General features: G+C 44.2%; 1 long non-coding RNA gene across 1 annotated transcript; it reads left to right on the top strand.

Moving 5' to 3' along the window:
• Positions 1–60,914: 60,914 nt before the first annotated feature.
• On the top strand, positions 60,915–61,210 carry LOC143793889 (uncharacterized). The gene is made up of 3 exons (XR_013220319.1): positions 60,915–60,934; positions 61,006–61,073; positions 61,156–61,210. It is a non-coding gene; the product is annotated as an uncharacterized LOC143793889 (long non-coding RNA).
• The last annotated feature ends 10,879 nt before the right edge of the window (positions 61,211–72,089 follow it).

Below are 72,089 nucleotides of genomic sequence, written 5' to 3'. Positions count from 1 at the left end.
AATGGGGTGGAGTCAATCCCTTTCAGAGGTATCGGAGCCTCCAGTGGCTCCAAATCATACCCACAGCGTTTTGCAAAGGACCAATCCATAAGACTCAAAGCAGCGCCAGAGTCGACATAGGCGTCCGCGGTAATAGATGACAAAGAACAAATCAGGGTCACAGATAGAATAAACTTAGACTGTAAAGTGCTAATTGAAACAGACTTGTCAGGCTTCTTAGTACGCTTAAAGCATGCTGATATAACATGAGTTGAATCACCACAATAGAAGCACAACCCATTTTTTCGTCTAAAATTCTGCCGCTCGCTTCTGGACAGAATTCTATCACATTGCATATTTTCTGGCGTTTTCTCAGTAGACACCGCCAAATGGTGCACAGGTTTGCGCTCCCGCAGACGCCTATCGATCTGAATAGCCATCGTCATGGACTCATTCAGACTCGCAGGCACAGGGAACCCCACCATAACATCCTTAATGGCATCAGAGAGACCTTCTCTGAAAATCGCCGCCAGTGCGCACTCATTCCACTGAGTAAGCACAGACCATTTGCGGAATTTTTGGCAGTATATTTCAGCTTCATCTTGCCCCTGAGACAAGGACATCAAGGCCTTTTCCGCCTGAAGCTCTAAATGAGGTTCCTCATAAAGCAACCCCAAGGCCAGAAAAAACGCATCCACATTGAGCAACGCAGGATCCCCTGGTGCCAATGCAAAAGCCCAGTCTTGAGGGTCGCCCCGGAGCAAGGAAATTACAATCCTGACCTGCTGTGCAGGGTCTCCGGCAGAGCGAGACTTCAGGGACAAAAACAATTTGCAATTATTTTTAAAATTTTGAAAGTGAGATCTATTCCCCGAGAAGAATTCAGGCAAAGGAATTCTAGGCTCAGACATAGGTGCATGAACAACGAAATCTTGCAAATTTTGTACCTTTGTGGCGAGATTATTCAAACCTGTAGCTACACTCTGAAGATCCATTTGAAACAGGTGAACACAGAGCCATTCAAGGATTAGAAGGAGAGAAAGAGAGGAAGGCTGCAGTATAGGCAGACTAGCAAGTGATTCAATTAAGAGCACACTCAGAACTAGAGGAAGAAAAAAAAAAAAAAAAAAAAATGTAGCAGACTTCTTTTTTCTCTCCTTTCTCAGCCAGTAATTTAACCCCTTTTTGGGCCGGTCAAACTGTCATGATTCTCAATGGCGAGAGAACATAGCCCAGCATATATGAGAACTAGCTCTTGGAAGATGGAAACTATACTGACCATGAACTAAACCTGCCGCACAACTAGAAGTGGCCGGGTAGCATGCCTACGTTTTTTAACCCTAGATGCCCAGCGCCAGCCGGAGAACTACCTAATCCTAGCAGAGGAAAAGACAGTCCTGGCTCACCTCTAGAGAAATTTTCCCAAAAGGCAGACAGAGGCCCCCACATATATTGGCGGTGATTTAAGATGAAATGACAAACGTAGTATGAAAATAGGTTTAGCAAAATCGAGGTCCGCTTTCTAGATAGCAGGAAGACAGAAAGGACACTTTCATGGTCAGCAGAAAACCCTATCAAAACACCATCCAGAAATTCCTTTAAGACTCTAGCATTAACTCATAACACCAGAGTGGCAATTTCCGATCACAAGAGCTTTCCAGACACAGTAACGAAACAGCAGCTGTGAACAGGAACAAAATGCAAAAACACACAAGGACAAAAGTCCAACTTAGCTGGGAGTAGTCTAGTAGCAGGAACAAGCACAGAAGGCTTCTGATTACATTGTTGACCGGCAAGAAACTGACAGAGGAGCAAGGTTATATAGCGACTCCCACATACTGATAGGAGCAGGTGAACAGAGGGGATGATGCACACAAGATCAATTCCACAAGTGGCCACCGGGGGAGCCCAGAATCCAATTTCACAACTGCCCACTGAGTGAGAGATGGCACACACAGGAGTCAGGAGTGGCACACAAGCCCTGAGGCCAATATTTTTCTCCCACTGATTGATGTAGTGATTTTTTTTCAGGTAGATTTTAGAACCCAAATCAAGCAAAAAAATAAATAGGCTTTCTATGGCCCACTGAGTGAGAGATGGCGCGCACAGGAGTCAGGATCAGGAGTGGCACACAAGCCCCGAGGACAATATTAATCTCCCACTGATGGATGTAGTGTTTTTTTTTTCAGGTAGATTTTAGAACCCAAATCAAGCAAAAAAATAAATAGGCTTTCTATGGCCCACTGAGTGAGAGATGGCGCACACAGGAGTCAGGATCAGGAGTGGCACACAAGCCCCGAGGACAATATTAATCTCCCACTGATGGATGTAGTGTTTTTTTTTCAGGTAGATTTTAGAACCCAAATCAAGCAAAAAAATAAATAGGCTTTCTATGGCCCACTGAGTGAGAGATGGCGCGCACAGGAGTCAGGATCAGGAGTGGCACACAAGCCCCGAGGACAATATTAATCTCCCACTGATGGATGTAGTGTTTTTTTTTTTTTCAGGTAGATTTTAGAACCCAAATCAAGCAAAAAAATAAATAGGCTTTCTATGGCCCACTGAGTGAGAGATGGCACAAACAGGAGTCAGGAGTGGCACACAAGCCCTGAGGCCAATATTTTTCTCCCACTGATTGATGTAGTGATTTTTTTTCAGGTAGATTTTAGAACCCAAATCAAGCAAAAAAATAAATAGGCTTTCTATGGCCCACAATTAGAGAGAGAGAGGTGGCACACCCAGGAGTCAAGACTGGCACACAAGCTGAAAGGGCAATATTACTCTCCCACTGTTTTTTTATGTACTTTTTTTTTTTCAGGGAGACTTTAGAAACCAAATATTATTAAAAAAAGCAAAAAAATAAATAGGCTTTCTATGGCCCACAATTAGAGAGAGAGAGGTGGCACACCCAGGAGTCAAGACTGGCACACAAGCTGAAAGGGCAATATTACTCTCCCACTGTTTTTTTATGTACTTTTTTTTTTTCAGGGAGACTTTAGAAACCAAATATTATTAAAAAAAGCAAAAAAATAAATAGGCTTTCTATGGCCCACAATTAGAGAGAGAGAGGTGGCACACCCAGGAGTCAAGACTGGCACACAAGCTGAAAGGGCAATATTACTCTCCCACTGTTTTTTTTATGTATTTTTTTTTTCAGGGAGACTTTAGAAACCAAATAATATTAAAAAAAGCAAAAAAATAAATAGGCTTTCTATGGCCCACAATTAGAGAGAGAGAGGTGGCACACCCAGGAGTCAAGACTGGCACACAAGCTGAAAGGGCAATATTACTCTCCCACTGTTTTTTTATGTATTTTTTTTTTCAGGGAGACTTTAGAAACCAAATAATATTAAAAAAAGCAAAAAAATAAATAGGCTTTCTATGGCCCACAATTAGAGAGAGAGAGGTGGCACACCCAGGAGTCAAGACTGGCACACAAGCTGAAAGGGCAATATTACTCTCCCACTGTTTTTTTATGTATTTTTTTTTTCAGGGAGACTTTAGAAACCAAATAATATTAAAAAAAGCAAAAAAATAAATAGGCTTTCTATGGCCCACAATTAGAGAGAGAGAGGTGGCACACCCAGGAGTCAAGACTGGCACACAAGCTGAAAGGGCAATATTACTCTCCCACTGTTTTTTTATGTTTTTTTTTTTCAGGGAGACTTTAGAAACCAAATAATATTAAAAAAAGCAAAAAAATAAATAGGCTTTCTATGGCCCACAATTAGAGAGAGAGAGGTGGCACACCCAGGAATCAAGACTGGCACACAAGCTGAAAGGGCAATATTACTCTCCCTCTGTTTTTTTATGTATTTTTTTTTTCAGGGAGACTTTAGAAACCAAATAATATTAAAAAAAGCAAAAAAATAAATAGGCTTTCTATGGCCCACAATTAGAGAGAGAGAGGTGGCACACCCAGGAGTCAAGACTGGCACACAAGCTGAAAGGGCAATATTACTCTCCCACTGTTTTTTTATGTATTTTTTTTTTTCAGGGAGACTTTAGAAACCAAATAATATTAAAAAAAGCAAAAAAATAAATAGGCTTTCTATGGCCCACAATTAGAGAGAGAGAGGTGGCACACCCAGGAGTCAAGACTGGCACACAAGCTGAAAGGGCAATATTACTCTCCCACTGTTTTTTTATGTATTTTTTTTTTTCAGGGAGACTTTAGAAACCAAATAATATTAAAAAAAGCAAAAAAATAAATAGGCTTTCTATGGCCCACAATTAGAGAGAGAGAGGTGGCACACCCAGGAGTCAAGACTGGCACACAAGCTGAAAGGGCAATATTACTCTCCCACTGTTTTTTTATGTTTTTGTTTTTTTTTTCAGGGAGACTTTAGAAACCAAATAATATCAAAAAAAGCAAAAAAATAAATAGGCTTTCTATGGCCCACAATTAGAGAGAGAGAGGTGGCACACCCAAGAGTCAAGACTGGCACACAAGCTGAAAGGGCAATATTACTCTCCCACTGTTTTTTTATGTATTTTTTTTTTTTTCAGGGAGACTTTAGAAACCAAATAATATTAAAAAAAGCAAAAAAAACAAATAGGCTTTCTATGGCCCACAATTAGAGAGAGAGAGGTGGCACACCCAGGAGTCAAGACTGGCACACAAGCTGAAAGGGCAATATTACTCTCCCACTGTTTTTTTATGTATTTTTTTTTTCAGGGAGACTTTAGAAACCAAATAATATTAAAAAAAGCAAAAAAATAAATAGGCTTTCTATGGCCCACAATTAGAGAGAGAGAGGTGGCACACCCAGGAGTCAAGACTGGCACACAAGCTGAAAGGGCAATATTACTCTCCCACTGTTTTTTTATGTATTTTTTTTTTCAGGGAGACTTTAGAAACCAAATAATATTAAAAAAAGCAAAAAAATAAATAGGCTTTCTATGGCCCACAATTAGAGAGAGAGAGGTGGCACACCCAGGAGTCAAGACTGGCACACAAGCTGAAAGGGCAATATTACTCTCCCACTGTTTTTTTATGTATTTTTTTTTTTTCAGGGAGACTTTAGAAACCAAATAATATTAAAAAAAGCAAAAAAATAAATAGGCTTTCTATGGCCCACAATTAGAGAGAGAGAGGTGGCACACCCAGGAGTCAAGACTGGCACACAAGCTGAAAGGGCAATATTACTCTCCCACTGTTTTTTTATGTTTTTTTTTTTTTTCAGGGAGACTTTAGAAACCAAATAATATTAAAAAAAGCAAAAAAATGAATAGGCTTTCTATGGCCCACAATTAGAGAGAGAGAGGTGGCACACCCAGGAGTCAAGACTGGCACACAAGCTGAAAGGGCAATATTACTCTCCCACTGTTTTTTTATGTATTTTTTTTTTTTCACGGAGACTTTAGAAACCCAATAATATTAAAAAAATAAATAAAATAAATAGGCTTTGTATGGCCCACTGAATGAGAGATGGCACACACAGGAGTGGCACACAAGCCCTGACTGAGGCCAATATTTTTCTCCCACTGATTGATGTAGTGTTTTTGTGTTGAGGTAGATTTTAGAACACAAATCAAGGGAAAAAAAAATAGGCTTTCTATGGCCCACTCAGTGAGAGATGGCACACACAGGGATGGCACTGTAGCAGAAATGCCAATCTTAATCTTCCACAAAAAAAAAAAAAAAAACAGGGACTGTCCTACAATTACTATCTCCCTGCAGTAATGTAAGCCAGGTATGGCAGGCAGCAATAGGAGTGGACTGATGCACAAATTAAATAAAAAGTGTGGACAAACAAAAAAGATAGCTGTGCAGAAAGGAAGGAACAAGAGGATATGTGCTTTGAAAAAAGCAGTTGGTTTCCACAGTGGCGTACACACAGCAATACAGCTATCACGGAGCCTTCTAGGGCAGCCCAATGAGCTACAGCGCTGAGGAAAAAAAAAAAAATAGCTTCCACTGTCCCTGCACACCGAAGGTGGTGTTGGACAGTGGAAATCGCTACAGCACAAGTGGTTTGGTGGTTAGTGGACCCTGCCTAACGCTATCCCTGCTTCTGACGAAGCGGCAGCAACCTCTCCCTAAGCTCAGATCAGCAGCAGTAAGATGGCGGTCGGCGGGAACGCCCCTTTATAGCCCCTGTGACGCCGCAGACAGCAAGCCAATCACTGCAATGCCCTTCTCTAAGATGATGGGGACCAGGACCTATGTCATCACGCTGCCCACACTCTGCGTTCACCTTCATTGGCTGAGAAATGGCGCTTTTCGCGTCATTGAAACGCGACTTTGGCGCGAAAGTCGCGTACCGCATGGCCGACAAGCACAGGGGTCGGATCGGGTTTCATGAGACGCCGACTTAGCCAAAAGTCGGCGACTTTTGAAAATGAACGACCCGTTTCGCTCAACCCTAGTTAACAGGACTTGGAAAGGTCCGTCAAATCTCGGTTCCAGAGTCTTTCTGGTGTGTCTTTTCACGTAGATTTGATCACCAGGTTCCAACTTGTGGCCTCCTTCGAGATTTTCTGGATCTGGAAGGGAAGCAAAAACTTGCGAATGCACTTTAGCTAAACGTTTTTGTAATTCTTGTACATAAGCAGTTAAAGTCTCAGTATTCAACATCAGTTGTTGTGGAAAATAACAACCCAAATTTGCTGCTCTACCAAAAAGAATCTCATGTGGTGACAGCTTAGCCTTCCCCCTTGGGGCGTTTCGGATGGAATACAGGGCAAGTGGTAGACACTCGGTCCAAGGCTTTCCTGTTTCTGCCATGGCCTTCTGGATTTTTAATTTTATTGTTCCATTTAATCTTTCCACTTTACCTGAACTCTGTGGGTGATACGGAGTGTGAAACTGGTTTTCTACTCCCAACATTTTCATAACATTCTGGAATATTTCTCCAGTAAAATGGGTACCCCTATCTGACTCGATCACCTCAGGCATGCCGTAACGGGGTATCAGTTCATGTGCTATTTTAATGGCAGTAGTTTTTGCTGAGGCTTTACGAACTGGATAAGCCTCTGGCCACCCTGAGAACATGTCCACACACACAAGCACATATTCGTATCCATTGTACCTAGGAAGCTGGATGTAGTCGATCTGGAGTCTTTGAAAGGGATACAGTGGTCTTACATGATGCTTGGTTGGGGTTTTAATGGTCTGACCTGGATTGTGTGCCAGGCATATAGCGCATGCAGCACACATGTTCCCAGCGAAATTACCAAAGCCTGGAGCCAACCACCTTTCTTTTACCTTGAGCGTCATACCGTTTGCCGATACATGCGTAGGTAGGTGGAGGTCACTCGCCACTGCGGGGTACCAGGCTCTGGGTAAACACAACAAAGTTCCTTTTTTCCATAATCCTTGCTGATCTTCTGCCCCTTTTTTCTGCCACTGCCCTCTTTCTTCGTCGTCTACCTGTTTCTGAGCTTCCTTCAATCTCTCCTCATCATCTTCAGAGCTATCTAGTGTGTGGGCATGATGTAAGGGTTTACGTGCTGCCTGTTTTGCTGCTTTGTCGGCTTTATCGTTACCCCTGGCTTCCTCGGTGTCGAGTCTCACATGTGCAGCTACCTTTATCACCGCTATTTCTTTAGTTTCTTGTGCTGCCTCCAGAATCTGTCTAATGAGGGAGGCATGTTTAACAGGTTGGCCTGAAGCAGTCATATAACCTCTGGCTCTCCATATTACGCCAAAATCGAAAATAATGCCATGTGCATATCTAGAATCAGTGTATATGTTTGCTGTCTGATCTTTGGCTATTTTTAGAGCTTCAACTAATGCCGTAAGTTCTGCTTCTTGTGCAGACTGATTAGCAGGGAGAGGTTCTGCTTTCAGCACTTCATGCTGAGTTACTACCGCATAACCTGTATGAAATTGTCCATTCATATCTGCATATCTACTGCCATCTATGAAAAGTTCAAATGTAGCATTACAGAGTGGCTTGTCACGTACATTACGTAAGCCCTGAGTCTCTTGTTCCATTAATTGTACACAATCATGCATTGACTCTGATGGGTCAAAGGAGTTGGAGAGTGCAGTTTCCTCAGGTATGGTACCCCCCTCAGACTCTAAAGGGAGCAAAGATGCGAGATTAAGAGTCTGAACCCTGGCAAAGGAAATGTTGGGCGGCAGTAGTAGGGAACATTGGAGACGGAGGTGTCTGGCCATTGAAATATGTTTAGGTTGGACCTGGTTAAGAATGCCATGTACATCATGAGTGGTCTGAACTAGAAGTGGGTGATCAAGAACAATCTCAGAAGCTTTATCTAATAACAGTGAAATTGCGGCTACTACTCTTACACAAGAAGGTGCGGCTCTAGCTACAGGGTCCAGATGAGCTGATATGTATGCCACAGGTCTCTGTTTGTTTCCATGTTTTTGTGTGAACACCCCTGTAGCATGTGAGGATATCTCAGCTGCCATCAATTGAAAAGGTTTAGTGTAGTCTGGGAGTCCCAGAGCCGGAGCTGATACCAGTGCTGTTTTCAAAGAGGAAAATGACTGTTTAGCCTCTTCACTGAGTGAATATGGCGTGTTGGCAATACAGTCATATAAAGACTGCATGAGTTGACTTGCATGTATGATCCACTGTCTACAGTGTGAAACAATACCCAGGAAAGCACGCAGCTGTTTGTGATTCCTGGGTTCAAGCATGTTACGTATGGCTTCCGTACGTTGAGGTGTGAGGTGTCTGATGCCCTGTGATATGCAGTGACCTAAGAACATGACTGTTTGTTGACAAGCCTGGAGTTTCTGTCTATTTACTTTACAGCCTTCTTGCGCTAGGAAAATTAAGAAATTAACAGTTGAGGTAACTGCCGTCTGCTCATCAGGGCAACAAATAAGTAAGTCATCTACATACTGTAGAATGACTACTCCTGGTTCTGGGGTGAAATTTTTCAGCACGGTCTGCATTGCTTCAGAGTACAAAGTTGGTGAATGTACCATACCTTGTGGCAATCTTGTCCATGCTAATTGTTTACCCTTGAATGTAAAGGCAAACAAATGCCAACAGTTCTTATGTAGTGGCACAGAATAAAAGGCGTTTGATAAGTCAATTACCGTAAAATATGCAGCAGTGCTGGGAATTTGAGACAGTAAGGTATGAGGATTCGGTACCACAGGGGTGACCGGTGCCAAAACCTTATTGATTTCCCGTAGGTCGTGCACCATGCGATATTTCACCATAGTTTCTTTGGAGGAAACTTTCTTTTTAACAGGATATAAGGGTGTATTGGCGGGTGACCTGATTTCTACCAAAACACCTTGTAATACATAATCCTGAATTTGTTGAGAAATCGCCAGTTCTTGCTGGGCGCTGATGGGGTATTGCCTAAGCTGAGGTAAAATGGTTCCCGGGGCAGTTTCTAACAGTATAGGAGCTACTGATAAGTATCCTACATCAGTGTCTCCTTTTGCCCATAGGCTGTCAGGAACCCGAGACAAGTCAATTTTTGCTTGTTGAGTGCAAATTTCGGGAAAATCCTCCATTACCTGTATTCTAACATATTGTTCCAGAGTTTCTGCATCTTCAGGGATGGTCAGCATAACTGTGCCATTTTCTCTAAAATGGATGTTTGCGTGCATTTTACTTAAGACATCAGTACCCAGCAAGCAGGTAGGTGCACCTTTAGCAAATAAAAATTTGGATACAAAGGTTTTAGGGCCAAAGCTCACATTTAAAGGTTTTGTAAAAGGCAATGCCTGAATTTTACCATCATACCCTTCTGCATATGTTACCTTTGAGGATATATTGTCAGGATATGGTAAAAAGTCTTGATTTAAAATGGAGGATGTTGCTCCCGTATCTATCAGAAAAGGTACATTTTTACCCTCAACCTCAACTTGTATTATTGGTCTTCTAGAAGGAAGAGAGACCTGCATAACCTTCAGTCATTCTGAGCTGTCTGTTTCATCAGGCGCTGGGTTATTTATCCTATTTTTGGGTACAAAGGTTCCTGAATCTATATCTGCTTTTCTCTTCCTACATTCCCTTTGGAAATGTCCTGGCTTCTTACAGTAATGACAAGTAAACTTTTGATTAGCAGAGCCAGTATTAGCCTGTGCAATTCTTACTGGCTTAGAATTTTCTCTTAAGTCCATTTCTATCCCTACAGCTTTCTGTCTAGCCAGGTGTGGGTCTTCCAAGGTTCTCCAATCAGGGGTTGCGGCCTTAAGCTTTTCCTTCACTTTTGGAGACAATCCATCTATAAAGGTTTTTGTAACTAACCTCATCATTCCTGAAGCGGTTAGATCCATGCCTTCATCTCTGAAATTATTTTCTACACTTAGATAATATTCGTCTACTGATTGTCCAGATTTCTGAGCCACCACTCCCGTTGTTCCTCTCTGCCTCTGTTTTTCCCTCATGAAGACCATTAAGTGATCTATAAATTGCGTACCTGATTCTATCGTTTGTAAGGCACCATCTCCTGCCTGGGGCCTATGTACCTGTAGATTTGCTAATAGCTCCTGGAAGAGTCCAGGAGTCATTTTCATTCTACATAATTCTTCTCCATCTGCCCAAACTCCAGCGTGAGTCTGCATAATTTGCTGTATATATTGTGCAAATCTAACTGGACACTGGGTGGGATCTGGTGCGTTATGCAAGAGAGACATGCCTTCAGCGGGGGACCAAGGGAAATATTGTCGAGTTTGGTGAAATCTAGTTCCCATTACTCCATCAGCACCAGGTTCCCTAAAGGGTCTTGGTACTACCCTAACAGGGGCAAGTACAGCGCCATGTCTAGGTGTACCACAGGCTAGGCAATCATTTCTCCAGTCTGGATTTTGTTGTCCACAGTGCGGACATACCCATCCTCCTGGTCCGGCTAAACTTTGAGGTGGTGTTTGGAGAAAAGATGGGGCATGTGGGTTAAGGTATGGGGGTGGGGTGTTCTTATATTCCACATTTTGTTTTTCTCCATAGCCTGCGGGTCTAATACACCACTTTTTATTCTGTTGATTATATGTCCATCCCTCTTTTTCTGCTACCCTAGAGACATCAATCAACGCTTGGATCTGATCTATCCATTTCTTGTCTCTGATTATGCCTTTTTTTTTTCCTGAATTCCTTCCCATTTTTTCCTACTAAAGGCTTCTGCCTTAGTAACTCCAAACTTACTAAAAATCTTTCTCAGCCCCTTAGTGGCATCTTCACCACTTCTCTCCTTTATGATAGTATAGATATCTAATTCTTCTGGTTCCGACTTTGTTTGCTTATTCCCCATTTTCTTATCCTGAGCTTTTTTCTTTTCTTGCCCTAGGTGGCGTTTGGGTATGAGAATACCTCGTTACCTTCTTCCTAAGGAGCTAGGATGTTTAACGGCTTCTGCGTACCGTGCTGATGTAAGAAAATCCTGATTCCTACACCTATAGCAAACAACACAAATGCAACCAGACAGAGGATCAAAATACAACGTATCTTGTCCCAGGCTAATTTATCTGTCCTGGGCTCATACTATCATACACTTATCCGTCACCAGGTTTTCGTCAAAGACAGGATCAGAGATTGAACATAGGCGCGGATGTCTCCCCGAAAGGACGCAACCACGTTGCCCAGTGGGACAGTCACTTCTTCTGTTTCAACACCCTGGGCGGCTTATAGGGCTATTCCCAACTTCCACACACCTTCTATTCACATTCACTCTCATTCAATGCCGTACTCCGTGAGGTGGTCAATTCCTAAGTAGTTCAAGAACCCGAGCTATAGGTATCCTCCTCTACTAGAACTACCCGCTAAAGGACACGACACAGAAAATCTTACGGACAGTGCAGGGCAGATATAAGAGATCTAAAGGTACCGTCACACTAGGCGATATCGCCAGCAATCCGTGACGTTGCAGCGACCTGGATGGCGATATCGCTGTATTTGACACGCAGCAGCGATCTGGATCCCGCTGTGAAATTGCTGGTCGCTGCTAGAAGGTCTGCACATTATTTGGTCGCTAGGTCGCCGTGTATCGCCGTGTTTGACAGCAAAAGCGACGATACCAGCGATATTTTACACTGGTAACCAGGGTAAACATCGGGTTACTAAGCACAGGGCCGCGCTTAGTAACCCGATGTTTACCCTGGTTACCAGCGTAAAAGTTAAAAAAACAAACAGTACATACTCACCTGCGCGTCCCCCAGCCTCTGCTTCCTGACACTAAAGCGCCGGCCCTAAACTGAAAGTGAAAGCAACAGCGGTGACGTCACCGCTCTGCTGTTAGGGCCGGAGCTCAGTCAGCGTCAGGATGCAGAGGCTGGGGGACGCGCAGGTGAGCATGTACTGTTTGTTTTTTTAACTTTTACGCTGGTAACCAGGGTAAACATCGGGTTACTAAGCGCGGCCCTGCGCTTAGCAACCCGATGTTTACCCTGGTTACCCGGGGACCTCGGCATCGCTGGTCGCTGGAGAGCGGTCTGTGTGACAGCTCTCCAGCGACCACACAGCGACGCTGCAGCGATCGGCATTGCTGTCGCTATCGCTGCAGCGTCGCTTAGTGTGACGGTACCTTAACAGTGTCTCTTACCTGGCCAGGTTTTTATTCATCTGCCGTCCATTATCCCAGATTCTCTTTTCGTTCGTATTCTGCCGGTGTTCTTGAAGGAGTACACAGACCTCGGGTCCCTGTTCAGGCGCCAGGAAATGTCGGGACCACACTCAGTCGGAGCAGCCTTTGGAAGTGGGGAATCACCAGAAATAATACACAAGACACGTCTCGTATAGTATATCACTGGGAAGCCTCTGAAGCACGTCTGCCTTCAAGGTGCTATCCCCTCTTTATATAGTTGTACAGGTAGTTTCAGTGGTTATACAAGTTTTGCTTGTTTAAACAAAGAGAGAAAAGAGAAGACAAAAGAAAACAGTTTCGGCTATGTGATAGTTTCACAACAAACAAAACAGTACAGTTTCGCCTAAGTGGCAGTTTCACAAACAAAAAATAGGATTTCACACTATGGCTAAAATGTCCTTGAATGGACAGGTCAATATTGATCACAAATTCTTTTTGGTTCATTGAGGTAACCATTTTTGTTCCGCTCTTCACATCCCCGACTGTTCCTCTGTCACCATCCACCTCGTGTCCGACCCTAATATAGAAGTTTAGTGCTGTGGAAAGCGTCTCCCGACGCGTTTCTTCCTCATGGATTCATCAGGGGAGAATGCTAGTCCCGTCCGCTGCCATTGCGGGTCTCCCCTTTCTGTGACAGTTATAAATTCCGATCGGTGCCGCGCTGAGTAAACTCTGCCCTTTGGCGTGTGACGCGCACCCTGAGCTTATCCCTGTATTTCCGGACAACCTGAGACGCTCTCCTGCTTCATTAAACTCTGGGAATCTCCATCCAGACCGAGCGTAACACAGAATGTGTAAGCAGACTCCTGCCGGACATTAATAAAGAAGAGTAATGGGATATAAATGCATGTGTTCATGCTATTTCATCCCCTAAAGTGCTTATTCATGTTGCAGCACACATTCTGTTCTTTATTCATTGTGCTGCCTGCATGATTGACACTCTAAAGACAGGAAAATTAATATAATTTTTAATCCTGTTCACCGATTGGCATGATTCATAAACTTCTCAGCATATTTCAATGACCACCATTGCGGGGAATGAAGGTAAGGTGCCTCCCTATCAAGATAAAATACCCCACATATTAATGAGATAAGGAGAGCGAGCAAGGACGAGAGAAACCCCAGACAGTTGCTATACCTTAATATAAGGCTAGGTTCACATTGCGTTAGGGCAATCCGTTTAGCGCTAGCGCTAGCGGATTGCGCTAACGCAATGTTTTTTTAGGGGCCGCGTTAGGGGTCGCGTTAACGTCCCCGCTCTCGCAGATCCCTGATCTGCGAGAGCGGGGAACGGACCTCGGGCGCGCCGCGGACGCTGCAAGCAGCGTCCGAGGCGCGTCACAGAAGAACGGCACATCACTAGCACGAGCCGAAAAAGGCACGCGCTAGTGACGCGCTGCAGGCTAAATTTACATTGCTGTCAATGGGTGCGCTAACGGACCCGTTGCACGGCGTTAATTGCGACATTTTCGCCGTGCAACGCAGTCCGTTAGCGTTAACCCATTAACGCAATGTGAACCCAGCCTAACTGATAGAGTATATAGGGAAGGAATTCACATATATGTGAATTATATAAATAATCACACCTACACATATTTGGTATCGCCGCATTCAGAATCGCCCGATCTATCAATAAAAAAAGCATTAACATGATCGCTAAACGGCATAACGAGAAAAAAATTTGAAACGCCAGAATTACGTTTTTTTGGTCACCGCGACATTGCATTAAAATGCAATAACGGGCGATCAAAAGAACATATCTGCACCAAAATGGTATCATTAAAAATGCCAGCTCGGCATGCAGAAAATAAGCCCACAACCGACCCCAGATCATGAAAAATGGAGACGCTACGAGTATTGGAAAATGGCACAATTTTTGTTTTTTTAGCAAAGTTTTGAATTTTTTTTCACCACTTAGATAAAAAATAACCTAGTCATATTAGGTGTCTATGAACTCGTAATGACCTGGAGAATCATAATGGCAGGTCAGTTTTAGAATTTAGTGAACCTAGCAAAAAAGCCAAATAAAAAACAAGTGTGGGACTGCACTTTTTTTGCAATTTCACCGCACTTGGAATTTTTTTCCCGTTTTCTAGTACACGACATGGTAAAAGCAATGATGTTTTTCAAAAGTACAACTCGTCCCGCAAAAAAAAAGCCCTCACATGGCCAAATTGACGGAAAAATAACAAAGTTATGGCTCTGGGAAAGAGGGGAGCAAAAAACGAACACAGAAAAATGGAAAATCCCAAGGTCATGAAGGGGTTAATAGGCTTCTCTGTACACTCATTACCGGTAGTAATGGCACCTGCTTGAACTTGTTATCAGTATAAAAGACACCTGTCATTATCCAGTCCAGGGTTTGTTTCTGATTATTCTCTCCCCGGGATGGTCAAGCGGGGGTTAATCCTCCTTGCCTCATTTTGGGATCCCTCTGGCTATTTCAGTCCGCTGTTAACTGCAAGCAATGTCAGTTATAGTTCCTGTCTCTGGCTTCAGCAGCTGACCCGTTATACCCTGATTTGTCCTCTGCCCATTTACCTAGGTCCCGTTCCTGTATTCCCTTGTGACTTTGCTTGTAGTAATACCCGCTTTCTGTGTTGTGACCCCTTGATATTTGACTCGGCTTGCCCTCTGACCTGTTTGACTGTCTTGCGTCTCTGGCTTTCCTGCTCCCGATCGGCTCTGACTTCTTTAGCTTGTTTTTGTCCACGTGTATTGCTGTGACCTCTGGTACTTTGTTCCCTCTCTGTTGCTGACCCGGCTTTGCCTGACTACTCTTTCGCCACCTAGTGGCTTCTGCCTGCTGCTCTGTGTTTTCACTATGAGTGTACCTGTTTTCCTTCACCAGCACCCCCCTGGTGGAGGTTGTGTGCTTCTGCGCTGCAGCAGGCATTACATTTTAACTGATCAGTTTATTTAGAAGTGTTTATTCATTTTTTTCCCTGGCTATGGATCCACTGCACAATCTGGCTGATGAGGTGTCCAATTTGACACAGATCATGCAGGAATTGTCGGTGGAACATAGGACCCTGGCCACATCCCATACCCAATTACAGATAGCATTGACAGAGGCGGTTAAAACTGTGCAGGTCTGGCGATTCAGTAGATGTCGCCTTGCACTCTCCCGAATCCTCTGTCAAGCTTCCTGACACCTTTGCTGGTGAGAAGGATACGTTTTGTATATTTAGGGAGAGTTGCAAATTGTTTTTTTTTCACTTAGACCTTGATCCTCTGGGGAGGAGAGTCAGCGGGTGAGAATAATTATTTCCATACTCCAGGAAGGTCCCCAATTTTGGTCTTTCTCACTGTCCCCTACTGCCCCTGAACAGATGTCGCTGGATAGGACTTATTTCTGACAAAGCAGACCATGTTAGGTTGGCAGAGGATACCATCATGGGTCTTGCTCAGGGAAAGCTCTAAGCTGAGTGGTAATGTGAAGCGTTGGCCGGGGGACCACCACAGTGCAGGAAGACTACCATACACAAGATGAGGTGTAAACAATAAATGGTACATTTATTGGAAGGCAAGGAATGAAGCAGATGAGGAAGATGCAAACAGGGGTACGCAATGGCAAAAGATAATTTACATGAGTTTTATTCTTTAGCTTGCCAGTAAAATAGCACGGTGCTCCAACTGTTACAGACTCAATATATGACACACAAGCAAATGCAAGCAATAAACAAAGAATGATGCCACTCTACGTATAACCTCCCTGGCCATTACTAAGCAGGCCTCACGTCTGCCGTGTACTGACTATTGAAGCCTACACTAGGCCCTGACATGTGCACAAAACAGGAACAAACTCACGGTGATGTTGGGGACTCAGATCCATTCCCGGGGGGGCCCCAGCAGCCTAGTTGCGCATGGCTTTCTGCCAGTTCCATGAAACGTTGTCTTCTCCTTGCTTCTGGGTCCTGGAGGTGCTCCTGGAAACTGTAAATCCCTTTCTCTGTATCTTCATGGCTTCTCAAACTCACACAGGACAGCCACTCTTGCTGCACCCGGAAAAGTCTGTCAAATTGCACAAGTCAACTCTTTTACAGGCTGTGGGACCTCTCTTGCAGCAAACAACACAAAGTTCTCTCTCCAGCAGCTTCAGTTCCCACATGATGTCCAGGCTCCACCCCCACCCTCTGCTCAGTCCAGTTCATTCACACACTCTATTGCAGGGGAGAAGCAGAGCATTCCATCACGCCAGACAAGGGGGTGCAGTCTCTTAAAGCGATAGAATGTTCCTTACTGTCCATAACAGCACCACCCTCTTACATGCCTCCCTTCTTAATGATGGTCGTCCTCGGCCATCACAGCATCAAGGTCAAAGTGTAATGAAGGAACATGGAATGCGGAAACAGCACCTATAGAGGAGGCAACAACGTTGGAAAAAACAGACAGTGCACACTGTTCTATATATTGGACTGGTGGAACCCTTTCATTAGACCTCTGGGATTTCCAGAGTGCTTGACTGTCAGGCAAGCCTTGACTATCTTCCAGAAGAACACTTGCTGCAGGAGTCATCGTGGGCTCTTGTCTGGTCTTGTCCTCGCATAGTGCTACTGGTTCATCCATGGGATTACTGTCTCTGTGCAGCTGAGGACCCCCTACTGTGTCAGGGATGGTCCACCGCTCGTCATCTATTTCACCATCAGGCATGACAGATTCAGGAAGTGGAGTAGCGCCTTTCATGCGACAATGGCATAGAACAGATCTCAGACCGTCAGGGCCACAGCATATTTCTGCAAAGTACTCTAGGGGCGGACACCACACTCTCAATCTGCACCTTGTAGACAGGGCCATTAGCATACACTAGCTCAATTACTCTGTAAGGCTGTACTTCCCATCTCTCTTAGTTTTCCCTTGGGGCGTTTCTCTCTGACTAATACTCGGTCTCTGGGTTGGAGCGGTTACTCTTGAGTTGGTTTATGGCCCATATGTTCTTTTTCTTGCAGCTGCTGACCCGCCAACCGCCATATCGTTTGTAATCATTGCCGATGTTATTTCACCCATGAGGTGACAGTTCGTTCCAACAGCTCCTCTGGCTGTTCCAAATTCATCTCAATGATCTCTCATCTGGCTCTTCCAAACAACAGTAGATAGGGGGTATAACCCGTGGTGAAGTGGACCCGATTGTTGTACGTCCAGACCAACTCTGGCAGGTAGTCTGGCCAACACGCCTTCTAATCCTCCTCCAACGTTCTCAGCATTTGAAGTAAGGTCCGGTTGAAGCGTTCACATGCTCTGTTGCCTTGAGGATGATAAGGGGTGGTCCGGGACCGCTCGATGCTGTCACGGCCTCCGTTCCTGCTGCCGTGTCTTCCGCCTCCTTCCCCACTCGCCAGCATACTTACCAGATCCCGCGTGCTGTTCCTGCAGGTTCGCGTCTTCCTCTTCATGATTCACTGCTACTTCTGGGATCTCACCAGGTGCGCGGGCGCACCTCACTCTAGCTCCCTTTGCGCACGCGCACCTCCTCTCTCTGATCTACAGGTGCTCCATACAACCACTCGGTAATCCTGGAGGATCCTGACCTGGAAGTCCTCCTGCACGCCGTATATTTAAGGTGGCTCCTTCCTCTACTCCTTGCCTGTCTGTCATTTGTGCTCATTTGACCCAGGTCCTCCTTTTTCTCTGCTCGGTCAGCCCTGTGTCTCTCTCTGCCCAGCCAGTCTAGCCTTCCCACCGTTCCTAACCTTCCTTGCCTCGCCGTTCCTGCTCAGTCCATCTTGTGACTTCTCCATCCCTTCTCCTTCTTATGTTGCCTTCCTACCTATCCGCCCAGTGTCCTGTTTCCCACAGTCTGGTCTACCCTTCGCTCCTTTCTCTGGGATCTCCTACTGCCTGTCCCCTGGTGCCAGCTTCTGTGGCGATAGTCTCCCTCGGGCCTGCCCCTAACGCTCCCTGTATAGGGGGTGGTCTATCTGGCTAGCTCATCCAGGGGAGGCTTGTTGCCGTGGATCTGCGGGTTCACTCTAGGAGTTCAAAGTTTCTCACAGATGCCATGCATACGATACAGTTCTTCCATCACCTTGCCTTGGAAACATGCGCCTTGGTCAGAGTGGATTCGCTTTGGGCACCCATACACCCGGATGAAGTCTTGACAGATGGCTCATGCCGCCAATTCCGCAGTCTGATCTCTAGTCGGGGTGACTACTGCGAACTTAGAGAAATGATTGGTCATCAACAAACAGTACTGTAGCCCCCGGGCCGAGTGTCCCACGAGGAGATAGTCGATCATCAAGACTTCTAGCGGCTCCTTAGTTTGTATGGTCTGGATGGGGGCCCTCTGTTCGGTACTCTTAATGAGGTCACATACTCAACATTGCCGGCAAACCTCTTCCACCATAGACTCCAACCGGGGGCAATACACATACCGCTGTAACCATTGGTACGTCTTTGTAGGCCTGAAGTGAGCTCCAAATTCATGGGCTTCTTTAGCTACTTCTTGAGCCATTCTTCCTGGGATGACCACCTGCCACCTTACTTCTATATCTTTTGGCTGTTGTCTCTGACGATATAGCACTGTCTCTCGCACTTCCAGTCTATCCCACTGCTGTAATACACTCTTCATTTCAGAGTCCAGATCATCTCTCTCTTGTTTGCCAGGCTTCTGCTTCTGAGTTACCCACCATTTCATCTGTCTCAACCCTTCGTGTTTATCCTGAATATGTCCGCATTCCTCATTGGTTCTCCCCAGAGACTGGGGTAATGCGCAGGCCTCCCTTCTTGACTGGGCTGCAAACACTGGGGGCTTAAACTTATGAAAGTCTGGGGTTTTCTCCTTTTCGAGTTGCTCATCGAGATCCCCTATTGGAGTCTCCACAGTCACTCTTGACAGCCCATCAGCATTTGCATTTTCGCTAGCAGTGCGATAACGGATGGTAAAGTCAAACTTGGCTAGGCTAGCCACCCACTGTTGTTCTAAGGCCCCCAATTTAGCATTCTCAAGGTGGGCCAGGGGATTATTGTCTGTTCGAACTTGAATCTTGGTCCCTGTCAGGAAGCCAGGAGCCAGGAGCTCTAACTGGAAGGAGCTGTAATTGTGAGGGTTTCTTTTGCTGTCTTGCAGGGACCTGCTGGCATACCCGATGACTGTCTCATGTCCATCCTGTATCTGAGAAAGTACTGCACCGAGTCTATGAAGGCTACCATCTGTGTACAACAGGAATGGTTGAACGAAGTCTGCGTAGGCCAAAATCGGGGCTGAGATAAAAGCATTCTCTATAGCCTGGAAGGCCTTGTCTTGTCTCTGGGCCCAGGGGAGGTACTGGGTCTTTGGTACTCTAGCGGTCCCCCTCAGTATCTCATTGAGAGGACCCGCCACCTTCGTGAAGTCTTTAACGAACCGGCCGTAGTATCTGGCGATCCCCAGAAAGGCCTGGAGTTCTCTCACTGTTTGAGAGACTGGCCACTTCTGGATAGTAGCCACTTTTTCTGGTGAGGGTAGAACTACATCTTGTGACACTATGTGGCCCAGGTACTCGATCTCTCTCTTAAAAAGGTGGCACTTCTTTGGTTTCACCTTCAGGTTATGAGCCCGCAGTCTTCCGAGTACCTGTCCAAGCCGGGCAAGGTGTTCTTCGAATGAGGCCGAAAACACAATGATGTCATCCAGATAGATCAGGGTAGTCTCAAAATTTAAGTCTCCCAAACACTTTTCCATTAGCCGTTGAAATGTGCCTGGAGCATTGGAGAGCCTGAAGGGCATCCGGTTAAACTCGAACAGCCCCATAGGGAGGATGAAGGCTTTTTTTCTTTGTCTTTTTCTGCCATGGCTACTTGCCAGTACCTGCTTGCTAGGGCCAGGGTGGAGAAGTACTTGGCTTTCTCCAATGTTGTCAAGGATTCCTCGATGCGGGGCAACGGATATGAGTCTCGAACAGTGCAGGCATTGAGTTTACTGTAATCTACGCAGAACCGGATGGTCCCATCCTTTTTCTTGATGAGCACCACCGGGGCTGCCCAAGGGCTCTGACTACTCTGCACCACTCCTGAATCCAGCATCTGCCTCAGTAATGTTTTCACCTCTTGACACATCTTGGGCGGAATCTGCCGGTACCATTCTCAAATTGGAAGAGCTTCTCTGGTCGGTATCTCATGTGTGATGGCTTCAGTACAGCCGAAATCCTCGGCGTGATGGGCGAATGTGGCATGATTTTCCCACAGCATAGCTTCTTTTGCTTGCACATGCTCAGGGCCCAGAGCCTTCACATCCACTTCCATTTAATCAAGGTTGACCTGTCCACACCACTCCGGGGATGGCATCTCTTCGGCCCCCACAGCAACTGCTTGGGTCCACCCCGCACCTTCTTTCGGCGATAAAGACATGTCCTTCAGACTCACCACTTCACCCTTATGTAGGTAAACCAGGGCAAACCAGGGCCAGATCTGTCACTCGTGGCAGGATGACCTCCCCGGGGCCCACATTCAAAGCTCTTATGGGGACATGTCCTCGCTGAAGCACAGCTATTGTACAGGCTATCACAACTTTTTGGTCCACTCCTCCACCTGTCACAGGCTGAACAATCACTTCCAACCCATCAAGGTTGCGATGCGTCCCCAGTTGAAGGTATACTATAGTTTCTCACTCGGGAGGCAGGATTACAGGTTCTTTACCAGGAGCCCTGATGACCCCTACCATCTGATAGGATGGCACACTCTTCTGTGTCCCACAGATGTGGATCAGTCGTTGAAGGGCTGCTTGAGTAGGCTTATGTGTAGCAGCCTTCTTCCAATATCCAGGTCCCAATTTGGTAAACATAATCTGATCGAGTTCACGTAGGATATTCATTCCCAGTACTACAGGCACTTCTTCTTTTATAGGCTCAGGGACTAGCAGGATCCCTTTTCTCCCCATTTCTTGCCCACAGATTCGAATATTCATCCACACGACCCCTGTGACCGGGATTGGTTGTTGGCTGGCAGCAAACAACCGGATCAATGTCTCTTTTTCTGGCTTAGCCAGGCCCTGGAAATGCTGCTTGAAATATGCTTCTGGCATCGCCATCACTTGTGACCCGGTGTCTATCTGGCAATCCACTAGAACTCCCTCGAATTCAGCACATAGGATGGGACACCCAGAAATCAAGTGTTCGTTATGATATGAAGCGGCCTCTCTCCTCGCCTCCCCCGCAGAGTGCCGCACTACTGCGGGGGTTGGTAGTTTAACGGCGGCTTCCGCTGGCCTTGAACATAGTTCCGACAGTCTCTGGCAAGGTGTCCCCGTCCTCCACATTCCCAGCATTGGATGCCTCCTCCACGCTGGGGGCACCTCAAACCTGTCATCCTGCCTCCGAAGCCTGATGGTAGGGGGCTTGCTCCGACTAATCCCTTATCGGTCGGGCCAAAGAATGGTTGTATGAGTACGATGGGTCAGACTGTTGTAGTTCCCCCACACTTCGCTCCATCTGGGTCAGTTTCTCTTGCACATTGACAAGGGACTGCTGCAAGTCCTGCACCACCTGGACCAGCACCTCCTGATGATTTGGGTCCCCTCTGGTATTGGTGCCCTGGACTCGCATTACCCCAGACGCATAGCTCTCTTCTTTATTTCGGGCCACTGTTTCCGCCAGGATTTGATGAAATGTAAGAGCCGGATCTGCCTGGACCCATTCTGACAGTGCTCGCCTCAAGGGTGTGCTGTGCAATCCCAGAATGAATTGCTACAGCAGTATCCAGTCTTTAGAGCCCATGCCGCCAAGTCCATCTGACTCCTTTCTCTGCACCTCCACTAACACTTCTTGCAGTGCTATTGCATACTGAGAAATTCTTTCTTCTTGCCGCTGCAGTCTAGAGAAAAATTTGGCACGAAGGTGTCCGGCGCTAGCAGTCTCACCATAGATCTCTTCCAGGAACTTCACTAGCTCCTTCAGGGTACTGCGGGTGAGTTCAGGTTGTAGGCAGATGTTTCTACGGGCTTCTCCCTCTAGGGCAGTTAAAGCAATGTCCGCTTCAAGGTCTGGGCTGATGTTATAAATCTTCAGGATGCTTTGCAGCCGGGACACCCAACCGGACAGTGGCATATTATTGCCGTCAAACTTTGGTAGCACACTAAATATGGTGCCCATAGGGAGTGTCTTTGAAGGGGTTCCACCAATGCCCACAGCATCTCCATTAACATTAGCATTCCCGCCATTGCTGTCTGCTGCCTCCATCTTGGTGACAGTACCCTGCTCGCAGTGCCACTTGAAGCGATGGCCGGGGGACCACCTCTGTGCAGGAAGACTACCGTACACAAGATGAGGTGCAAACAACAAAGGGTAGATTTATTGGAAGGCAAGGAATGTAGTGGATGAGGAAGATGCAAACAGGGGTATGCAATGGTAAAAGATAATTTACAGGAGTTATATTCTTTAGCTTGTCAGTGAAATAGCACAGTGCTCCAACTGTTACAGACTTAATATATGACACACAAGCAAATGCAAGCAATAAACAAAGAATGATGCCACTCTATGTATAACCTCCCTGGCCATTACTAAGCAGTCCTCATGGCTGCCATGTACTGACTATTGAAGCCTACACTAGGCCCTGACATGTGCACAAAAAATAAACAAACTCACGGTGATGTTGGGGACTCAGATCCAGTCCTGGGGACCCCCAGCAGTCTAGTATGGTGTTGCGCATGGCTTTCTGCCAGCTCCATGAAACGTGGTCTTCTCCTTGCTTCTGGGTCCTGGAGGTGCTCCTGGAAACTGTAAATCCCTTTCTCTGTATCTTCGTGGCTTCTCAAACTCACAAAGGACAGCCACTCTTGCTGCACCCGGAAAAGTCTGTTAAATTTCACAAGTCCACTCTGTTACAGGCTGTAGGACCTCTCTTGCAGCAAACAGCACAAAGTTCTCTCTCCAGCAGCTTCAGTTCCCACACGCAGTCCAGGCTCCACCCCCACCCTCTGCTCAGTCCAGTTCATTCACACAGTCTATTGCAGGGGAGAAGCAGAACATTCCATCACGCCAGACAAGGGGGTGCAGTCTCTTTTTGAAGTGACAGCGTGTTCCTTACTGTCCATAACAGCACCACCCTCTTACAATTGCTCAGAGTTTAGACACTTGTCCCCAAAGGTCTCATGGAACGACTCTGCACTCAGGTGCCATTTCCGGAGGGGACTGTCTGACCATTTGAAAGACGCTTTGGCTCTCCATCCACCACCTAGTTCTTTAGAGGAGGCTGTGACTCAAGCCATCTGGAAAGTCCGAGAAGGTCCCTTGCTTCTGAGTAACCCTGATGCTATGACTCAATCCGAGCCCATGGAGGTTGGGGTCACCACCGTCATGGAAAGGGAGAAGAGATGATGACGTGATGGGAGACTCTGTTTCTTCTGTGGTAGTCCAGTACACTGGAAGAAGGACTGCCCCTCCTGTCCTCCGACTCCCATGGCTTCTGGTAAAAGGGAGGAAAGGAAAAAGTGCACTGATGTAAATTTATAATAAGGTCATTGGTGAATATAGGTGGCACTCACCTTTTATAAATCTTGAAACCTTGCATAAAGGCCACTTGGAACCATTAGGTGTTCAAAGGTGGATTTCTTCTGTGGTCAGTATGCTGCAAATCCCTGGTAGCTAGTACGTCACTCAGACCAAGTAACCATAGGAGTGTTATCCAATAAACTTTATACCAGGCTATTTGTGCTCCCGTGGGTGTAGGATCCAAAGCTTCTTATTATCCAAAAAAGGTTTTTATTATTTCTCAAGAAAAAGCACATACGATGCGTTTCGACAGTGTAAATGTCTTCCTCAGGTGTCAGGACAACCATGGTGTTGGGAAATGCCTAAGTCTGGGTAACTGTCGAGGAGGTTGCCCAGACTCTCAGGTACTTTTATCCTCATCTCTTAAACTACTGTTGGAAGTAGAACTTTGTGTCAAGAACAGTTGTACCTCCACTTCAGCTTTTGTTGATTGTGGGTCATCTTTAAACTTGATTGACTCTTAATTGGTGGCCAAATGTAAGTTAGGGACAGTCAAATTGGAAACTCCCATTAATATTATGGCCATTAATAAAACACCCCTCACTAAGAATATTGTTAAGTTTATCTCTGAGGAGTTTATCCTTAAGGTGGGGTCCTGTCATCAAGAACGTATTACATGTTTTACTATTAACAATCTACCTGTGGGACTGGTGTTGGGGTTTCCCTAGTTACATAACCCGATCATTGATTGGGAATGTCCAGGCATTGTTAATTGGGGTCCTAATTGTTCTAAAGATTGCCTTGTTAATGTGTCTGTGTCATCCATCATTCTGGAGGGTATTCCAGAGTACCTGAAGGATTTTGAGGATGCATTCTCCGAAAAGGAGGCACAGGTTTTACCAACACACCGCCCATTTGATTGTGCTGTTAATCTTGTCCCTGGTGCCAAACTGCCCAAGGCCCGTTTATACAATCTCTCCGGCCCTGAGCGGGTGGCTTTGAAGGAGTATATCTCCGATAGTCTTCGTAAAGGGCACATTCGCTCCTCTGTATCTTCTGTGGTGGCGGAGTTATTTTTTGTGAAGAAAAAAGATGGTGGTTTATGCCCATGTCTTGATTTTTGAGAATTAAGCAAGATCACCATGAGGAATACTTACCCCCTCCGACTCATTCCTGATTTGTACAATCAATTGGCCGGGGCCATATAGTTCTCTAAATTAGACCTCAGGGGATCATATAACCTCATCTGCATGCAGGAGCGGGATAAGTGGAAAATGGCTTTCCTCACCTCCGAGGATTTATTTAAGAACCTGGTTATGCCCTTTGGTCTGACTAACATGCCAACTGTATTTCAGAATTTCATTAATCATGTTTTTTTCTGATTTCATTGGGCCCTTCATGGTGGTGTATCTGGATGATGTCCTTATATATTATGTGTTATGACCCCAATGGACAGGGTCTCAGAGGAACGTGTAAGTCTGCGAGATTCAAAAATCCAGCTCATAGGGCTGTGGTAACTGGGTTGACCAAATAGCTACTCCTAACGCCAACACTAGAAGTAGCCGGGGATCATGCCTACGGATCGCTAGATGACTCGCGCCAGCCGGAGAATCTAACTACCCCTAGGAGAAGAAAACAAAGACCTCTCTTGCCTCCAGAGAAAGGGACCCCAAAGCAAGAAACAAGCACCCCACAAATAATAACGGTGAGGTAAGAGGAAATGACAAACACAGAAATGAACCAGGTTCAGCAAAGAGAGGCCAGCTTACTAATAGCAGAATATAGCAAGATAACTTATCTGGTCAACAAAAACCCTATAAAAATCCACGCTGGAGATTCAAGAACCCCCGAACCGTCTAACGGTCCGGGGGGAGAACACCAGCCCCCTAGAGCTTCCAGCAAAGGTCAGGATACAGATTGGAACAAGCTGGACAAAAATACCAAACAAAACAAAAGCAAAAAGCAAAGAAGAAGACTTAGCTTGAAATACAGGAACCAGGATCATAGGACAAGAGCACAACAGATTAGCTCTGATTTCAACGATGCCAGGCATTGAACTGAAGGTCCAGGGAGCTTATATAGCAACGCCCCTGAACTAACGGCCCAGGTGAGGATATAGGAAAAGACAGAAGCTCCAGAGTCAAATCACTAATGACCACTAGAGGGAGCAAAAAGCAAAATCACAACAGTACCCCACCCTTAGTGAGGGGTCACCGAACCCTCACCACGACCACCAGGGCGATCAGGACGAGCGGCGTGAAAGGCACGAACTAAGTCGGCCGCATGAACATCAGAGGCGACCACCCAGGAATTATCTTCCTGACCATAGCCCTTCCACTTGACCAGGTACTGAAGCCTCCGCCTGGAGAGACGAGAATCCAAGATCTTCTCCACCACGTACTCCAACTCGCCCTCAACCAACACCGGAGCAGGAGGCTCAGCAGAAGGAACCACAGGCACAACGTACCGCCGCAACAAGGACCTATGAAACACGTTGTGGATAGCAAACGACACAGGAAGATCCAGGCGAAAGGATACAGGATTAAGGATTTCCAATATCTTGTAAGGACCAATAAAACGAGGTTTAAATTTGAGAGAGGAAACCTCCATAGGAACAAAGCGGGAAGAAAGCCACACCAAATCCCCAACACGTAGTCGGGGACCCACACCGCGGCGGCGGTTGGCAAAGCGCTGAGCCCTCTCCTGTGACAACTTCAAGTTGTCCACCACAAGATTCCAGATCCGCTGCAACCTATCCACCACAGAATCCACCCCAGGGCAGTCAGAAGGTTCCACATGACCCGAAGAAAAACGAGGGTGGAAACCAGAGTTGCAGAAAAACGGCGAAACCAAGGTGGCGGAACTAGCCTGATTATTAAGGGCAAACTCAGCCAACGGCAAGAAGGTCACCCAATCGTCCTGATCAGCAGAGACAAAACACCTCAAATAAGCCTCCAAAGTCTGATTAGTTCGCTCCGTCTGTCCATTAGTCTGAGGATGGAAAGCAGACGAAAACGACAAGTCAATGCCCATCCTACTACAAAAGGATCGCCAGAATCTGGAAACGAACTGGGATCCTCTGTCTGACACAATATTCTCAGGGATGCCGTGCAAACGAACCACGTTCTGGAAAAACACAGGAACCAGATCGGAAGAGGAAGGCAGCTTAGGCAAAGGAACCAAATGGACCATCTTGGAGAAGCGATCACATATCACCCAGATAACAGACATGCCTTGAGACACCGGAAGATCAGAAATGAAATCCATGGAGATATGTGTCCAAGGTCTCTTAGGGACAGGCAAGGGCAAGAGCAACCCGCTGGCACGAGAACAGCAAGGCTTAGCTCGAGCACAAGTCCCACAGGACTGTACAAATGACCGCACATCCCTAGACAAGGAAGGCCACCAAAAGGATCTGGCCACCAGATCTCTGGTGCCAAAAATTCCTGGGTGACCTGCCAACACCGAGGAATGAACCTCGGAAATGACTCTGCTGGTCCACTTATCAGGCACAAACAGTCTGTCAGGTGGACAAGAATCAGGCCTATCAGCCTGAAATCTCTGCAACACACGTCGCAGATCTGGAGAAATAGCTGACAAGATAATACCATCCTTAAGAATACCAACAGGTTCAGCGACTCCAGGAGCATCAGGCACAAAGCTCCTGGAAAGAGCATCGGCCTTCACATTTTTTGAACCTGGTAAATACGAGACAACAAAGTCAAAACGGGAGAAAAACAATGACCAGCGGGCCTGTCTAGGATTCAGGCGTTTAGCAGACTCGAGATACATCAGATTTTTGTGATCAGTCAAGACCACCACACGATGCTTAGCACCCTCGAGCCAATGACGCCACTCCTCAAATGCCCATTTCATAGCCAACAACTCCCGATTGCCCACATCATAATTTCGCTCCGCAGGCGAAAACTTCCTAGAGAAAAAGGCGCAAGGTCTCATAACAGAGCAACCAGGGCCTCTCTGCGACAAAATGGCCCCTGCTCCAATCTCTGAAGCATCCACCTCAACCTGAAAGGGAAGCGAGACATCAGGCTGGCACAAAACAGGCGCCGAAGTAAACCGACGTTTCAACTCCTGGAAAGCCTCCACGGCAGCAGGAGCCCAATGAACCACATCGGAGCCCTTCTTGGTCATATCCGTCAAAGGTTTCACAATGCTAGAAAAGTTAGCGATAAAACGACGGTAGAAGTTAGCGAAACCCAAGAACTTCTGAAGACTCTTAACTGACGAGGGCTGAGTCCAATCAAGAATAGCTCGGACCTTGACTGGGTCCATCTCCACAGCAGAAGGGGAAAAAATGAACCCCAAAAAGGGAACCTTCTGTACACCAAAAAGACACTTTGAGCCCTTGACAAACAAAGAATTTTCACGCAAAATTTTAAAGACCATCCTGACCTGCTCCACATGCGAGTCCCAATTATCAGAAAAAAACAGAATATCATCCAGATAAACGATCAAAAATTTATCCAGATAGTTCCGGAAAATGTCATGCATAAAGGACTGAAAAACTGAAGGGGCATTAGAGAGCCCAAAAGGCATCACCAAGTACTCAAAATGACCTTCGGGCGTATTGAATGCGGTTTTCCATTCATCCCCTTGCTTAATGCGCACAAGGTTGTACGCACCACGAAGGTCTATCTTGGTAAACCACTTGGCACCTTTAATCCGGGCAAACAAGTCAGACAACAGCGGCAAAGGATACTGAAATTTGACAGTGATCTTATTTAAAAGCCGATAGTCAATACAAGGCCTCAAAGATCCGTCCTTTTTAGCCACAAAAAAGAATCCCGCACCAAGAGGGGAAGAAGACGGACGGATGTGTCCTTTCTCCAGAGACTCCTTGATATATGAACGCATAGCGGTATGTTCAGGTATCGACAGATTAAACAGTCTTCCCTTAGGAAATTTACTGCCTGGAATCAAATCTATTGCACAGTCACATTCCCTATGAGGAGGCAATGCACTGGACCTGGACTCGCTAAAGACATCCTGATAATCAGACAAATACTCCGGAACTTCCGAAGGCGTAGAAGAAGCAATAGACACAGGCAGGGAATCCTCATGAATACCACGACAGCCCCAACTAGACACTGACATAGCCTTCCAGTCAAGGACTGGATTATGGGTCTGTAACCATGGCAGCCCCAAAACAACCAAATCATGCATTTTATGTAGAACGAGAAAACGTATCACCTCGCGGTGTTCAGGAGTCATGCACATGGTAACCTGTGTCCAATACTGCGGTTTATTTTCTGCTAATGGCGTAGCATCAATACCCCTAAGAGGGATAGGATTTTCTAATGGTTCAAGAATAAAACCACAGCGCTTAGCAAATGAGAGATCCATAAGACTCAGGGCAGCACCTGAATCTACAAATGCCATGACAGGATAAGATGACAGTGAGCAAATCAAAGTTACAGACAGAATAAACTTAGGATGCAAATTACCAACGGTGACAGGACTAACAACCTTAGATATACGTTTAGAGCATGCTGAGATAACATGTGTAGAATCACCACAGTAGTAGCACAAGCCATTCCGGCGTCTATGAATTTTCCTCTCATTTCTAGTCAGGATTCTATCACATTGCATCAAATCAGGTGTCCATTCAGACAACACCATGAGGGAATTTGCGGTTTTTCTATCACATTGCATCACATCAGGTGTCTGTTCAGACAACAACATGAGGGAATTTGCGGTTTTGCGCTCCCGCAACCGCCGGTCAATTTGAATAGCCAGGGACATGGTATCATTCAGACCTGTGGGAATGGGAAAACCCACCATAACATTCTTAATGGCCTCAGAAAGGCCATTTCTAAAATTAGCGGCCAGTGCACATTCGTTCCAATGTGTCAGCACGGACCATTTCCGAAATTTTTGGCAATACACCTCAGCCTAGTCCTGGCCCTGAGACATAGCCAGCAAGGCTTTCTCTGCCTGAATCTCAAGATTGGGTTCCTCATAAAGTAAACCGAGCGCCAGAAAAAACGCATCAATATCAGCCAATGCCGGATCTCCTGGCGCCAACGAAAAAGCCCAATCTTGAGGGTCACCCCGTAAGAATGAAATAACAATTTTTACTTGTTGAGCAGAGTCTCCAGACGAACAAGGTTTCAGGGACAAAAACAATTTACAATTATTCCTGAAATTCCTAAACTTAAATCGGTCTCCTGAAAACAGTTCAGGAATCGGAATCTTGGGTTCAGACCTAGGATTTCTGGTAACATAATCTTGTATACCCTGCACACGAGCGGCAAGCTGGTCCACACTTGTAATCAAGGTCTGGACATTCATGTCTGCAGCAAGCTTTAAGCCACTCTGATGTAAAGGGGAAAAGAAAAAAAAAAAAAAATGAGAGAGGGAAAAAAAAAAACTCAACATTTTCTTTCTTATAATCCCACTTCTGCAATGCATTAAACATTTAATACTGACCTGGCATACTGTTATGACCCCAGTGGACAGGGTCTCAGAGGAACGTGTAAGTCTGCGAGATTCAAAAATCCAGCTCATAGGGCTGTGGTAACTGGGTTGACCAAATAGCTACTCCTAACGCCAACACTAGAAGTAGCCGGGGATCATGCCTACGGATCGCTAGATGACTCGCGCCAGCCGGAGAATCTAACTACCCCTAGGAGAAGAAAACAAAGACCTCTCTTGCCTCCAGAGAAAGGGACCCCAAAGCAAGAAACAAGCCCCCCACAAATAATAACGGTGAGGTAAGAGGAAATGACAAACACAGAAATGAACCAGGTTCAGCAAAGAGAGGCCAGCTTACTAATAGCAGAATATAGCAAGATAACTTATCTGGTCAACAAAAACCCTATAAAAATCCACGCTGGAGATTCAAGAACCCCCGAACCATCTAACGGTCCGGGGGGAGAACACCAGCCCCCTAGAGCTTCCAGCAAAGGACAGGATACAGATTGGAACAAGCTGGACAAAAATACCAAACAAAACAAAAGCAAAAAGCAAAGAAGAAGACTTAGCTTGAAATACAGGAACCAGGATCATAGGACAAGAGCACAACAGATTAGCTCTGATTTCAACGATGCCAGGCATTGAACTGAAGGTCCAGGGAGCTTATATAGCAACGCCCCTGAACTAACGGCCCAGGTGAGGATATAGGAAAAGACAGAAGCTCCAGAGTCAAATCACTAATGACCACTAGAGGGAGCAAAAAGCAAAATCACAACAATTATGCTGATAAAATGAAACATATGGGTCATCTCCGTGCTGTCCTCCAGAGGCTTAAGGAGAACTCTTTCTTTGCTAAACTGCAGAAGTGTTCATTTTTTGTGTAAGAATTGTCCTTTCTGGGGTTTATTTTGCTGAGGGGTTTCACATGGACCCTGGAAAGGTACAGGCTATTGTTGATTGGGTACAACCCAAATATCTCAAGGGTCTTCAGAGATTTTTGGGTTTTGCCAATTACTATAGAAAATTTATCAAGGGGTTTTCACAGGTGGTTAAACCCCTCACTAATTTAACTCACAAGGGGGCTATCAAAAATTGGTCAACTCAAGCTTTAGCGGCATTTTCTTCTTTAAAAGAATGTTTTATGTCTGCCCCTGTACTGATTCAACCTGATCTGTCTAAGCCATTTATTGTGGAGGTGAACACCTCAGAGGTGGGAGTGGGGGTGGTGTTGTCTCAAGGACCCACCACGTTATTAATTAAATTATCAATTTAAGACTCTGTGCATTCTTTTCTAAAATGTTTTCCTCTGCAGAAAGGAGTTACCATGCGGGTAACCAGGAGTTACTAGCCATTAAATTGACTTTTGAAGAATGGAAGAATTTTTTGGAGGGGACTGTCCATCGAATCACGGTCATCACAGACCACAAGAACCTGTCTTATTTTGAGGCAGGCGAGGGGGTCCCTTTTTTTTCTCAATTTCAGCTTTCCATCACTTTTAGGCCTGGATCCAAGAATGTGAAGGTGGATGCCCTATCCCGCAGCTTGGATCCAATATCTCCTCCTGAACCTCCTTCCTCCATTTTTCAGCACTGGGTGGTTGTGGCTGGAGTTTCCTCGGCTTAAGAGCAGGAGATTGGGAGGCCCAGTCTCTTGCTCCTCCTTCCAAGCCGAATAATACATTTTTTGTGCCTGTCCAGTATCCGGGAATTCCATGACTTGGCTCTTGTGAGCATCTGGGAATCTTGGCCATGCGCAAAGCCATTGCTAGGCTGTTTTGGTGGTCTTCATTGGCTTCTGATGTCGCTGTATTTGTGTCTTCCTGTGAGACATGTGCCCGCACAGTATATATACTGTATATACAATACAGACCAAAAGTTTGGACACACCTTCTCATTTAAAGATTTTTCTGCATTTTCATGACTATGAAAACTGTAAATTCACACTGAAGGCATAAAAACTATGAATTAATACATGTGGAATTATATACTTAACAAAAAAGTGTGAAACAACTGAAAATATGTCTTATATTTTCTAGGTTCTTCAAAGTAACCACCTTTTGCTTTGATGACTGCTTTGCACACTCTTGGCCTTCTCTTGATGAGCTTCAAGAGGTAGTCACCGGGAATGGTTTTCACTTCACAGGTGTGCCCTGTCAGGTTTAATAAGTGGGATTTCTTGCCTTATAAATAGGGTTGGGACCATCAGTTGTGTTGAGCAGAAGTCTGGTGGATACACAGCTGATAGTCCTACTGAATAGACTGTTAGAATTTGTATTATGGCAGGAAAAAAGCAACTAAGTAAAGAAAAACAAGTGGCCATTATTTCTTTAAGAAATGAAGGTCTGTCAGTCCAAAAAATTGGGAAAACTTTGAAAGTGTCCCCAAGTGCAGTTGCAAAAACCATCAAGCAGTACAAGAAACTGGCTCACATGAGGACCGCCCCAGGAAAGAAGACCAAGAGTCACTTCTGACGATAAGTTTATCCGAGTCACCAGCCTCAGAAATCGCAGGCTAACAGCAGCTCATATTAATGCAGGTCAATGCCACACAGAGTTCTAGCAGCAGACACATCTCTACAACAACTGTTAAGAGGATACTTTGTACAGCAGGCCTTCATGGTAAAATAGCTGCTAGGAAACCACTGCTAAGGACAGACAACAAGCAGAAGAGACTTGTTTGGGCTAAAGAACACAAGGAAAGGAGATTAGACCAGTGGAAATCTGTGCTTTGGTCTGATGAGTCCAAATTTGAGATCTTTGGTTCCAACCACCGTGTCTTTATGCGACGCAGAAAAGGTGCACAGATGGACTCTACATGCCTGGTTCCCACCGTGAAGCATGGAGGAAGAGGTGTGATGGTGTGGGGGTGCTTTGCTGGTGACACTGTTGGGGATTTATTCAAAATTGAAGGCATACTGAACCAGCATGGCTATCACAGCATCTTGCAGCGGCATACTATGCCATCCGGTTTGCATTTAGTTGGTCCATCATTTATTTTTCAACTTGACAATGACCCCAAACACACCTCCAGGCTGTGTAAGGGCTATGTGACCAAGAAGGAGAGTGATGGGGTGCTACGCTAGATGACCTGACCTCCACAGTCACCAGACCTGAACCCAATCGAGATGGTTTGGGGTGAGCTGGACCCCAGAGTGAAGGCAAAAGGGCCACCAAGTGCTAAGCATCTCTAGGAGCTCCTTCAAGATTTTTGGAAGACTATTTCCGGTGACTACCTCTTGAAGCTCATCAATAGGGTTGAGCGAAACGGGTCGACCATTTTCAGAAGTCGCCGACTTTTGGCAAAGTCGGGTTTCATGAAACCCGACCCGACCCCTGTGTGGGGTGTTTCCTCTCTTTCAGACCCTGGGAACCATAGTATCCCATTGCACTGCATTGGGTTTCGCGTTTCGGCCGACCCCGACCCCGACTTTTTTATAGGATCGGACGATTTCACTCGACCCGACTTTTGAGAAAGTCGGGTTTCGTGAAACCCGACCCGATCCTATAAAAATAAAAGTCGCTCAACCCTACTCATCAAGACAATGCCAAGAGTGTGCAAAGCAGTCATCAAAGCAAAAGGTGGCTACTTTGAAGAACCTAGAATATCAGACATATTTTCAGTTGTTTCACACTTTTTTGTTACGTATATAATTCCACATGTATTAATTCATAGTTTTGATGCATTCAGTGTGAATTTACAATTTTCATAGTCATGAAAATACAGAAAAATCTTTAAATGAGAAGGTGTGACCAAACTTTTGGTCAGTACTGTATATGTGTGTGTCACTGAGATCTATATATCTACAGTATTCTATGTGTATATATACTGTATGTAATATGGCTATTCTATCCTGTTGGCTCCTGCTGTGATTTTACTGTACACGGCAAATGAATTGTCAGCTTTTCATCTATCACTGTATGAGTCAGAACAATGCAGGCATCTTCTCCATGCTGTTCCCATTTAGTTTTAGTACTTTCCTATCCATTTCAGCTTTTTTTCTCAGGCCCCCAGACCTGTTTGTTGCAGAAAAATATTCGGCTTTCCCATTGACTTGCATTAGATTCATTATTCGGTATGAATACACAGATATTAGACATAACTCCTGCTGATTTTCCTGAATCTGAATATTTCACTATTTGCTCATCACTTGTTACAACATAAAATGACCTTCAAGACCTGGTCATAGCCAGAAGTCCCAACTTAAGCAGTGTGCAACCAAAAATACAGGTATGGAAGAGTAGACATCAGAAAGTGAACAGCGGATTTAGCCGTAGAGGTGAAAGATGACTTGAGCATTAGGATTTTTTTTTATTTGTTTTCTTAACCTTTTGCTAGCCCACTTTAATTCAGCAAAATGGTGGCTAGTTGGATGTGATATTGCAAAATTCGTAAGGAGGAAAATAAAAAAAAAGGTAATTCTGAGGGACACACCTTTTTGTACAAATTCAGTAGAATTCAATTCCACTCAAATAAATTTGCCCATCTCTAAGCTACACGTTCTTATTTGTGTCTTCCTGGCCATACAAGATCAATAATAGAGAAAAAGTACATGTTTGGAATTAGTTTGTTGTCTATTTCAGGAAAAATCTTCAGAAGCACTATGTATACTTCCAACTGGTCTTCAGCTGGTCACAGTTTGTGTTGTAGCTAAATGAAAGCTGTAAAATTGAACAGTGTAATTGGCCTGATTGCTCATTACAGTGGCATGTAAAAGTTTGAGCACCCCTTGTCAAAATTACTGTTCTTGTGAACAGATAAGCAAGTTGAAGATGAAATGATCTCTAAAATGCCTAAAGTTATTGATGACTAGTGTTAAGCATTCCGATACCGCAAGTATCGGGTATCGGCCGATATTTGCGGTATCGGAATTCCGATACCGAGATCCGATACTTTTGTTGTATCGGGAATCGGTATCGGGATCGATATAATGTGTAAAATAAAGAATTAAAATAAAAAATATTGATATACTCACCTCTCCGACGCAGCCTGCACCTTACCGAGGGAACCGGCAGCCTTCTTTGCTTAAAATGCGCGCGTTTACTGCCTTCCGTGACGTCACGGCTTGTGATTGGTCGCGTGCCGCCCATGTGACCGCGACGCGACCAATCACAACAAGCCGTGACGTAATTTTCAGGTCCTGAATGCCTAATTCTAGGCATTCAGGACCTGAAAATTACGTCACGGCTTGTGATTGGTCGCGTGCCGCCCATGTGACCGCGACGCGACCAATCACAACAAGCTGTGACGTAATTTTCAGGTCCTGAATGCCTAATTCTAGGCATTCAGGACCTGAAAATTACGTAACGGCTTGTGATTGGTCGGGTCGCGGTCACATGGGCGGCACGCGACCAATCAGAAGCCGTGACGTCACGGAAGGCAGTAAACGCGCGCATTTAAAGCAAAGAAGGCTGCCGGTTCCCTCGGTAAGGTGCAGGCTGCGTCGGAGAGGTGAGTATATCAATATTTTTTATTTTAATTCTTTATTTTACACATTAATATGGATCCCAGGGCCTGAAGGAGAGTTTCCTCTCCTTCAGACCCTGGGAACCATCAGGGATACCGTCCGATACTTGAGTCCCATTGACTTGTATTGGTATCGGGTATCGGTATCGGATTAGATCCGATACTTTGCCGGTATCGGCCGATACTTTCCGATACCGATACTTTCAAGTATCGGACGGCATCGCTCAACACTATTGATGACACATTTCATTTGCATTTTAGGCAAAAAAAATGTATATTTTCATATTTCACGTTTTAAAAATTACAAAATGGAAAATGGGCTGATGCAAAAGTTTGGGCACCCTGCATGAGTGTTACTTAGTATCACACCCTTTTGCAAGTATCACAGCTTGAAAATGCTTTATGCAGCCATAGAAGAGTTTTTCAATTCTCATTTGAGGGTTTTTTCTCCATTCTTCTTTGGAAACTTTCAGTTCTGTGAGATTCCTTGGTTGTCTTGCATGCATTACTGTTTTGAGGTCTAGCCTAACATTTTCAATAATGTTCAAATCAGGGGACTGTGAATGCCATAGTAAAACATTTAGATTGTGCCTTTTGAAGTAGTCTATTGTGGATTTTGACATGTGTTTAGGATCATTATTTGTAGAAACCACCCTCTTTTCAACTTCAGTTTTTTTACAGATGGTGTGATTTTTTATCAAGAATTTGCTGAAATGTAATTGAATCCATTCTTACCTCTATCCATGAAATGTTCCCCGTGCCATTGGTTGCAAGACAATTCCAAAGCATGATTGATCCACCCCATGCTTAATGGTTGGTGAGATGTTCTCATCCTAAAATTCTGTGCCCTTTTATAATCACACATACCTTTGATCATTATGGCCAAATAGTTCTATTTTAGTGTCAATAGTCCACAGGACTTGTTTATAAAATGCATCAGGGTTGCTTAGATGTTCTTTTGCATACTTCTGATGCTGAATTTTATGGTGAGGACGCAGGAGAGGTTTTCTTCTGAAGACTTTTCTATAAAAGCCATATTTGTGCAGGTGTCCCTGAACATTAGAACAATGTACCACATCTCCAGAGTCTGATATATCTTTCTGAAGGTCTTTTGCAGTCAATGTCTGATTTGCCTTTCTAGCAATCCTACGAACAGCTCTCACTGAAATTTTGCTTGGTCTTCCAGAGCTTATCTTGACCTCTACTGTTCCTGTTAACTGTCATTTCTTAATTACATTTCAAACTAAGGAAAGGGCAACTTGAAAAGCTTTGCTATCTTCTCATAGTCTTCTCCTGTATTGTGGGCCTCCACCATATTTTTTCAGAGTGTTAGGCAGCAAGAACCCAATGGCTGCTGTTCTTTGGCACAAAATTAGAGGAGGCTGGGTTTTTATAAAGCTGGGAAATTTGCATCACCTAGCTTTTCCTAAAAATGACAGTGAACAAGCCATAACTTCAACAGACTAAAGAAGGTCTGAAAGCTTGGTCAAAGTTATCTGAGCACACCAATCTCCAAGGCTGCCCAAACATTTGCATTGAACCACTTTTCTTTTTGTAATTTTTAACTTTAAGCATTTTAGAGATCATTTGATCTTCAACTTGCTAAACTGTAAGGCTGTGTGCACACGTTGCTGATTTTTCACGTTTTTTTCGCGTTTTTTCGCAAGAAAAATGCTATAAAACCACAAAAAAAGCTTACAATATGCATCCCATCATTTAGAATGAATTCCGCATGTTTTGTGCACATGATGCGTTTTTTTCCACGAAAAAAAGGCATCGCGGTAAAAAACGCAGCATGTTCATTAATTTTGCGTTTTTTTTGCGGATTTCCCACTATAAAATGCATTGGGAAATGTCCGGAAAAAAACGCACCAAAAACGGGGCAAAACCGCGGCAAAAACGCATGCAGATTTCTTGCCGAAAATTTCAGGTTTTCCTCAGGAATTTTCTGCAAGAAATCCTGACGTGTGCACATAGCCTAACAGTCATTTTGACCAGGGGTACCCAAACTTTATCATGCCTCTGTATATATAAAGTCAACTTTAGACAAATTCAAATTTGATATGTTTAATTAAAATTAACATCAAATTTGGCTTACACAGCATAATATAAGGGTTTTTTTGGTTGTCTCTAGTCAATGACATATATTTAAAATAAATGAAAAACAATCAGCAAAGGAAAAATATAACTTTGGTGACTAGATTGAGGAGTAATTAATAGTTTCATAGGCAGTTTGATGGGACATCACAAATGATGATTTCATAAAACTATCCAGGAGCAAATCACTGAAATATGAGGCTCATTTAAACTTGATCCACAGTATTTAGCCCAAGTAATCAGAAATACACTGTGTGCAAAATTATTAGGCAAGTTGTATTTTAGAGGATTATTTTTATTATTGATCAACAACTATGTTGTCAATCAACCCAAAAGACTCATAAATATCAAAGCTTAATATTTTTGGAAGTTGGAGTGGTTTTCTTTATATTTGGCTATCTAAGGATGATATATTTTTGTGCAGGTAACTATTACTGTGCAGAATTATTACGCAACTTAATAAAAAACAAATATATTCCCATCTCACTTGTTTATTTTTACCAGGTAAACCAATATAACTGCACAAAATTTAGAAATAAACATTTCTGACATGCAAAAACAAACCCCCCCAAAATTAGTGACCAATATAGCCACCTTTCTTTATGATGTCACTCAACAGCCTTCCATCCATAGATTCTGTCAGTTGCTTGATCTGTATACAATCAACATTGTGTGCAGCAACCACCACAGCCTCCAAGACACTGTTCCGAGAGGTGTACTGTTTTCCCTCCCTGTAGATCTCACATTTTATGAGGGACCAAAGGATCTCTATGGGGTTCAGATCAGGTGAACAAGGGGGCCATGTCATTATTTTTTCTTCTTTGAGACCTTTACTGGCCAGCCACGCTGTGGAGCAGTTGGAGGCACATGATGGAGTATTGTCCTGCATCAAAATCATGTTTTTCTTGAACGATACTGACTTCTTCCTATACCACTGCTTGAAGAAGTTGTCTTCCAGAAACTGGCAGTAGGTCTGGAAGTTGAGCTTCACTCCATCCTCAACCCGAAAAGGTCCCACAAGTTCATCTTTGATTATACCAGCCCATACCAGTACCCCACCTCCGCCTTGCTGGCGTCAAAGTGGAGCTCTCTGCCTTGTACTGATCCAGCCTCTGGACCATCCATCCTTATGGATCCAGCCTTCCTTATCTTGGCCATGTCCCTGATTATCGCACACCTTGTGCTTTTTGTTACTCCAGTAACGTTGCAGCTCTGAAATATTACAAAACTGGTGGCAAATGGCAATTTTGCAGCTTCACGCTTGATTTTCCTCAAGTCATAGGCAGTTATTTTGCGCCTTTTTTGCCCAACACGCTTCTTGCGATCCTGTTGACTATTTGCCATGAAGTGCTTGATGGCTGGGTGATCACGCTTCAAAAGTTTGGCAATTTCAAGACTGCTGCATCCCTCTGCAAGACATCTCACAATTTTGGACTTTTCAGAGCCCATCAAATCTCTCTTCTGACCCATTTTGCCAAAGGAAAGGAAGTTGCCTAATCATTAAGCACACCTTATATAGTGTTTTGATGTCATTAGACAACACCCCTCCTCATTACAGAGATGCACATCACCTGATTTACTTAATTGGTAGTTGGCTCTCAAGTCTGAACAGCTTAGAGTAGGACAACATGCATAAAATGTATCATGTGATCAAAATGCAACTTGCCTAATAATTCTGCACACCGTGTATTTATTTTCAGTACTGAACAGCGGCTAGAAGTACAATGAAAAGTATAAAGCATTCAGTTGAGAATCCTTCAGATGGGATCTCTTAATGGCTGTTTTCCTCTGCAGTTACAGAATAATACTTGTCTTTTTAGCATTTAGATCTGAACCACTGAACTGAAATTTGAGCTGTCCCACTGGAGCCTGATACATACGTATAACTTATTCTTGATCTTGTCTTCAGGAAAGGGTAATAGTGCTTTTAATTTCAATTCAGACCACAAATGTCAAAAGATAAAAGCAATCGCTTCATGTTTGGTGAAAATGTTTATCCATTTTTTCACAACAAACTCATTGATATTTATAAACTGCCCATGAAGAACATGGAGTTAAATTCACAGTTAATAAAAGATGCACATGATATGTGTCATATTTTATTTATTTTCTTTTTTTTACAGCTTATGAATTAAAAATGTGTCCCAATCCATGAAGTATTCCAGGCTGTAACGTAAATAATCTAACTGTTTGTGTTTATGGCAAGACAGTCCTATTGCAAGGCAACACACTTTGTAAACTATAAATTATTTTGCAGTTTCACTGTGAGTCAGTGTAGTGGAATGTGCAGGAAAATGATAAGGCTAATGTAGAAATCCATTTAAAAACACTTACACAGAACACAGAGTTATTTCAGGTTCAGTGCTACAAAAGAGATTAAAATAATCTATCTCTTTACCACACATGCTCTACAACCAGCAAGGCAAGTTTAAGTAAAATTGTTGAAGAGTATCTACAGCCCTGGAAACCATTACTTCCTTTAAATTCTTCTCTTTGAAAGTTAGATTCAAAAGCAGCTTTACTTACATCTGAGCTCTTCTCTATTGCTAGGGAGGAAAGGTGTTTCAATGTAGGAAGCTGACTAAATGCTGTTTGACTAAGTGTTTAAGGTATAGGATTGGATGTAATTTTCTTTATGCAGAATACTACAACCCCTGGCAAAAATTATGGAATCACCGGCCTTGAAGGATGTTCATTCAGTTGTTTAATTTTGTAGAAAAAAGCAGATCACAGACATGGCACAAAAGTAAAGTCATTTCAAATGGCAACTTTCTGGCTTTAAGAAACACTAAAAGAAATCAAGAACAAAAATGTGGTAGTCAGTAATGGTTACTTTTTTTAACCAAGCATAGGAGAAAAATGATGGAATCACTCAATTCTGAGGAAAAAATTATGGAATCATGAAAAATTAACAAACAAAAGAACACTCCAAAACATCACTAGTATTTTGTTGCACCACCTCTGGCTTTTATAACAGCTTGCAGTTTCTGAGGCATGGACTTAATAAGTGCCAAATAGTACTCTTCAATCTGGCTCCAACTTTCTCTGATTGCTGTTGTCAGATCAGCTTTGCAGGTTGGAGCCTGGTCATGGACCATTTTCTTCATCTTCCACCAAAGATTTTCAATTGGATTGAGATCCGGACTATTTGCAGGCCATGACATTGACTTTATGTGTCTTTTTTCAAGGAATGTTTTCACAGTTTTTGCTCTATGGCAGGATGCATTATCATCTTGAAAAATGATTTCATCATCCCCAAACATCCTTTCAATTGATGAGATTTGAAAAATGTCCAAAATATCAACATAAACTTGTGCATTTAGTGAAGATGTAATGACAGCCATCTCCCCAGTGCCTTTACCTGACATGCAGCCCCATATCATCAATGACTGTGGAAATTTGCATGTTCTCCTCAGGCAGTCATCTTTATAAATTTCATTGGAACGGCACCAAACAAAAGTTCCAGCATCATCACCTTGCCCAATGCAAATTCGTGATTCATCACTGAATATGACTTTCATCCAGTCATCCACAGTCCATGATTGCTTTTCCTTAGCCCATTGTAACCTTGTTTTTTTTCTGTTTAGGTGTTAATCATGGCTTTCATTTAGCTTTTCTGTATGTAAATCCCATTTCCTTTAGGTGGTTTCTTACAGTTTGGTCACAGATGTTTCCACCCATTCGTTCCTCATTTGTTTTGTTGCGCATTTCCTATTTTGGGACATATTGCTTTAAGTTTCCGGTCTTGATGCTTTAATGTCTTCCTTGGTCTACCAGTATGTGTGCCTTTAACAAACTTCCTATGTTGTTTGTATTTGGTCCAGATTTTAGACACAGCTGACTGTGAACAACCAACATCTTTTGCAACATTGCGTGATGATTTACCCTCTTTTAAGAGTTTGATAATCCTCTCCTTTGTTTCAGTTGACATCTCTAGTGTTGGAGCCATGATTCATGTCAGTCCGCTTGGTGCAACAGCTCTCCAAGGTATGATCACTCCTTTTTAGATGCAGACTAACGAGCAGATCTAATTTGCTGCAGGTGTTATTTTTGGGTATGAAAATTTACTGGGTGATTCCATAATTTTTTCCTTAGAATTGAGTAATTCCATAATTTTCCCTTATGATTGGTTAAAAAAGTAACCATTACTGACTACGACATATTTTGTTCGTGATTTCTTTTAGTGTTTCTTAAAGCCAGAAAGTTGACATTTGAAATGACTTTTTTTATGCCATGCCTGTGATCTGCTTTTTTTCTACAAAATTAAACAACTGAATGAACCTCCTCCAAGGCTGGTGATTCCCAAATTTTTGCCAGGGGTTTTTAATAATGGTTGCCTATGGCAGAAAAATAACTGGCTAGAGAAATTGTCAAGGTATGCAACCTAGGTGTTGTATGTGGAACTGTTTCAAAAGCACCAGCATTAAGAATTAGGCTCAGTTCACATATCGTTTATCAGTTACATTTCAGGAAAAGGAAAATGGAATGAGTGATTTGCTGCATTAGTTATGTTACCAATGAAGTCAAAGGCATGCAAATGGAAACAGAAATAAAAATAGTAAAAATAGTAACAAGTGTAGGCAAGTACAGACAGGCATGACTGGTACTCTGGCGGGTACGGCTGATACTCTTGGCAGACAGGCAGGCACAGCTGACACTCTTGTAAACCAAAAAAGAAGAAAGCCTAGCAGTCGTTGAATATGGCGCCGGGTGTTAAATATAACTAGACAAATAAACCATAAATTATGACCATATGTATAATCCAAACCAGACAGGGGTAAATGAATAAAGATATAATTTTTATTGAAAATATTAAATATAATAATACCAATACGAACAGGACAACAGCGGTGAAGCAAAAAACAGCTAAAAAGGACAGTGCATCAGATGTAATCACACATGGGGGGATGCACTGAAAGACTGCACAGAAAATATCGCTGCTGCACTGCCTACAACACCTGAAGCATAGATGCCAAACAAGTAATAATGCCCGCAAATGATCTCTGTGACATCTCATAAAGGATAACATATAGGGGGCGAGCTATATGGTGTCAGCACTGCACACCCAGATTAATGGGTCGCAAGACTGCACCATGTGACATAAGGTAAGCTGTTGTGAATTAGACTTTTTTGGCTCCCTCTAGTGGTTACTAGTGATATTACTCTGGGATTTCCTTCCCTCTGTCTGCACCCGGCTGGATCGTTACTTCAGGGGTGTTGCTATATATACCTCCTGGAACCTTAGTTCCAGTGCCTGGCATCGGTGTTATCAGACACATTCTGTTTGCTCCTGTTTGCTGGTCCTGGTTCGTGCTAAATTAAGCTAAGTCTTGCTTCTTTGTTTTTTGGGTTATTTGTTAGATATCATTTTTGTCCAGCTTGTACTAAATGTGATTCCTGACCTTGCTGGAAGCTCTAGGGGGCTGGTGTTCTCCCCCCGGGCCGTTAGACGGTTCGGGGGTTCTTGAATTTCCAGTGTGGATATTTTTGATAGGATTTTTTGCTGACCATATAAGTTATCTTTCTATATTCTGCTATTAGCTAGTGGGCCTCTCTTTGCTAAATTCCTAGCTCATTCTTATGTTTGTCTTTTCCTCTTACCTCACCGTTATTATTTGTGGGGGGCTTCTATCCAACTTTTTGGGGTATTTCCTCTGGAGGCAAGAAAGGTCTTTCTTTTCCCTTCTAGGGGTAGTTAGCTCTCCGGCTGGCGCGAGACGTCTAGGATCAACGTAGGAACGTTCCCCGGCTGCTGGTATTTGTGGTGCTAGGATTAGTTATATGGTCAGCCCAGTTACCACTGCCCTATGAGCTGGTTTTCTGTATTTACTGACTTAGCATTATTCCTGAGACCCTCTGCCATTGGGGTCATAACAGTATGCCAGGCCAATATTGAATGTTTAAAGCATTGCAGAAGTGGGATAATAAGAAAGGAAATTCTGAGGGTTTTTTTTCCTTCCTTCTCTTCCTCCCCTTTACCTTTGAGTGGCGTGTGCTTGCTGCAGACATGAATGTGCAGACCTTGATTACAAGTGTTGACCAGCTGGCAGCTCGTGTGCAGGGTATACAAGATTTTGTTACCAGTAGTCCTATGTCTGAACCTAAAATACCTATTCCGGAATTGTTTTCTGGAGATCGATTTAGGTTTAGGAATTTCAAGAATAATTGTAAATTGTTTCTTTCTCTGAGACCCCGTTCATCTGGAGATTCTGCTCAGCAAGTTAAAATTGTTATTTCTTTTTTACGGGGCGACCCTCAGGATTGGGCTTTCTCGCTAGCGCCAGGAGATCCGGCATTGGCGAATATTGATGCGTTTTTTCTGGCGCTCGGATTGCTTTACGAGGAACCCAATCTTGAAATTCAGGCAGAAAAAGCCTTGCTGGCTATTTCTCAGGGTCAGGATGAAGCTGAAGTGTATTGCCAAAAATTTCGGAAATGGTCCGTGCTTATTCAGTGGAATGAGTGTGCTCTGGCCGCAAATTTCAGAAATGGCCTTTCTGAATGGCAAGTCTGAATGATTCTATGGCGCTTGCTATTCAAGTTGACCGGCGTTTGCGGGAGCGCAAAACCGCTAATCCTCTGGTGGTGTTGTCTGAACAAACACCTGATTTAATGCAATGTGATAGAATTCAGACTAGAAATGAACAGAAAAATCATAGACGTCAGAATGGGTTGTGTTTTTACTGTGGTGATTCTACACATGTTATATCAGCATGCTCTAAACGCCTAACAAGGGTTGTTAGTCCTGTCGCCATTGGTAATTTGCAACCTAAATTTATTTTGTCTGTGACTTTAATTTGCTCTTTGTCTTCTTACCCTGTTATGGCGTTTGTGGATTCAGGTGCCGCCCTGAGTCTTATGGATCTGTCATTTGCCAAGCGCTGTGGTTTTGTTCTTGAACCGTTAGTAAATCCTATTCCTCTTAGAGGTATTGATGCTACGCCATTGGCGGAAAATAAACCGCAGTTTTGGACGCAGGTGACCATGTGCATGACTCCAGAACATCGGGAGGTGATTCGTTTTCTTGTTCTGCATAAAATGCATGATTTGGTCGTTTTGGGTCTGCCATGGTTACAGACCCACAATCCAGTCCTGGATTGGAAGGCAATGTCTGTGTCAAGTTGGGGCTGTCAGGGAATTCATGCTGATTCCCCGCCGGTGTCTATTGCTTCCTCTACTCCTTTGGAAGTTCCTGAGTATTTGTCTGATTATCAAGATGTATTCAGTGAGTCCAGATCCAGTGCTCTGCCTCCTCATAGGGACTGTGACTGCGCCATAGATTTGATTCCAGGTAGTAAATTTCCTAAGGGAAGATTATTTAATCTGTCAGTACCTGAGCATGCCGCAATTCGTTCATATATCAAGGAGTCTCTGGAGAAGGGGCATATCCGTCCATCCTCTTCCCCTCTTGGTGCGGGATTCTTTTTTGTGGCTAAGAAGGACGGATCTTTGAGACCTTGTATTGACTATCGGCTACTGAATAAAATCACTGTAAAATTTCAGTATCCTTTGCCTCTCTTGTCGGACTTGTTTGCCCGGATTAAAGGTGCCAAGTGGTTCACCAAGATAGATCTTCGTGGTGCATACAACCTTGTGCGCATTAAGCAAGGTGATGAATGGAAGACTGCATTTAATACGCCCGAAGGTCATTTTGAGTACTTGGTGATGCCTTTTGGGCTTTCTAATGCTCCCTCAGTATTTCAGTCCTTTATGCATGATATTTTCCGGAAGTATCTGGATAAATTTATGATTGTTTATCTGGACGATATTCTGGTTTTCTCTGAAGATTAGGACTCACATGTGGAGCAGGTCAGGATGGTGTTTCAGGTTTTGCGTGAGAATGCCTTGTTTGTTAAAGGCTCAAAGTGTCTCTTTGGAGTACAGAAAGTTCCCTTTTTGGGGTTTATTTTTTCCCCTTCTGCTGTGGAGATGGACCCAGTCAAGGTCCGAGCTATTCATGAGTGGACTCAACCCACGTCAGTTAAGAGTCTTCAGAAGTTCTTGGGTTTTGCTAACTTCTACCGTCATTTTATCGCTAATTTTTCTAGCGTTGTTAAACCTTTGACGGATATGACCAAGAAAGATTCTGATGTTGCTAACTGGGCTCCTGCAGCCGTGGAGGCGTTCCAAGAGTTGAAGCGCCGGTTTACTTCGGCGCCTGTTTTGTGCCAGCCTAATATCTCACTTCCCTTTCAGGTCGAGGTGGATGCTTCTGAGATTGGGGCAGGGGCCGTTTTGTCACAGAGAGGCCCTGGTTGCTCGGTAATGAGACCATGTGCTTTCTTCTCTAGGAAGTTTTCGCCTGCTGAGCGGAATTATGATGTGGGCAATCGGGAATTACTGGCCATGAAGTGGGCATTTGAGGAGTGGCGTCATTGGCTCGAGGGTGCTAAGCATCGTGTGGTGGTCTTGACTGATCACAAAAATTTGATGTATCTCGAGTCTGCTAAACGCTTGAATCCTAGACAGGCCCGCTGGTCATTGTTTTTCTCCCGTTTTCACTTTGTGGTCTCGTATTTACCAGGTTCAAAGAATGTGAAAGCTGATGCTCTTTCAAGGAGCTTTGTGCCTGACTCTCCTGGAGTCACAGAACCTGTTGGTATTCTTAAAGAAGGAGTTATTTTGTCAGCCATTTCTCCTGATTTGCGACGTGTGTTGCAGAGATTTCAAGCTGGTAGACCTGACTCTTGTCCACCTGACAGACTGTTTGTTCCTGATAAGTGGACCAGCAGAGTCATTTCCGAGGTTCATTCCTCGGTGTTGGCAGGTCATCCGGGAATTTTTGGCACCAGAGATCTGGTGGCTAGGTCATTTTGGTGGCCTTCCTTGTCACGGGATGTACGGTCATTTGTGCAGTCCTGTGGGACTTGTGCTCGAGCTAAGCCTTGCTGTTCCCGTGCCAGCGGGTTGCTCTTCCCCTTGCCTGTCCCGAAGAGGCCTTGGACACATATTTCCATGGATTTCATTTCTGATCTCCCGGTGTCTCGGGGTATGTCTGTCATCTGGGTGGTATGTGATCGCTTTTCAAAAATGGTCCATTTGGTGCCTTTGCCTAAGCTGCCTTCCTCTTCTGATCTGGTTCCTGTGTTCCTTCAGAATGTGGTTCGTTTACACGGCATTCCTGAGAATATTGTGTCTGACAGAGGATCCCAGTTTGTTTCCAGGTTCTGGCGATCCTTTTGTGCTAGGATGGGCATTGATTTATCGTTCTCGTCTGCCTTTCATCCTCAGACTAATGGACAAACTGAGCGAACTAATCAGACTCTGGAAGCTTACTTGAGGTGTTTTGTTTCGGCAGATCAGGATGATTGGGTGACCTTCTTGCCGTTGGCTGAGTTTGCCCTAAATAATCGGGCAAGTTCCGCTACTTTGGTTTCGCCATTTTTCTGCAACTCTGGTTTCCATCCTCGTTTTTCCTCGGGACATGTGGAGCCTTCTGACTGTCCTGGAGTAGATTCTGTGGTGGATAGGTTGCAGCAGATCTGGAATCATGTGGTGGACAACTTGAAGTTGTCACAGGAGAAGGCTCAGCGTTTTGCCAACCGCCGCCGCGGTGTGGGTCCCCGACTTCGTGTTGGGGATTTGGTGTGGCTGTCTTCTCGATTTGTTCCTATGAAGGTCTCCTCTCCTAAATTTAAGCCTCGCTTCATCGGTCCTTACAAGATATTGGAAATCCTTAATCCTGTGTCCTTTCGCTTGGATCTTCCGGTTTCGTTTGCCATTCACAACGTGTTCCATAGGTCTTTGTTACGACGCTACGTTGTGCCTATGGTTCCTTCTGCTGAGCCTCCTGCTCCGGTGTTGGTTGAGAGCGAGTTGGAGTACGTGGTGGAGAAGATCTTGGATTCTCGTCTCTCCAGGCGGAGGCTTCAGTATTTGGTCAAGTGGAAGGGTTATGGTCAGGAGGATAATTCCTGGGTGGTTGCCTCTGATGTGCATGCGGCCGATTTGGTTCGTGCCTTTCACGCTGCTCATCCTGATCGCCCTGGTGGTCTTGGTGAGGGTTCGGTGACCCCTCCTTAAGGGGGGGGTACTGTTGTGAATTAGACTTTTTTGGCTCCCTCTAGTGGTTACTAGTGATATTACTCTGGGATTTCCTTCCCTCTGTCTGCACCCAGCTGGGTCGTTACTTCAGGGGTGTTGCTATATAAACCTCCTGGAAACTTAGTCCAGTGCCTGGCATCGGTGTTATCAGACACATTCTGTTTGCTCCTGTTTGCTGGACCTGGTTCGTGCTAAATTAAGCTAAGTCTTGCTTCTTTGTTTTTTGGGTTATTTGTTTGCTATCATTTTTGTCCAGCTTGTACTAAATGTGATTCCTGACCTTGCTGGAAGCTCTAGGGGGCTGGTCTCCCCCCGGGCCGTTAGACGGTTCGGGGGTTCTTGAATTTCCAGTGTGGATATTTTTGATAGGATTTTTTGCTGACCATATAAGTTATCTTTCTATATTCTGCTATTAGCTAGTGGGCCTCTCTTTGCTAAATTCCTAGCTCATTCTTATGTTTGTCTTTTCCTCTTACCTCACCGTTATTATTTGTGGGGGGCTTCTATCCAACTTTTTGGGGTATTTCCTCTGGAGGCAAGAAAGGTCTTTCTTTTCCCTTCTAGGGGTAGTTAGCTCTCCGGCTGGCGCGAGACGTCTAGGATCAACGTAGGAACGTTCCCCGGCTGCTGGTATTTGTGGTGCTAGGATTAGTTATATGGTCAGCCCAGTTACCACTGCCCTATGAGCTGGTTTTCTGTATTTACTGACTTAGCATTATTCCTGAGACCCTCTGCCATTGGGGTCATAACAGTAAGCCGGATAAGGCATAAAGTGAGGAAGTGCATTTGATAAAAATTAGGTACAAATACCTTGAGACATCATGACAACAGGGTGCCGGCGTGCAGACAGGGAGCAGAGAGCCTCGACGCGCGTTTCACCGCCTTGGCTTCGTCGTGCTGCAGTGCAGCAGCAATATTTTCTGTGCAGTCTTTCAGTGCATCCCCCCATGTGTGATTACATCTGATGCACTGTCCTTTTTAGCTGTTTTTTGCTTCACCACTCTTGTCCTGTTCGTATTGGTATTATTATATTTAATATTTTCAACAAAAATTATATCTTTATTCATTTACCCCTGTCTGGTTTGGATTATATATATGGTCATAATTTATGGTTTATTTGTCTAGTTATATTTAACACCCGGCGCCATATTCAACGGCTGCTAGGCTTTCTTCTTTTTTGGTTTATATGTATTGGCTGACGGGGGTTGCCCTTTGGTAGCTCTTAGGGTCTTTTTAGGTTTATTATACAGCTGACACTCTTGGCAGGCAAGAGTAATGTTCAACCACTGCACACTTTTTATAGATGCTTGTTAAGACTTTATTATACAGATGTAGATGCAGCGATAACACAATTCATGAACATGGAATTGGTGCAGCGATAGAGAAAATGGTGAGGCGACAAGAACCTAACATTTCGATCCTCATTGGGTCTTATTCATAAAGTCGCTGTTAGTAAAGTTCACTGAACCTTTAAAGGATATCCCACTTGCAAAAGGACACCTGGGTCCTGGGTAGGTCAGGTGCACTTGCGCCTTGGATTGTAGGCTGCAGGTGGGCTGGTGAGCTCCTTTTAGGTCCTCAGCATCTGAGATGGGGGAAACTTGAGAACATATTTTAGTAACATGTTTTATTTAACTTAACAACAATCTTAGTCTGCATATGGACAACCATAGTGGGGAAATATAATCCTAAACTATGAGTATTTACAAATAGGATCATATAGTCGCTAAGTTTTTTGGACCTGCTAGTGTGTGTGTGTGTGTGTGTGTGTGTGTGTGTGTGTGTGTTTGTGTGGCCCAATGGGAAAACTAAAACTCTTATGCTATGCTCCCTTTGTTTCCTGTCCAGCATTATGTATAGTGTATGTACTTTTTCCATGTCTGTCTTCAAACTTCCCTTACCAGCTTATAAAATGCTTCAGGGCCTGTAAGACCTCAAAATACCTGAGGCTGGAATGCTGCTTTCTACTCATTAACACATTCTTCCATTCCTTCTTATCTAATCCTCCTCCTATTCAGATTGGAGGGTTTTCTCTCACATATGTTTTCTTCCCTCACTCCACTACCAGCTTGATGGGTCCTGTCTGTCCTGTGTGTGTTGACTGATTACTCCCACCCTTTCTATCATCTGACTTCTGAGTGCGTCTGAGGGACATCTGCATCTATTTCTTGAGACAGAATTCTCACAAGGTTTTGAATAGTTAACCTGGTAGGTATACTTTATGTAAGTGCTTACTGATTCTGGGCATGTGACTGGAGAAGCTATATGTACTCTTCATGAGCAGGGAAAGGGGTCTCAGTGACATTGTAACATCTAGTTATCTTGGACACAGTAATATAGGAAATTAGCTAACAATTACCACCGGGGTATTTAAAAGATCTTGTGATTCCAGACAATATGTAATCTAAAAACATCAGAACAAAAACTAGAATATCTACTTTCACAACACTTTCACTTTAACAAATATCATTTCATAAGTGTCACACAAAAAATGTAAACATTAACTTAAAAGGAACAATGGACCTTGATCTCAAGCTATCAACGATGTCTATACAAGTGAAAGCAATTACCATTTAAGAAATTCTCTCCTTACATGAATACGTTAACAAACAATCAACTTTACAATTCTAAAGTATGCAAAAACAAAACCAGTTTATAACTAATTCTCTAATCTCACAATGAATATATAAAGAAGAAATTCAAAACTTTAACTATATGCTAGTACGCCTCCTGCCAGCAAATCACGTACAATACAAACAGAAAACAGACAGAAAACAGCTTATGATGACACTGATACCAGACTTTGCAAAACTTTTCAACTGTGAATCCTCGACACCAAAACACTTCACAATTTATCCATCCATATGCCAGCCTGATTTGTAGAGATGAAAGGTCTACACCTGGGCAAAACATGCTTTAAGTAGATAGGGAGACAGCAATTACTCAGTCACATCAATGTGGTAATTGTAATTATCCTTCCACCCATATAGAATAAAACCTATGAACTTATGCTGCAGCTAGAACACCATCACCTTAGGTGATTTCCAGTGGGATCCCACAAGAAGTTACCAACCACTTATTGATTGGAAAATCACTCAAGAGCAAAGAAGCCCCTACTCCCACTTGCCCATTGGGAGAGGCACAGGGGTCAGACTTCTGTGAACCATCGGCCAAGCCAAGAGCAGGATCGGAACCAGAGTGACAGTGAATTTGCTCACTACGTCTCCCTTTCTTTTTCTTTTCAGGCTGGCTGAGGTAACAATCACGTATGCAAACAAACAGAAAAACAGAGAGACAAAGCATATAAGGCAGACAATTAAGGAAATCATGACCAGGTCGAGTTTTTGGTGCTAGGACGTATCAAATCGGTCACTATGTCCGAGTCTGACAGCCGACTGACCTTTATCTCAGCACAGAAACACTGAAGGGTTATAGGTAAGATGAATGATTTTCTTACCTAGTAGGAGGTGCACTCTCCACCCTCGAGTGGTTTGTTCTAAGATTGGAGGTCTTCTTCATGGCTGGTCATCTCCAAAAATTCATTCTATCCCCACGTGTGGACGCCGAGTGTTAGGGCACACGAGATGCATGTGTTGATATTTTAATGGTCTGCTGCCAAATTGTATCTTGGAGGTTTACGGCCGGAGAAATACATAGGACAAGAGCAAGTCGTGTCTCAAATGATTTCTGATTTGATTGGTCAAGAAGCACAGTTTTTATAGGGAAAAATTAGGTTGTTTCAGCACATTACCTCATTTGTTTTTTAGCTAATAATTATTGCCAGTTATTGCTGATTACACATGTCACGTGTCATTATCTTTATTACTATAGGATCATTACTCTAATGGTTATTGCTGCTACTGGTTATCACTCTAATGTATATTGTTAGGTCAAGCTGGCATCTGTTTTGCACACATTATGTCGATCTTTGGTTTATGAGGGGAGCAATATCATCAGGCACAGGTAGATTTACTCTTGATAAGCTTGGTGGGTTATACAACCATCTCATAGTCCATTCAGATATTTATATAACTTGTTGACAAGAAGGAACTTTGTCATAAGGAAGAATCAGAACACATTAAAAATGACATGAATGAATGCATGTGTTAAGCAAAGCGTCCATTTTAAATATAAGCTTGATTTGATTTATATATATATCTTCACATATCATCCATAACAGGAGGAAGAGTGGATAGGCACACAATGCAAGCTGTTTGAGGTCTGGTTTGAAGTTTCCACAATCAGTGATGGTTTGGGGAGCCATGTCATTTTCTGGTGTAGCTCCACTGTGTTTTATCAAGACCAAAGTCAGCACAGTCATCTACCAGGAAATTTTAGAGCACTTCATGTTTCCCTCTGCTGACAAGATTTTTTGAGATGGAAATGTATTTGATCAACAGGCCTTGGCACCTGTCCCCACTGACAAAAGTAACAATACCTGGTTTAAAAACAACAGTATCAGTGTGCTTGATTCGCCAGTAGTGTTGAGCATTCCGATACCACAAGTATCGGGTATCGGCCGATATTTGCGGGTATCGGAATTCCGATACCGAGATCCGATACTTTCGTGGTATCGGGTATCGGTATCGAAACAACATTAATGTGTAAAAGAAAGAATTAAAATAAAAAATATTGCTATACTCACCTCTCCGACGCAGCCTGGACCTTACCGAGGGAACCAGCAGCGTTCTTTGCTTAAAATGCGCGCGTTTACTGCCTTCCGTGACGTCACGGCTTGTGATTGGTCGCGTGCTGCCCATGTGACCGCGACGCGACCAATCACAGCAAGCCGTGACGTAATTTTCAGGTCCTGAATGCAGAATTAGGCATTCAGGACCTGAAATTACGTCACGGCTTGCTGTGATTGGTGGCGTCGCGGTCACATGGGCGGCACGCAACCAATCACAAGCCGTGACGTAATTTTAAAATGCGCGCGTTTCCTGCCTCCCGTGACGTCACGGCTTGTGATTGGTCGCGTCGCCCATGTGACTGCGACGCGACCAATCACAAGCCGTAACGTAATTTTTAAATCCTGAATGCCTAGAATTAGGCATTCAGGACCTGAAAATTATGTCACGGCTTGCTGTGATTGGTCGCTTCGCGGCCACATGGGCGGCACGCGACCAATCACAAGCCGTGACATCACGGAAGGCAGTAAACGCGCGCATTTTAAGCAAAGAACGCTGCCGGTTCCCTCGGTAAGGTCCAGGCTGCGTCGGAGAGGTGAGTATAGCAATATTTTTTATTTTAATTCTTTCTTTTACACATTAATATGGATCCCAGGGCCTGAAGGAGAGTTTCCTCTCCTTCAGACCCTGGGAACCATCAGGGATACTGTCCGATACTTGAGTCCCATTGACTTGTATTGGTATCGGGTATCGGTATCGGATTAGATCCGATACTTTGCCGGTATCGGACGATACTTTACGATACCGATACTTTCAAGTATCGGACGGTATCGCTCAACACTATTCGCCAGCAAACTCACCTGACCTTAACCCCATAGATAATCTATGGGGTATTGTTAAGAGAAAGATGAGAGACACCAGACTCAACAATGCAGATGAGCTCAAGGCTGTTATCAAAGTAACCTGGGCTTCCATAACACCTCAGCAGTGTCACAGGCTGATCGCCACCAAGCCACACCACATTGATGCAGCAATCGATGCAAAAGGAACCCCTATCAAGTATTGAGTGCACTTACTGAACATACAATTCAGTAGGCCAGCATTTCGCATTTTAAAATCTTTTTTCAAGCTGGTGTTATAAAGTATTTTAATTTACTGAGATAGTCACTTTTGGGTTTTCATTGGTTGTAAACTATAATCATCAATATAAATAGAAATACACACTTGAAATAGATCACTCTGTTTGTAGTGACTCTATATCAGGGGTGGACAATTAATTTTCCCGAGGGGCCACATGAGAGACCATTCTACTCAATATTATTTTATTAATATTAATTGTATCACTTAATATTGAGCATAATTAAGTTTGCTGACACCCCCTATATATATATTTGAACCTCCCACAGCCCCTTATATAAAGCATGAGCCTCACACAGCCTCCCTGTATATGGCATGAGCCCCACACAGCCTCCCTATATACGGCATGAGCCCCACACAGTCTCCCTATATACGGCATGAGCCCCACACAGCCTCCCTATATACGACATGAGCACCATGTTCATCCCCATAGAATCCCCATGTACACCCCATAGAATTCCCATGTTCACCTCATAGAATCCCTTTGTTCACCCCCATAGAATCTCCATGTTCACCCCATAGAATCCCCATGTTCACCCCTTAGAATGCCCATGTTCACCCTATAGAATCCCTATGTTCACCCCCATAGAATCTCCATGTTCACCCCCATAGAATCCCCATGTTCACCCCACAGAATCCCCATGTTCACCCCTATAGAATCTCCATGTTCACCCCTATAGAATCCCCATGTTCACCCCATAGAATCCCCATGTTCACCCCATTGAAACCCCATGTTCACCCCCATAGAATCCCCATGTTCACCCCATAGAATCCCCATGTTCCCTCCATAGAATCCCTATGTTCCCCCCCATAGAATCTCCATGTTCACCCCCATAGAATCCCCATGTTCACCCCACAGAATCTCCATGTTCACCCCTATAGGATCCCCATGTTCCCCCCATAGAATCCCCATGTTCACACCAAAGAATCCCCATGTTCACCCCATAGACTCCCCTTGTTCACCCAATAGAATTCCCATGTTCACCCCCCCAGAATCCCCATGTTCACCCTATAGAATCCCCATGTTCACCCCGTAGAATCCCCCTGTTCACCCCATAGAATCCCCATGTTCACCCCCTTTGAATCTCCATGTTCACCCCATAGAATCCCCATTTTCACCCCATAGAATCCCCATGTTCACCCCTTTAGAATCTCCATGTTCACCCCCATAGAATCCCCATGTTTCCCCCATAGAATCCCTATGCTCACCCCCATAGAATCTCCATGTTCACCCCCATAGAATCCCCATGTTCACCCCACAGAATCCCCATGTTCACCCCCATAGAATCTCCATGTTCACCCCTGTAGAATCCTCATGTTCCCCCCATAGAATCCCCATGTTCATCCCATAGAATCCCCATGTTCACCCCGTAGACTTCCCATGTTCACCCCATAGAATTCCCATGTTCACCACTATATAATCTCCATGTTCACCCCCATAGAATCCCCATGTTCACCCCATAAAATCCCCATGTTCACCCCATAGAATCCCCATGTTCCCTCCCATAGTATCCCCATGTTCATACACATGATAAGAAAAGAAAAAACACCACATACTCACCTCTGTCCCATTCCCAGGTGCCCTGCTTTTGCTTCTGTTGCTGTCTCCAGTGGTAGACAGCTGAAGTGATGACATGACGTCATTGCGTCAGCTGTTTCACACACTGATCCTCGACCAATGCTGACTGCGGGAGACAGCGAGCGAGCGGACAGCACTTTGCCGCACCTTGCCCAGGTCTGCTCTATATAATATATGAGCTTTACTTTTTGTATTGAAGAACTGAAATAAATTAAATGTTTGATGGTATTCTAATTTTGTGAGAAGCACCTGTATATATATATATAAATACAGTATATGTATATATATATATATATATATATATATATATATATATATATATATATATATATATATATATAAATATATATATATATATATATATATACACTGTGTATATATATATATATATATATATATATATATATATATATATATATATATACATATACAAATATATACATTTCCCTTTATCAGATGGTATTAAGAATGGATGCCTTTCTTTTTTTAACCCCTTACTGACCTCGGACGGGATAGTACGTCCGAGGTCAGCTCCCCTGCTTTGATGCAGGGCTCCGCGGTGAGCCCGCATCAAAGCCGGGACATGTCAGCTGTTTTGAACAGCTGACATGTGCCCGCAATAGCGGCGGGTGAAATCGTGATTCACCCGCCGCTATTAACTAGTTAAATGCCGCTGTCAAACGCAGACAGCGGCATTTAACTACCGTATCCGGCCGGGCGGCCGGAAATGACGGCATCGCCGACCCCCGTCACATGATCGGAGGTCGGCGATGCTTCTGAATGGTAACCATAGAGGTCCTTGAGACCTCTATGGTCACTGATCGCCGGTAGCTGTGAGCACCACCCTGTGGTCGGCGTTCACAGCACACCTGATTTTCTGCTACATAGCAGCGAATAGCAGATCGCTGCTATGTAGCAGAGGAGATCGTGCTGTGCCTGCTTCTAGCCTCCCATGGAGGCTATTGAAGCATGGCAAAAGTAAAAAAAAAAGTTAAAAAAAATGTGAAAAAAATAAAAAAATATAAAAGTTTAAATCACCCCCCTTTTGCCCCAATCAAAATAAATCAATTTAAAAAAATCAAACCTACACATATTTGGTATCACCACATTCAGAATCGCCTGATCTATCAATAAAAAAAAGCATTAACCTGATTGCTAAACGGCGTAACGAGAAAAAAATCTAAACGCCAGAATTACGTTTTTTTGGTCGCCGCGACATTGCATTAAAATGCAATAACGGGCGATCAAAAGAACGTATCTGCACCAAAATGCTATCATTAAAAATGCCAGATCGGCACGCAAAAAATAAGCCCTCAACCGACCCCAGATCATGAAAAATGGAGACGCTACGAGTATCGGAAAATGGCGCAATTATTATTTTTTTTTTTAGCAAAGTTTGGAATTTTTTTTCACCACTTAGGTAAAAAATAACCTAGTCATGTTAGGTGTCTATGAACTTGTAGTGACCTGGAGAATTATAATGGCAGGTCATTTCTAGCATTTAGTGAACCTAGCAAAAAAGCCAAGCAAAAAACAAGTGTGGGATTGCACTTTTTTTGCAATTTCACCGCACTTGGAATTTTTTTCCCGCTTTCTAGTACACGACATGGTAAAACCAATGATGTCGTTCAAAAGTACAACTTGTCCCGCAAAAAATAAGCCCTCACATGGCCAAATTGACGGAAAAATAAAAAAGTTATGGCTCTGGGAAGGAGGGGAGTGAAAAACGAACATGGAAAAATGAAAATTCCCAAGGTCATGAAGTGGTTAATGATACCTGGGTTCATTTTAGAGATATATACTTATATATTTTTTGTCCTTTGGTCTCTCACAAAACAATTCAGGTATCATTATGAAACAAGGCATTCTTCTTATTTAATTCTATCTGGTAAGGGATAATTTATCTTCTGTGACTTGCAAACCTCAGTTAGCCATAAGTTAAGCATGGAATATTTGTACTAGTTTTCATATCAATATTATGTTGCACATTTTATTACACATCCTTCTTTCAGAAAGGGTTAACATTATTTTACTGAAATGTGGCTAATTCCCAGCAGGCAACATTGACCCTAGATTGCCATTACATTTGTCTTAAGTGCTTCTTATTGTAATCATTACCTCAATCTGCTGAGTAAATTAGGTTGACTGCTCTTCGAAAACTACAGATTGTTTCATTTTTGGTGTCTAGTCAGTAAAGCTAAGATCGATAAACCTGCATGGTATCTCTTCTATCTAGTTCTAGGGAATAACCTCGAAATAAAGTCAATGATAAAATTATATTGCCATTTGTCTGCTAGAATTGAAGACCTTATTTGGAGAACAGCAAATTAATTGGCCATTCCATATCTTCTTAGTACTATCTGAACTTCGATTTCATTGTTATGTGTTATGCACTTATATCATACTCTAGAAGGAGTCATTGGGTGTTTAGAAATCTTTTGTTTCAGTGTTCACCAAAAGAAAGATTTAGTGCGATAGGCATTATCCTTGGATACCTTAGAAATGACTCTAATCTATACTTTGAAAAGAGCATGCTTTGTATTTGAAATTTCCATGTATTCCTAAGATATATTTTACCTAAGATGATACTGTTCATTTTTTGTGTTTGGTAAACTTTATCCTGCCAACACATTTCTAGTTTCTACAAATCCAAAATATCTATTCATTAGCAATGCTATTTTTGTGAGATGGAAACTGAGTGAACTAATGAAATTGGAAGAAAAACTCCTTTTCCTGGATTATGAGGCTTAGATTTATAAAACCGTAGCTATATGTCAGGGCTGTGGGAAATATTTTAGACTTTTAATTAATTCTACTTTTCTATTATTTATAAATACAGTTCATGAGTATATTATGTATTTCATTGCAATCAAAGAAAAAAGCTGAAGTATGAAGTTAATTAATAAAACATAATTATCTGAAAATTCTCCTTCTGGAATAACAATTGTCCAAATACTTTATATTGCTGCTAAGGCTACTTTCACACTACTGTTGTTCGTCGGACGTCTAAAAGTGTCGTTTTGTGAAAAAAACGCATCCTGCAAAATCTCCCGCAGGATGCGTTTTTTTCCCCATAGTCTTGTATTGGCGACGCATCGCGACGCATTGTCACGCGTTGTGTACGTCGTGCGACGGTTGCGTCGAAATGTGGCGACACGTCGTCTGGAAAAAACGTTGATTGTAATGTTTTTTGTCTGCGCCGGGAAAACGTGTCGCGACGCATCCTGCGGCATGCGTCGTTGGCTAGAATGGATCCTATGGGCGCAGGATGCGTCAGGACAAGTCGTATGACGGAATGCAGCGCTGCAATGCATTTTTTTACACTGAGCAGAAGCAGGATTTTGTTGCCAATTCGCCAGACATCCCCAAATCTATATAAACCAGGCCTGGGGCTTCAACCCCAAATGTGCCAGCAAGAAGACAGAAAACAGCAGCCAACCTGAAGACAGACTGACAGCCTGAAGACAGCCTGCCAGCATCTGCCCAGCCTTCCAGCATCTGCCCAGCCTGCCAGCATCTGCCCAGCCTGCCAGCATCTGCCCAGTCTGCCAGCGTCCAGAGACCTGCCAGCTGCAGAACCTCAAGCTGCAGCCTTACAGCCAGTGTGAGTACTAAAACTGCCATTTTTGTGTGCGTCTGTGTGCATGTCTGTGTGTGCGTGTGCATGTGTTTGTGTCTGTATGACGTACTACTGAATACAGCCAGAGCTAAACCTGAATACAGCCAGTGGCCTGCCATCGTCCTTCAACAGCCAGCGTCCTGCCAGAGTCCAGCTCCAGCATGAGGCCTTCCACTGTGAAGACAGCCAGCGTCCAGCTCCAGCCTGAGTCCTGCCATTTTTGCGTATGTGTGTTGGTGCATGCGTGTGTGTGCGTGTCTGTGTGCGTCTTTGTGTTTTTCTCCGACTGTGTGCTTTTGTGTGTGTGCATCTGTGTGTGCTGGCGTACGGCTGTGTGCTTTTGTGTGTGTGTGCGTGCGTTATGCCTGCACCTGTGTGCTTTTGTGCGTGTGCATTCATTGTGCATGCGCCTGTGTGCTTTCGTGCATGCGCCTGGGTGATTGCGGGTGCATGCGTCCATGCACTCACGTGCTGTGATTTCACATGCATTTTTTTTTACTGTGATGTATTTCTCAAGTAGTGTGGTCTGTGCAGCATGTGGTTTCAATGTGTGAGCGTATGTCTTGCGTGTGTGTTTTGTTTTTTCTGTAATTTTTTTTTGTTTTATTGTTGAACACATTTCCAGTTGATGTACTTGTATTTAAAATAAAGAGCATTTTAGCTCCTATTGTGATGGTAAAAAAAAAATTAAAAAAGAATTAATAAAAATTTTCTAAAAATGTCCTTAGTATTATTTCACAAAGGTAAATTTTAAACTGGTGTATGTACAAATGGTTACACATGCAATACTGTGTTGGTTCAGGGTTTATTTTTTAAGATAAAAGGTAATCTAAAAATTTTTAAAGGGGAATTTAATTTTTTAAAGTTATTTTTAAAGGAATATTTTCAAACCACATATGTGATAAATACATTTTGAACTTATGTGTAGGAATTTAAATTTTACAAGAGGGTTTTTTTTGGGGGGTGATAGGGGGAAATGGTTTTACAGCTTGCACATACTATTGAAGTAGGTAATCCAGCTCAAACTGGTGTGCCTTGGATCTATTTGTTTTTGGGTTTGTTTCTCAAAACTGTTGGTGTTGGCCTGCATGAACATTGCTCACATCATTTGAGCAGGGTGGTTACTAAATCTATTAGATGAGTTTGGGGGGTGGGTATAACTATAAATTTTTTATACTTACAGACCCACCAGGAACCCCAGCCACCTTTCCAATCCACCAGGAACCACAGCCATCTTTGCAAGCCACCAGGAACCACAGACCACCTTGCCAGCCACCAGGAACCACAAGCCACATTTGCCAGGGACCACAGCCACGTGCACACACAGCAACCCAATTTCCAGATGTAAGTTTTGAAGACCCTAAATCTGCCAATTCAATGTGTATAGCAGATTACAAGTGTCTTTTTACTTACAGAGCCACCAGGGACCCAACCACCTTGCCAGCCACCAGGAACCACAGGCCACCTTTGCCAGGGACCACAGCCATGTGCACACACAGCAAGACAATTTCCAGATGTAAGTTTTGAAGACCCTAAATCTGCCAATTCAATGTGTATAGCAGATTACAAGTGTCTTTTTACTTACAGAGCCACCAGGGACCCAACCACCTTGCCAGCCACCAGGAACCACAGGCCACCTTTGCTAGGGACCACAGCCACGTGCACACACAGCAAGCCAATTTCCAGATGTAAGTTTTGAAGACCCTAAATCTGCCAATTCAATGTGTATAGCAGATTACAAGTGTCTTTTTACTTACAGAGCCACCAGAGACCCAACCACCTTGCCAGCCACCAGGAACCACAGGCCACCTTTGCCAGGGACCACAGCCATGTGCACACACAGCAAGCCAATTTCCAGATGTATGTTTTGAAGACCCTAAATCTGCCAATTCAATGTGTATAGCAGATTACAAGTGTCTTTTTACTTACAGAGCCACCAGGGACCCCAACCACCTTGCCAGCCACCAGGAACCACAGGCCACCTTTGCCAGGGACAACAGCCACGTGCACACACAGCAAGACAATTTCCAGATGTAAGTTTTGAAGACCCTAAAGCTGCCAATTCAATGTGTATAACAGATTACAAGTGTCTTTTTACTTTCAGAGCCACCAGGGACCACAGCAAGAATGTCCTCTTCTGATAGCACCCCTCCAGAGAGACAGCGTGTAGCAGTCAGTTAAAAATGTTTTAATTTTTTTGGGTGTTAGTTAAAATTTCTGTTAATCTCTATATGCATTAATTATGTTTTCACAGGAAGCTGAAGCAGCCGAGGGGCTCTCAGAAGGGGACGAGACGGGTGGAGAGATGCAAGTAGCGGGCGCACAGAGTGTAAGTTGTGGCGAAACAGTTGCTTCACACATCACAGTGCACCCAACACAAAACAGATCATGATACATCACTGTACACATACAACATATGACTATATCAAAGATATCTATTTTTATTTTGTTTTAGTCTGCTGCACATTCAGGCCAATGCCAGGAGGATCCTCCCAGCCGCTCCCGGAGTCGACATGGTGGTCGCCGCCGCGGTCAGCCAGCAGTGAGTAATTTTTTTTTTTTCTCTGTAGTTTTTGGTTTTAGTGTATTAATTTTTTCTTTTTTTTTTCTTTTCAGTCTTCACAGCGTGCTCCCGACTCAGACGGTGAGGACATGGGAATTGATGTTGAGCGCCTCATCGAGGAGGTCCGCGAGCCGGAGCCACTGTGGAATATGGCTGACCGCAGGCATGCTGATACGTATGTGACCCGTCGGCTCTGGGAGGAAGTATGCCAGAACGTATTGCCGAGGTGGGACGACCTTGAGCCAAGGCAGCAGACTCAAGAATGTAAGTATTCACTTTTCATTTATGTTTTGAACTGAATGGAATGTGTTTTAATTAACACTTGCTTTTATTCTTGTCTTTACAGGTGAAAGGGTTAGGAAGCGGTGGCGGTCACTCAGGGATCGCTTCAAGAGGGAGTTCAACCAGGAGATGCAGGCCCCGAGTGGCTCATCAGGACGTCGAAGGATTCGGTATAAGTATGGTCGTGCCCTCTCCTTCCTCCGTGAAAGTATGTTGAGTAGAGTGTAAGTATTCAACAGCCCATTGAATAAATCACCATGTTTACCTGTATAACTTCTTTGGTTTCAGTCAGGGCTTTTCCCCTATCAATATATTAATTGTTTTTTTCTCTATTTCACAGCACCTTCTCTAGTCATCGGGTGCCTGCATCTACTTTGGACCCCTCAGGAGCGATCTCTCAGGAGTCCGCCACCGAGGTCCACGTCAGTAGACCCCACCCCTCTGACCCCTCGTCTGGCCCTTCCGGTACCTCTGCCCCATCCACCTCTGCAAGCACTGGAGCAGCATCGCAGCCTTCGTTACTTGAATCTGCTGGTCAAGACATAGCGTTCCCTTTACCACACCCCTCTGATCCTACCACGTCTAGACCACCATTAGGTTCGTGGCGGCAGCGACAGAGGGGTCCGGAAAGGAGCTATGCTCCTGAGTTCTTACATTTGAATGCAGCCTTCCAAAGGTCTTTCAAAATTTTGGGAGAGAAAGTGACTGCTGGGTTCAACATGGTGCAAGCACGCATCAGTGAAAACAGCAGTCGCTTGGATAGGCTGCATTCAGATGCAAGTCAAGCTCCAAGCAACCTTTTTTTTCAATCTATCCTCAGGAGCATGGAAAAGCTTAGTCTTGATGAGCAGATGCAGGTAATACACGACTGCCATGCTGCTCTACTGCGGGTCATGTCCAAATCCAAAACTCCCACACCTCCCCACACAGCCACTACAACTTTCCCTGCCCAGTCCCAATTCCCTGCCCAGTACTAATTCCTTGCCCAGTCCCAATTCCCTGCCCAGGCCCAATTCCCACCGCAGGCCCAATTCCCACCCCAGGCCCAATACCAAACACCGACCCAATTCCCACCCCAGGCCCAATACCAACACAGTCCCAATTCCCACCCCAGGCCCAATACCAAACACAGTCGCAATACACAACCCAGTCCCAATTCCCATCCCGGCCCCAAATCCAAGTGTCTTCCCCAATGTTTTCTTCCTTTTCCACCTTACCTTCCCCATTTAGTATTCCACCTACCCCAACAACACCCACCCCTGCTCAGCCTCCTGTTTTTTCCCCCCCTTCCACTACACCCCAACCCAGTAGGTTTTCCCCGCCTATCGATGTGGTCCAACCTTCCAGCCCCTCCACTACTATCTCCACCCCACACTTTACCGATTTGTAGTAATTTGTTGTATGCTGTTATATTTTACCCAAAAAAAAGTTTACAAAAAAAAAATTTACAAAAAAAAATGGTTTGCAAAAAAAATGGTTTACAAAAAAAAGGTTTACAAAACAAAAAGTTTACTTAAAAAAAAAAGTTTACCAAAAATAAAAGGGTAACCAATGAAAAAGGTTTACCAAAACAAAAAAAAAATATTTACCAAAAAATTTTTATTTATAAAAAAAAGTATCACAAATTTTGTATTGTAATATGTAAAATAAAATTTGGTTTGGTTTAAAAAGAATTTCTTTGTGAAGTGCCTTCATTTAAGTATGCTAACTAAATGTACAAAAACATTACACACCACACGTTAGAAGGTATAACATTTGGTTTATTACCCAAAATATACCAAAGTTTTGGACAGTAATTATTAAAAGTTGGTGTCAATAAAAAAACTTTTTACACAAACATTAATCACCAAGACATGAAAAAAGATGTCACACAATGTTCTCTTGCCATGGCACCCTGCCCACAGGTGAAACAAAATTCTCTGCAAAGTGGTCCCTCATTCTGGAAACAGAACCGGCGGAACGTACAGAGCTGCTGTTGTAATCCCACAGGGTGGTCTCCAAGTCCTCATCTTCCACAGAAACAGGCTCCTTGGAAAGTACATAGTTATGTAGGACCACGCAGGCCTTTACAACCTCATCCACGGTTTGTGTGTGCAGTCTTATGGCGGTGAGCAGCACACGCCACTTTGCTGTGAGAATGCCAAATGCACATTCCACCACTCTTCTTGCTCTTGTTAATCTGTAATTGAACACTCTTTTTGTTCTGGTTAAGTCTCTGCTTGAATACGGTTTGAGGAGATGTGGGGATAACTGGAAGGCCTCATCACCCACACAAACAAATGGCATAGGTGGTCCAGTTGTTCCCGGGAGTGCTCTTCCTGGTGGAAAGTCATAACTGTCTCCATACAAACAATGGCCCATCGGTGAATTTTTGAATACTTGGGAGTCGTTGGACCGGCCATAGGCTCCAATGTCCACAGCCAGAAATTTGCAGTTGGCATCTGCAATGGCCATGAGTACGATAGAAAAGTACTTCTTGTAATTGAAGAACTCTGAGCCTGATCCTGCCGGTTTGGCTATGCGGATGTGTTTCCCATCTACTGCACCCAAGCAGTTTGGGAAATGGCACAGTTTCTCAAACAGTTCTGCACTCTGCAGCCAGATGTCCCTTGTCGGTGGTGGCATGTACTCCGTGTGCAAGTTATCCCATAGAGTGCAGCAGGTGCCTTTTACAATTCCGGAAATAGTTGAAACTCCAAGGCGGAACTGGTAGTGTAGTGACGTAAGGGATTCTCCTGTAGCCAAGAAGCTGTGAAAAAAAAAAAAATGTTAGTAAAAATTGCAAAAACCCACATAACATTTTTAAACAATTTACACAAATGTTACAATTTTTTTTTTAAGTTTCAAAAAATGGCACTGCGGATTTTTTTGTCTGTTGTAGTGCACATTAAAAACAGCATTTTTACATCTGTGCATTCTTATGCAGCAGGTGTTAAAAAATTAGTAATGGCCACAAACAATAAAAAATTAACATGCTCCAGAAAATGCAATGCAGTGTTTCAGCGCAGTATTTTGTGGAGCATGTTCACTGCTGATGTGAAGGTTTAAATATGAACAATGATTAAAAAAAAAAAGAGCTTACCGCAGGGTCACCATCAGCCGCTCCGCCGGTGAAATGGAAAACCTCATGCGTGTGTCCTGCTTTTGAATGACATCCCCAACTTGTTCCAGCAACAAATCAAAATGCTCCTGCCTCATCCGAAGATAATTAAAAAATTTCTCCGGGTTCTGGCGCAACTCCATGTACAGAGTAGAATATACACCCCGGGTCATCCGAGGTGCATTAATGGGATGAATCCATAGTCTGCAACGTCGAGGTTGAAGCATCCTCCGTCTTCCTGCTGCTGCCGCCTCCTTCTCCCGAACCATTATATCCAGGCGATTTGTCTCAAAAATCACATCGGTAACTACGTTTGCAATCCTCACAAGTACTCCTTCCATCTCTGCCACTTTCTCTAAACCCTTTCAAAGATGGACTGTAAAAACATTCAATATATAGTTTTCCCTATTCTCCAGTAGCCAATCACATAAGGAGAATCCCATTTTTAGGCAGGGAAAACGGATCCGTCATAAAAACGGATGAAACAGATAGTAAAAACGGACACAACAGATGAAACGGATCCAGTTTTTCGACGGAACCGTCTAGCGGATCTACGACGGATCCGTTGAAATACTGTATGCGTTGCGTCCGTTTTTCACTATTTGTGACGCATCCATCGATGCGTCACGCCGACGCTTTGAGACGTCCGCAGAAAAACGCTAGTGTGAAAGTAGCATAAGGATTACCTTGAAACTGAAAGGATTGTTATGGAGCAGATAGAGCGGCCCCATGGGGCCGTGGGGTGCTCGGTACCGGGTTCTTCGGTTCACAGGGGGATGTCACGGTGGCTGACCAGGTCCATGGCCCTGGGACATCCATGTAAAAGGGAAAGGTCTTTAAAGGGATGGAGTTTGTGTTCGTGACGCCACCTGTGGTGTTCGGTCAGGGTGACCGACGCTGCTTTAAGGGGTCCGCTGGAGTGATATTATGGCAGCTAGATGGTATACTGTTGTGAATTCCACTCTTGGGCTCCCTCCGGTGGTTGTAAGTGGCACTTTTGTGAGTTCTGCTCTTGGGCTCCCTCCGGTGGTTTTAAGTGGTACTGCTGCTCCTTGGATTTAGTAGTCAGCAGCTGCTTCCACTGATTGTCTTTCTGGCTCGGCTATTTAGCCTGGTTCTATCCTTCAGCCTGTGCCAGTTGTCAATGGTTCCTGGTTGGATTCACATCTCTGCTTGGATTTCCCTGATATTCTGACCAGTTCAGCAAAGATAAGTCCTTGCTTTGTTGTTTTGCAGTCCACTTGTTGTGGACTTAATCTTTCTGCACTTTCTATGTTTTTTCTAGTCCAGCTTGTCAGTATGGATTTATTCAGTTAAGCTGGAAGCTCTGGGAAGCAGATTTGCCCTCCACACCTTTAGTCAGGTGTGGAGATTTTTTGTAAACTCTGTGGTGGATTTTTCTAGTTTTTAATACTGACCGCACAGTATTCTGTCCTGTTCTATCTATCTAGCTAGACTGGCCTCCTTTGCTACATCCTGGTTTCATTCTGCGTATGTCATTTCCCTCTCCACTCACAGTCAATATTTGTGGGGGGCTGTCCTATCCTTTGGGGATATTCTCTGAGGCAAGATAGCTTTCCTGTTTCTATCTTTTGGGGTAGTTAGTCCTCCGGCTGTGACGAGGTGTCTAGGGAGTGACAGGAACATCCCACGGCTACTTCTAGTGTTGTGTTAAGCTCAGGAACCGCAGTCAGTACAGGTACCACCTCCTCCAGAGCACGTCCCATGTTGCTCCTAAACCACCAGTTCATAACAGTACAACTGGCCACAAATGAATTAAATGCATCTCAAAAGAAGGAAAAGGAAGTTCTGAGCCATTTTTTTTCTGCATTCTGTTTTGTCTTTTTTTCCCTCTTAATCTCTGGGTGGTTCAGGATTTTGGCGCTGGCATGGATGTTCAGGGTTTGTTTTCTCATGTGGATCAACTTGCTGCAAGAGTGCAGAGTATCCAAGATTATGTTGTCCAGACTCCGGCTTTAGAGCCTAGAATTCCAACCCCTGATTTGTTTTTTGGGGACAGATCCAAGTTTTTGAACTTTAAAAATAACTGCAAATTGTTTTTTGCCTTGAAACCCCGTTCCTCTGGAGATTCCATTCAGCAGGTTAAAATTGTCATCTCTCTGCTGCGTGGCATTCTCCCTTGAATCAGGGGATCCGGCATTGCTTAATGGAGACGCATTTTTTCAAGCGCTCGGATTATTGTATGACGAACCTAATTCTGTGGATCATGCAGAAAAAACCTTGTTGGCCCTATGTCAGGGTCAGGAAGCGGCAGAAGTATACTGCCAGAAATTTAGAAAATGGTCTGTGCTCACTAAATGGAATGAGGAGGCTCTGGCAGCAATTTTCAGAAAGGGTCTTTCTGAAGCCCTTAAAGATGTTATGGTGGGGTTCCCCACACCTGCTGGTTTGAGCGAATCTATGTCTCTAGCCATTCAGATTGATCGGCGCCTGCGCAAGCGCAAAGTTGTGCACCATATGGCAGTATCCTCTGAGCAGAGTCCTGAGCCTATGCAATGTGATAGGATTTTGACTAGAGCAGAACGGCAGGGATTCAGACGCCAGAATAGGCTGTGTTTTTACTGTGCTGATTCTGCTCATGTTATTTCTGATTGCCCTAAGCGTACTAAGAGGGTCGCTAGGTCTGTTACCATCAGTACTGTACAGCCTAAATTTCTCTTATCTGTGACCTTGATTTGCTCATTATCATCCTTTTCTGTCATGGCATTTGTGGATTCAGGCGCTGCCCTGAACTTGATGGACTTGGAATTCGCCAGGCGCTGTGGTTTTTCCTTGCAGCCTTTGCAGAGCCCTATTCCTTTGAGGGGCATTGATGCTACACCGTTGGCCAAGGATAAACCTCGATATTGGACTCAGCTGACCATGTGCATGGCTCCAGCACATCAGGAAGATTGCCGTTTTCTGGTGTTGCATAATTTGCATGATGTTGTTGTACTGGGTTTTCCATGGTTACAGGGACATAATCCGGTGCTGGATTGGAAATCTATGTCTGTGACTAGTTGGGGTTGTCAAGGGGTACATAGTGACGTTCCTTTGATGTCAATTTCCTCTTCCCCCTCTTCTGAAGTTCCTGAGTTTTTGTCGGATTTCCAGGATGTATTTGATGAGCCCAAGTCCAGTTCCCTTCCTCCACATAGGGACTGTGATTGTGCTATTAACTTGATTCCTGGCTGTAAGTTCCCTAAGGGCCGACTTTTCAATCTGTCTGTGCCAGAGCATGCCGCCATGCGGAGTTATGTTAAGGAGTCTTTGGAGAAGGGGCATATTCGGCCGTCTTCCTCACCATTGGGAGCGGGATTCTTTTTTGTTGCCAAGAACGATGGCTCCTTGAGACCCTGTATTGATTATCGCCTTCTTAATAAGATCACGGTCAAATTCCAATACCCTTTACCTTTGCTTTCTGATTTGTTTGCTCGGATCAAGGGGGCTAGTTGGTTTACTAAGATTGACCTTCGAGGGGCATATAATCTTGTTCGTATTAAACAGGGTGACGAATGGAAAACTGCATTTAATACGCCCGAAGGCCATTTTGAATACCTTGTGATGCCTTTCGGGCTCTCTAATGCTCCTTCTGTATTTCAGTCCTTCATGCATGATATTTTCTGCAATTATCTTGATAAATTCATGATTGTGTATTTGGATGATATTTTGATTTTTTCCGATGATTGGGAGTCTCATGTGAAGCAGGTCAGGATGGTATTCCAGATCCTTCGTGATAATGCTTTATTTGTGAAGGGGTCTAAGTGCCTATTTGGAGTTCAGAAGGTCTCTTTTTTGGTTTTTTTTTTTTCTTCCTCGTCTATAGAAATGGATCCTGTTAAGGTCCAAGCCATTTATGACTGGATTCAACCCAAATCTGTGAAGAGTCTTCAGAAATTTTTGGGCTTTGCTAATTTTTATCGCCGTTTCATTGCCAACTTTTCCAGTGTGGTTAAGCCCCTGACCGATTTGATGAAGAAAGGCGCTGATGTGACGAATTGGTCCTCTGCGGCTGTTGAGGCCTTTCAGGAGCTTAAACGCCGATTTACTTCTTCCCCTGTGTTGCGTCAGCCGGATGTTTCTCTTCCTTTTCAGGTTGAGGTTGACGCTTCTGAGATTGGGGCAGGGGCCGTTTTGTCTCAGAGGAGTTCTGATGGTTCTTTGATGAAACCGTGTGCCTTTTTTTTACCAGAAAGTTTTCGCCTGCGGAGCGCAATTATGATGTCGGCAATCGGGAGTTGTTGGCCATGAAGTGGGCATTTGAGGAGTGGCGACATTGGCTTGAGGGAGCCAAGCACCGCGTTGTGGTCTTGACCAATCATAAGAATCTGATTTACCTCGAGTCGGCCAAGCGGCTGAACCCTAGACAGGCTCCATGGTCCCTGTTTTTCTCCCGTTTTGATTTTGTGGTCTCGTGTCTTCCGGAATCTAAAAATGTTAAGGCTGATGCCCTCTCTAGGAGTTTTTTGCCTGATTCTCCTGGAGTCCTTGAGCCGGTTGGCATTCTTAAGGAAGGGGTGATTCTTTCTGCCATCTCCCCTGATTTACAGCGGGTGCTTCAGGAATTTCAGGCTGAAAAACCTGACCGCTGTCCTGTGGGGAAGCTGTTTGTTCCTGATAGATGGACAAGTAAGGTAATTTCTGAGGTTCATTGTTCGGTGTTGGCTGGTCATCCTGGGATTTTTGGTACCAGAGATTTGGTTGCTAGGTCCTTTTGGTGGCCTTCCTTGTCGCGGGATGTGCGTTCTTTTGTGCAGTCCTGTGGTACTTGTGCCCGGGCCAAGCCTTGCTGTTCCCACGCTAGTGGGTTGCTTTTGCCTTTGCCGGTCCCTGAGAGGCCCTGGACACATATTTCCATGGATTTTATTTCGGATCTTCCTGTTTCCTAGAAATTGTCTGTTATCTGGGTGGTTTGTGACCGGTTCTCTAAAATGGTCCATTTGGTACCTTTGCCTAAATTGCCTTCCTCCTCTGATTTGGTTCCATTGTTTTTTCAGCATGTGGTTCGTTTGCATGGCATTCCGGAGAATATTGTGTCTGACAGAGGTTCCCAGTTTGTCTCTAGGTTTTGACGGGCCTTTTGTGCTAGGATGGGCATTGATTTGTCTTTTTCTTCGGCGTTTCATCCTCAGACAAATGGCCAAACTGAGCGAACTAATCAGACCTTGGAAACCTATTTGAGATGCTTTGTGTCTGCTGACCAGGATGATTGGGTGGCTTTCTTGCCATTGGCCGAGTTTGCCCTTAATAATCGGGCTAGTTCGGCTACTTTGGTTTCGCCTTTCTTTTGTAACTTTGGTTTTCATCCTCGTTTTTCTTCGGGGCAGGTTGAGCCTTCTGATTGTCCTGGTGTGGATTCTGTGATGGACAGGGTTGCAGCAGATTTGGACTCATGTGGTAGACAATTTGACGTTGTCTCAGGAAAAGGCTCAACGTTTTGCTAACTGCCGTCGGTGTGTTGGTCCCCGGCTTCGGGTGGGGGATTTAGTCTGGTTATCTTCTCGTCATGTTCCTATGAAGGTTTCTTCCCCTAAGTTCAAGCCTCGGTTTATTGGTCCTTATAAGATTTCTGAGATTATCAATCCGGTATCTTTTCGTTTGGCCCTTCCAGCCTCTTTTGCCATCCATAATGTTTTCCATAGATCTTTGTTGCGGAGATATGTGGTGCCCGTTGTTCCCTCTGTTGATCCTCCTGCCCCGGTGTTGGTTGATGGGGAGTTGGAATATGTGGTGGAGAAAATTTTGGATTCTCATTTTTCGAGGCGGAGGCTTCAGTATCTTGTCAAGTGGAAGGGTTATGGCCAGGAGGATAATTCTTGGGTTGTTGCCTCCGATGTCCATGCTGATGATTTGGTTCGTGCTTTTCACTTGGCTCGTCCTGATCGGCCTGGGGGCTCTGGTGAGGGTTTGGTGACCCCTCCTCAAGGGGGGAATACTGTTGTGAATTCCGCTCTTGGGCTCCCTCCGGTGGTTGTAAGTGGCACTTTTGTGAGTTCTGCTCTTGGGCTCCCTCCGGTGGTTTTAAGTGGTACTGCTGCTCCTTGGATTTAGTAGTCAGCAGCTGCTTCCACTGATTGTCTTTCTGGCTCGGCTATTTAGCCTGGTTCTATCCTTCAGCCTGTGCCAGTTGTCAATGGTTCCTGGTTGGATTCACATCTCTGCTTGGATTTCCCTGATATTCTGACCAGTTCAGCAAAGATAAGTCCTTGCTTTGTTGTTTTGCAGTCCACTTGTTGTGGACTTAATCTTTCTGCACTTTCTATGTTTTTTCTAGTCCAGCTTGTCAGTATGGATTTATTCAGTTAAGCTGGAAGCTCTGGGAAGCAGATTTGCCCTCCACACCTTTAGTCAGGTGTGGAGATTTTTTGTAAACTCTGTGGTGGATTTTTCTAGTTTTTAATACTGACCGCACAGTATTCTGTCCTGTTCTATCTATCTAGCTAGACTGGCCTCCTTTGCTACATCCTGGTTTCATTCTGCGTATGTCATTTCCCTCTCCACTCACAGTCAATATTTGTGGGGGGCTGTCCTATCCTTTGGGGATATTCTCTGAGGCAAGATAGCTTTCCTGTTTCTATCTTTTGGGGTAGTTAGTCCTCCGGCTGTGACGAGGTGTCTAGGGAGTGACAGGAACATCCCACGGCTACTTCTAGTGTTGTGTTAAGCTCAGGAACAGCGGTCAGTACAGGTACCACCTCCTCCAGAGCTCGTCCCATGTTGCTCCTAAACCACCAGTTCATAACAGTATACCTTCCCACAGGTGAAGTATATCCCCAGGGCTTCCCAGTCTGTAGATGGTGGATGGTGAATGGCACAGTGAAGAACGAGGACACAAGGTTGCAGTCTCTTTACCTTTACTGAAGACTTCAGCATCCACAGTCTAGAGCACCAGATCACAGGGCAGGCAGGGTCTGGCTGGTTTGGAGGCAAGTCCAGAGTCCCCTTGTCCAGGTGGAAATCATTAGCCTTCCCTTGCACTGCAGTGTTGTAGTTCCTTACTGCCTAAGGCTTCACATAAGGTCCTCACAGATGTAATGTCTCTCTTTCTGTCCCCCATATAGGATAGGACAAACCCGTATGACTGGTGGCTTGAGGCGGTTTATAGGGACTCTATCATGCCCCAGCCTCTAAGGGGTGCCAACATGCCTCCTGGGTGTAGGGCGGACAGGTAACGTGAAATTAGCTGTCCTGCCGGTCTCTGGAGCAAGGCATAAAGGTCGTTACTCCCTCGTTGTTCTGGCTA

The sequence above is a fragment of the Ranitomeya variabilis genome, chromosome 1, assembly GCF_051348905.1.
Source record: "Ranitomeya variabilis isolate aRanVar5 chromosome 1, aRanVar5.hap1, whole genome shotgun sequence".
NCBI classification, from domain to species: domain Eukaryota; kingdom Metazoa; phylum Chordata; class Amphibia; order Anura; family Dendrobatidae; genus Ranitomeya; species Ranitomeya variabilis.
The sequence above is the reverse complement of the archived record's forward strand: the minus strand, read 5'-3'. Positions and strand labels throughout refer to the sequence as shown.